At 39.8% G+C, this 72,089-nt stretch overlaps 1 protein-coding gene and 2 long non-coding RNA genes across 3 annotated transcripts; 1 reads left to right on the forward strand and 2 right to left on the reverse strand.

Annotated features, from left to right (window-relative positions):
* Nucleotides 1-21,139: 21,139 nt before the first annotated feature.
* LOC135758608 (uncharacterized) lies at nt 21,140-28,132 on the forward strand. Its single transcript, XM_073815667.1, has 18 exons — nt 21,140-21,210; nt 21,439-21,540; nt 22,267-22,390; nt 22,597-22,626; nt 22,887-22,949; nt 23,040-23,450; nt 23,644-23,744; nt 23,838-24,071; nt 24,235-24,413; nt 24,496-24,589; nt 24,827-25,183; nt 25,266-25,383; nt 25,501-25,592; nt 25,716-25,833; nt 25,912-26,016; nt 26,604-26,780; nt 26,888-27,055; nt 27,867-28,132. The coding sequence occupies exons 2-18, from the start codon at nt 21,472-21,474 to the stop codon at nt 28,130-28,132; spliced, it is 2,706 nt and encodes a 901-aa protein (XP_073671768.1). The 5' UTR covers nt 21,140-21,210; nt 21,439-21,471.
* A 3,844-nt stretch (nt 28,133-31,976) lies between these two features.
* Nucleotides 31,977-36,176, reverse strand: LOC135773106 (uncharacterized). Its single transcript, XR_010543434.1, has 4 exons — nt 36,110-36,176; nt 35,441-35,511; nt 34,527-34,570; nt 31,977-32,106 (listed from the first exon to the last, which is right to left on the reverse strand). It is a non-coding gene; the product is annotated as an uncharacterized lncRNA (long non-coding RNA).
* An 881-nt stretch (nt 36,177-37,057) lies between these two features.
* On the reverse strand, nt 37,058-40,279 carry LOC135752072 (uncharacterized). The gene is made up of 4 exons (XR_010533104.2): nt 40,154-40,279; nt 38,779-38,985; nt 37,264-37,429; nt 37,058-37,178 (listed from the first exon to the last, which is right to left on the reverse strand). It is a non-coding gene; the product is annotated as an uncharacterized lncRNA (long non-coding RNA).
* Nucleotides 40,280-72,089: the final 31,810 nt, after the last annotated feature.

Genomic DNA, 72,089 nt, shown 5'->3' on the forward strand with positions numbered 1-72,089 from the left:
CGAGCCACTGTTTTAGGACCACCTAAAGGTGAAAAATTGTTTAACAATCTTACTCTGTAATTCAGAAATAGTTTGCAGTCTTTGTGGAGTGTTTCAGCAATACATTTATAACATTTATAATTTGATTAGAAACTATTTTCAAGATTGAACTTTAACAGCTTAACATAATATAATATTTTCTTTGATTTCTTTGCCTTTCATTCCATTAACTGCTTCAAAGATGTGAGAGCTTTGGGAAACAAAAAGATTTAATAGTAACTTTGAAAAAATGTTTAATCCTTAATTAACTCAATCACTGTCTTTCTTACTTAGAATTTTTGTTTTGTTTTTAGTAGAACTATCTAAAAATTCTTAAAATAATATGCTTTTTCTTGATGAGCAAAATGACCTTAGAAAATAAGTCTAGTTTTTAGACAAAAAATATACAATTTAAGTGAATTTGTGCTTAAAACAAGCAAAAATATCTGCCAATTCTGTGATAAAAAAAAATCTTGAAATAAGATTTTTTTTTTCTTAAACGCTTAATTCCGCTAATTTTCCGCTATTTGTTCTCACCCCATTGGCAGATATTTTTTGCTTGTCATTGACTTATTTTCTTAGATCATTTTGCTCATCAAAAAATTGTTTTTTTTTTTAGATATTTCTACTGAAAACAAGACAAAAATACTAAGTTAGAAAGTCATTTTTTTGCAGTGATGGAATATTGCTTCTTCAAATATTGCCTTTAGTCCCAATTAACTATAATTGTAGAGTTGTTTCAAATAGTTTTCATTAATTTTCCTCAAATCCTCTTTAAGATCATGATAATAGATACAAGACATTCATTGGATACCTGCATTGTCCAGTCAACACAATCTACCGAGGTCTCATATCAGTCTCAGTATCATAATTAGATTCAAGATGTAGTAATTAAATATTTGGTTTAATGCATTTAGTCTGATAACACTGAATTTGTCAGCATGCAAGTGTAATTGAAGATTGTTATCCAGAAAGGGCAGAAATTCTTTCAATTGGGTAAATTGGTTTGGAAACTAAAGTTTGGAAACTGTTTAGCTGAGACTCTGTGTTGAAACTTTGGGATGAGCAGTACAATGATATATACTGAGCGATATTGTCACATATATGCATGTTTCTATCAGAACAATCCAGATCTTAATTAATTGTACATTTTAAATCCTGCAAAGTCTCAATGCCAAATATATAATAAGCAAACCTTTGTATTCTAGCCCTTGACAGGCATGCTGTGTGAAATGCAAACAGATATTTTAGATTAAATCAAGGACGTATCAAGCTATACCGAAACAATAAAGATTGTCATGGCATTGTCAATAGACATTTCTTTTTCTTAACTAATGTAAATTGTTTGTCCAGAGAGCTGCGATAAGGTCAGTTATCAATAAAACAAAGCAATCTCCCGATTTCATCAGGATCATACGTGTGAAGGATGAGAAACCCCAGCAAGGGTCCTGAATCAAAGCTTTGCTTGCTGTGGCAGGTAATTGGAAAACTTCTATCAGATCACGATGTATTTTATACTGTATCTAAAATGTATTTTCCGCCTGTTCAGCCTCATCAAGCTCTTAATGCAGCTCTGGCTTCCCCTCTGTTTGTCTGAGATTGTGTGTGTGACTGTCACAGCAGAGACAGAATCTCACAGGTGTTGTTTTAGACAGAATTACAAGCGAGACGGAGCACAGCGTGGTCAATGGAGTGAATCACAACACTAAGCAGCACGTAGTCACTGTATATCAGTGCGGCCGGATTCAGGCCTGTGAGCGGAGGCGAGGAGTCCAGTTGGTGAAGGTTTAGCACGTGGACAGGATGCCGAGGGGGGTGGATGAGGTGATGAATGTTCATGCTGGCGAGGGAAGATATCTGCGAACATCTCGCCCGGCTCGGTACCCAAAGCATGCTCGCTGGAGAGGATTAGATGATTCATCAAATGTGACCAGGAACTCGGCTGCAGGGGTGGATGGATTTTCTTAAACTTTCTTATCGAAGGTTTTGTATAATTTTCTTTTGCCTTCGCATGCATTTGTTTACGGTTGATGGCGTAGTGTTTCTTATAAATAGTGGTTCGTAAGAGACTAGAATTATAATGAGGAACATGTCAAAGAAATGCTTCACCCAACAGGGACAATTCTGTCACTGACTTACCCTTATCCAAACTTGAAGGATTATTTTAATTCTGTTGAACACATAAGGGAATATCCAAGCTATACTTATCCGTTAAACAAGTGGGTACTAATTAATGGGTTGTGTACAGTAACACTAGGCTGGAACCAGTGTTAGAATGATTTCAAAGATGATAGAGGTCACCTAGCTAAGCCACACCCCTTTGTCCTGGTCATGCCCCCACCCCATCATTATAGGGTCGCAGTGAGTACATTTTTTGTTGGATTTGGATCCTAAGAAAACCCCAAATTACCCTTAACTTAACCCCTAACCATTTTTACCCCTCACATTAGTGTGAAATAAAAGTTTGAGAAGAATTTTTCAAAAGCCGCTAACACTAAAGATTACTGAAGATAATAATTAGATTGTTCCCTTTCAGTCGGTCACTACGACGTCACGTCGTGACCGACGAATTGGGAACCGCTTCGCGGGTGACCTATCTGCTTCGAGAAACCTTTAAAACGCCAATGAACTTGGCATGCAGATAATTGCATCTGCCGACGCCGCCCCGCCGCACAGGTATTTAATGAGCGGCAGGTGCAGTTATCAAATCAGCTTTTTAGCTTCGAAAGCTGGCAGACTGACTGCTCACGAGAGGCTACTCTCTGCTCTTTGGAGAACTCTGCGTGTTGGATTTGGTTGGGCAAAGGCATTTCAGCGGAGGCTCGCGGGTGTTCCACCTCTCTTTTTAATTTTTTTTTTTTTTTTTTTTTTCTCACTCTTAGTTGAGTGTGTGCGCAGCCGTTCCCCTGTGTGCTTCATCAACATCAGCACATTAAAAGAGTGTTTCCTCTAAAAGAGTATTGCGGTGTTCTGCGTCTTTTTAAAGACAGCATTTCACTTGCACTGAGGCAGGAGCGTCTTTTTAAAGATGTCTTTCTGTCCGTGTTTCTGGATGCGGCAAATGTATGGGTCCCCGGGTGGCCACGATCGTCCTCTCTCGTGCGCAAGAGTGCATGCTGAGGCGGCGTTCGTGGAGGGTTCATACTCCTAAGAGAGCGTGAACCTCTTGGATGGCGGAGACGGGTTTCGTACCTCCGGGAACGTCACCCCCTTTTTTCTGTTGCGGAGCCCCGTTAAAGGTGCGGTGGCAAAACTCCGGAAATCTTATCTCCGTATAAACGGTGTTGAATCGGTTAGCTGGTTCGTCCAGTGACTCTCAGCACCCCCATCCACAGCCAGAGGTGCCGTTAGAGACGGGTGGCGCGTGTTCTACGTGCTCTCGTCCTCTTTCAGTCCTCACGAGGATTCTATGTCTGTCTCAGCATCGGAGAGGGGGTCGTCTATTCGTTCGCCGACTCGGACCCACTCCCGCCTTCGGGTTGGGTAGGGGCTCCCGTGCTCGACCCCGAGTGGCGGCCATGTACGCTCCGGAGCGCGGAGACGGTCTGTGTGGAGCGGAGAGCTCCTCCCCCACCCGCACCGTCCCGCCTAGATGATTGGCACTTCAGGACTGCAAGAACAGCCCCAACCTTCTGTGCCTTTCTTCCCGGGGTGCATGTTGGTTGACGCGGTCGTGGAAAACTCGTTTTCCTCCCGGAACCGACCGTTCAGCCATCACCTCTCACCTCTCCTGACGGCGGGGCCGCTAAGGGTTATGCTGCTCCAAGAGACCAGCCCCCCTCCCCTCACAGACCCACGGGCTTGTGAGAGGCGGCCTCTGCCGTGCGCGCCATGGCGTGATGCAGGTCCGCCAGGCTACGGCACTGAAGGATCTGCACAGGCAAGGTCACGGTCCGGCAACTAAAGAATCCTGTGTGGCTCTGACCTGGCCCTACGAGCGACTGGGTTCACCCCACAGGCCGCCGGACGTGCTATGCCCACCCCCCGGTGGTCCAGGAACGCCATCTCTGGTTGTGTCTTGCGGGCATTAAGTAGGTCATTAATAATCGCCCTAATGTTCCTTTTTTAGACCAGCCATTTCGGCGACGTGGCTGAGAGTGTCCAACAATGATCGGCCGCTTTAGAGCAGACTGAGGCTTCATGCCACGTCGGAGCCTAGCTGCCCCCTCCGTTACGTCAGTATATTGGTCTGCTTTTCGCCGAGGGTGTCCTGCTACGGCTTTTTCGTTCCTTCATCCCGGCAGCTCTGAGGAACCTGTCGTAAGCTGTTCACCCGCCCACTCAGCCCGCTACAAAGGTGGAAAATGAAACTTAGCGGCTCTGAGTCGGGCGACCTGAAGATGGAGAGGATCGCTCGTCAGGAGATGGTGAAAACATCACTCTCCCCCCCACCCCGTAGGAGGGCCGGGTGGGGAATCCTTGGTTTCGTTTTGTGTTCCGCCGACTTCAATCGGCACCCACTAACCTCAAAGAGCGAATTCCTCTTCTTTCTCCAGGTCCCCGGAGGCATATAGGAGCTTCGGACGGGCTCAAAACCCTACGTTCTCCTCTTCCTCATTCGCCAGCGGATGTATCGAGCGGGACATCTACAAGGGAGCCCCTTTGCTCAGCATCCATCAGCGGTTTCGGGTGAGTGTTTCATTACACACAACATCTCACAATGCGGCCAAAGAGCACGCGTTGTTGAGTTCCCCGTCTCCGCTCGCCACGGGTACACATCGTGCCGTTAATTTCCTCTCGCTCGGTATCTGGGGGCCTGGAAAGAGCTTCCCAGCCCGTCGCGTTGGCTTTTACGCACGATCTGTCTCGGTTATACATTCAATTTGCCCGGCTACCTCTCAAATATTCAGGCTTCACCACGGTGAAGGCTGCCGATGCGCACGTACTGCGTGCGGAAGATTGCTGTCCTATTGGCGAAGGACGCGATCGAGCCGGTCCCTCCAGCCGAGATAAAGTCGTACCCAAGAAGAGTGGCGGGTTGCGTCCGATCCTAGATCTGCGTACTGAGTCGAGAATTCACAGAATTCACATTCACAGAATGCTGTTCAAAATGTTTACGCAGAGGAGCATATTTTAATGCATCCGCCCACAGGATTGGTTTGCAGCCTTCAACCTGAAGGACGCGTACTTTCATGTCTCCATACATCCCCGAAACAGGCCATTTCTCCGCTTTGTGTTAGAGGGGTGGGCATATCAGTACAAAGTCTCACCGTGCGGGCTTTCTCTCTCTCTCCCTGTGTCTTGACGAAAGTTGCGGAGGGCGCACTGCAGCCCCTGAGAGAGAGAGCGGTGTTTGCGTTTTGGCGTATTGGCTCATAATAGCTCAGTTTCGTCAGATGCTGTGCACACACATAAATCGTGTACTTAAACACCTCGCTCGTCTCGGTCTCCAGGTCAACTGGGGAAAGAGTAAACTTTGCCCCGGGCAGAGGATCTCTTTTCTCGGAATATAACGGGATTTGGTCGATTTAACAACACGTCTCATAGAAGCGCGTGTTCAGTCAATTCTGACTTGCCTAAACATTTAAAGGCAGGGTTGCGGTTCCACTAAAATAATTTTAAAAACTTCTGGGGCATATGGCAGTAGCTGCGGCTGTGACACCGCTCGGGCTGCTCCATATGAGACCGCTTCAGTGTTGGCTTTATGACCGAGTCCCGAGGAGAGCGTGGCTCACCGGCTTTCACAGTATTATAATTACATCGAAATGCCGTCACACTTTCACCCCGTGGTCAGACCCAGCGTTTCTCAGGGTGTGGATGCCACTGAGATAGGTCTCCAGGCATGCTATTGTTGGCAAAAATGTCTCTACAACGGGGTGGGGAGCTACGTACGGCGGGCTCGTCGCTTCGGGGGTCTGGTCGACATTCCAGCGACATTGGCATAAATTGCCTCGAGCTGTGCACTGTATATCTTGCGCTCGTCCGTTTCATCAACGTGATTCGATGCTTAAGATGTATTAGTGCGCACCGACAAAACTGCGGCTGTAGCGTATATCTATCGCCAAGGCGGTCTGCGCTCTCGTCACCTGTCGCATCTCGCCCGTCTCTCCTCTTCTGGAGTCAGAAGTATCTGAGGTCTCTTCGTGCCATTCACATATCGGGGTCGCTGAACACAGCGGCAGACGCGCTCTCATGAGCAGCGCGCCCCGGCGAGTGGCGGCTCCACCCCCGGTCGGTTCAGCTGATTTGGAAATGTTTCGGCAGAGATCTGTTTGCTTCTTCAGAGACAACCCACTGTCGCCTGTTTTATTCATTATCCGAGGGAACACTCGGCGTGAATGCACTGGCACACAGCTGGCCGCGGGGTTTCCCCCCAGTAAGCTTTATTGCGCAGACACTGTGCAAGTCAGGGAGGACGAGGAGCGCATTCTATTAGTTGCGCCGTACCGGACAACTAGGAATTGGTTTTACAGAATTCACTCTCCTCGCGACAGTCCCTCCCTGGCTGATTCCCTGGCACATTATGGCACCCTCGCCCCGATCTGTGGAACCTCCATGTGTGGTCTCTGGACGGGGCGCGGAGGTTTTAGGTGATTTACCCCAGGCGGTATCTAACACCATCACTGTAGCGCGAGCGCCGTCTACGAGGCAGGCGTATACGCTGAAATGGAACCTGTTTGTTGTATGGTGTACTTCTCAACGAGAGGACCCCCGGGAATGCTCGATCAGTATTGTGCTTTTATATCTCCAGCACCGCTTGGAGAAGAGGCTGTCACCACTTATCATTTAAGTAGATATCGCGGCAATATCACGTAACCATAGACGATAGATCTGTGGGTCAGCACGATCTGGTCATGAGGTTTTTAAGAGCTGCACGGAGGCTGAATCCTTCGCGCCCTCCCTCTATTCCTCCTTGGGACTTGTCCATGGTGCTGAAAGCCCTTCAGGACTGCCCTTTCGAGCCTCTGCTCACGGTGAGCGTCAGGTTTCTCACTATGAAAACTTTGACGCTCCTCGCATTGGCTTCTATTAAAAGGATAGGGGATCTTCATGCATTTTCGGTCAACGATTCGTGCCTTCAGTTCGGGCCGGCTGAATCCAGCGTTACACTGAGACTCCGGCCGGGCTACGTGCCTAAAATTCCCACCACTCCCTTTAGAGATCAGGTGGTGAATTTACAAGCGCTGCCTTTGGAGCAGGCAGACCCAGCCATGGCTTTGTTATGTCCTGTTCGTGCACTACGTGTGTATGTGGATCGTACTCAAAGCTTTCGGACCTCAGAACAGCTCTTTGTCTGCTACGGTGGTCAGCAGAAAGGGAAAGCTGTCACTAAACAGAGGATGTCTCATTGGATTGTAGACACAATCGCCCTGGCGTATGAGAAACAGGGCATTCCTTGCCCTTTTGGTTTGAGAGCCCATTCAACCAGAAGCGTGGCTTCATCTTGGGCTTTGGCTCGTGGTTCCTCACTTGCAGATATTTGTAGAGCTGTTGGCTGGGCGACACCTAATACGTTCACTAGATTTTACAGTGTTCGTGTTGAGCCGGTATCCTCTCGAGTTCTCTCGTCAGATCAGTGAGAACATCGAGGAACGGCTCCTGTGTCGGCTTGGTGCCTTTCTTTTCGGTGCTGCACGACCGCACCATTATGGAAGGCAGTTAAGGCAAAAACGTTACAAAAAGCTATTTTTTGTCTCCTCCACCGCTTGGTGGCCGATGTTGCGGAGCATGGCTGCCAGCCTCTCACTAGATGTATCCTTAAAGAACCTGGGTGAGGCTAGCGCCCACATTGCGCCCCCTAGTGGTTTCTTTGTGAGTATTTCCGTGGAAAGTTCTGATTTACCACGTTTCCCTTAGCGGAGTTCATTCCGCGCCTCTCTAGTGTACTAAGAGAGAGTATTTTTATATAGACCTCGTGTCTTTTTATCCATCACCTTAGTGGTAGACCCCTAGAGGGTTTTCTTTCCGCAGCGATCTTAGTCCCGCCTGACAAGTTCGCTTCCCAGTTCGCCTAGTCACTATCGTGGGTTAAGGAACAAGTAGTGACCGGCCTCTGCTTCAACCCCATTTCCGTTCCCTTAAAGAGGAGAGTCGGAGGGTTTACGCAGGCACTGGAAGGGTCAGCTTCAGTGGCGCTTTGGTAGGGATTCCCAATTCGTCGGTCACGACGTGACGTCGTAGTGACCGACTGAAAGGGAACGTCTCGGTTACATATGTAACCCTCGTTCCCTGAAGGAAGGGAACGGAGACGTCACGTCCCGTCGCCACAGTTTGCTGTTCCACTGCTGATATCGGCCGGACCCTTTCCTTCTGTCCAGCTTTCTCAGCAAAAAATAGCTGATTTGATAACTGCACCTGCCGCTCATTAAATACCTGTGCGGCGGGGCGGCGCCGGCAGATGCAATTATCTGCATGCCAAGTTCATTGGCGTTTTAAAGGTTTCTCGAAGCAGATAGGTCACCCGCGAAGCGGTTCCCAATTCGTCGGTCACGACGTGACGTCTCCGTTCCCTTCCTTCAGGTGTAACCGAGACGTTACTGTCAACAAGGTGAAAATATGACAATGACTCGTCTTTCAATTCCTCCTGAAAAGATTGTGAGGCGCACTTAAGAGTTTACATTTATTTCAGACAGAAATCGTTTGGATTAGATTATTGCGAAATCTGGACAAATAATGGACAATATTGCCTTGTGGCAGCAAGCAAGAGAACTCATGTAGTAAATTCATGTAGTATTTTAATTTTTAATAAAAACCCGGGAATCCTCCTTATTTTTTTTGTGCTTTATAGTAGGTCCCTCAATGCTTAAAGAAGGTCCAGGACCACCCCAGTATTCCCTTCAAAGCAGTGGCGGTTCTACACGGAGGCCAAGGGTGGCCCGTGCCTCTGTAGACATGTCCCTGGCCACCCCTGTGGCCACCCCGTGCTGACCAAATAAAAAAGTATACATTTATTTTGATTTTACACGCAAGCGGCAAAAGCGGAACTAATGCGACGCAACGTTCTACACGGGCAAATTAGAGCGGCGCACCAAATTACTGTAGCCGCCCTGCGGGTGCTGCTCGGCGAGTGTCTCAATTCGTTCCCAATCTCCCGATGTTGTGAATGTGTATGCAGGTTTGGGCACTGGTAAGGACTCTTGCTGACTTGACATTGGGACACTGTTCACTTGTTCTCCTGTGACGTAGCTGCTTAAGGGCGTTGTGATCATTCACAGCTGTTACTGATCAACAACCGGCAAAACCAACATCTCGCTAACTTTTTAAATAGTACATTGTAAAAAGCGCTGTAATTATGCTCTTACATATACGTGGCATAAAATTGGAGGAATATTATTAAATGTTACATTTAAAAATGTTTACAATTTAAAATAAATATTATTTTAAATATTGATTAGATTGTGGTCCATAAACTGTCTAGCAATGTGTGTTTATATGTAAACTAAAACAAACGTTTGTCTTTATAAAAGTTTGCATTTCATAAAGTTTATTGAGTAGGTTCGCATGATTTTCGGTTGGAGGGCTTTAGAAAAGATTCCAGCTCCGATTTTGCACCTGCACTCACTCTTGTATTAAAGCGTAACTAAACCCCTGGTTAGAGCGTGACTCCACCCACTGGCAATATTTGAAAAATGCAAGAAAAGTGGGCAGATCCCAAGGAGATAGAGGGGATGAACTAAGTGTGTGGTGAGATCGTAACAAGGGCGTGGTGATCTTGAACCTGCTTACGTCACGAGTCATTTTTTGGACCCACCATCCAATAGGAAAATTCAACTGCAGTAGCCACCGTTCAACCTGAAGAGGGCAGCACTCAGACGTTTTTACACCATATATTGTAGTATTGAAACACTTTACATCCAAATGTCAAAAAACTTACTAAAATCAATGAACAGCACTAATAAAGCCCCATTCTTACAGATCATTAACTAAAAAAAGTTGGTTTAGGGTTTAGTTACTCTTTAAATAAATATTTATATGAGTGTAAAGTAAAATAAAGTTTAAGGGGTGGTTTCCCGGAAAGGGATTAGACTAGTCCTCAACTAAAATAAATGTAAGATCTGTCCAAACTGAAAACAACTTGCAATGCCATCTTAAAATATATCAGTGCCCTTTGTTTTGCTTCAAAATGCACACAAGTACTGCTTTTAGTAAGGTATGTTTGTTAAAACTAGTTATATTTCCTAATTCAACTAAGGCCTAGTCCTGTCTTAAACTAATTCCTGTAACCACCCCTATAATTTTTAAATGTCATTTCTTGCCATTTTTTTTATGTGGCCCTCTGGTAAAACACTGGCCCCTCCTTGGCCCCCCTAGTGAAATTTGTCTAGAACCGCCACTGCTTCAAAGATTAGAAATCTTGATGTGTAAACTTTAGTGAGGGTCACACTGTGTCTCATACTGTAGTACTTTAATATACATTTGGTGAATAAAGCAATGAAAAACAACGTAACATTTTTATGTGGAGCGTCTGTTGCGCAGTTTGTGATTCATCCTTTTTGCTGAAAAATAATCCGATCCGTGCCTCAAAAACTGTAATGTGATCCAAACCGTGAGTTTTGTGATCTGTCACTCCCCTAGTAAAGTTAGTACACAGTGATAGCCATAAATGCAATGGTAAATAATTGGCATAATAATTTCTTTCAGTGTTTCGGTTTAAGCCTTGGTTTCCTCTTTTTCAGTTTCGACCAAGAATTTTCATTTCGGTGCATCCCTAGTATTTATACCGCTTTCCTAGATAAATGCTATTTTTATTAGCTATTTTTAACAATCATTTAGATATGTAATTATAAAACTAAAATAAATAAGTAAAACCTATTCTTTTGATGTACTTAAAACTAATTCAGGGTCAAAATAATTATTTCAGTTCATCGCTGTAGTTTTCCCCACTTGTATCTACTCCTGGCATATTTATTTTCCACTCTCTGCTTTGAGCCGCTACGTTCACCTTTACACCCGCGGTATAGCCAATATTATGTAAGCAATAAGGTACGAGAGGCTGTGGTGTATCGTGAATAAGTAACAGCTGAAAAGCATTGTTAGGCACAACGCGAAGCACCTGCCTCGAGTACCTTATTGCTTTTATAAAACAGTTACCACACAATAAATATTTGTGCAACTTTCATTAAGTTAAATCAATAAAAGCATTCTTTCGGCTAGAAAAAAAATAGTCCCTGACCGTGAACAACAACATTCCAATGTATAATATGCAAGAAAGCTCTAATAAAAACAACAAACCGATACGTGTGGTTGCTAAGGGCGCAATGATAAATAGACAATAGGCGGGTATTTAAAGGCCCCTTCTGATTGGTCTGATTTGGACAATGGAAGCATGCAATATGGATATCGTATATAATGTTACCATGGTAACAATGTTTTTTCCAGTATGTTGTGCAGCCCTAGTTTTAATGCAATTTGTGCTTAAAAATCCAGATTAACATCAGGAATAATAATTGATTAGAAATACTATGAGCTGTTTAATTATAACCTTAGCAAACAATTTTAAATATGTTCATTTAAGTAAACTGTCAAAAAAGGCCCCAAGCTGTCACTGGGCATTACCTTTTAAAAGATCCTAATATGTACCATTTAGAAACAAATATGTATACATTTGGTACCAATATGTACCTTTGAAGTACTAATATGCACTATTTAGGTACAAGATTTACTTAAAAAAAAGTAATGCTTTCTATTAAACACCCCCCTCATTTAATAAGCACAAAACAAGTCATATAGATTTGAAAAAACATGAGGATAATTTAAGAAAGGTGATACAGTAGATGCAAATCTTCTGTATGTATTCACATTCACACATACCAATGCAAACACAGTTGTGTCTCATAGCTCGACCTCTCTGAACCACACGTGAGATTCAAAAGACTTTAAATCACCAACAAACCACAAAAGTAAACCCGCTGCTCTGTCAAACCAATACAGCATCACAGATTCCTACATAGGAACCCACAAACGCACCACACGCTCTCCGTCCGAACCGCTAACCGAAAACCGAGGGGGCTCATCTGCAGGAATAGAAAACCATTTTACACTCGCGCTCTCCAGGGAGATAACCTTGTATAGACTGTCTACACTCATTAAGAGTAGCGTGTCCCGAAGGAAGAGCACACCGCACCATTGCCCAAACTCCTGCCGGCAAACCTTCCCATCCATCAGTACAGTCTCAATGCCATATACACCTTTATCCTTGAGCTGACAACTCCACTGTGGACGTTTTAAAAAAATCATATAATGTTTATCTTCAAGGCCTTTGATGATCTTTATCCGGTAAATTTCCTTATTGTTTGAAAGTGAAGTAAGTTTTGTTCACAATCTAATGGATGAATTTGTACCATTTGCTTTCGCCCCTGTGACATTTGGTTTAGGGGTGGGCTATCATTATTGTTTAATTATTGTTAATAATCATACATTTTGCATGCATACATTTGATGCATACAAAAATAAAAATGCCTACAAATTGCTTTTGGGATTGGACTATGTGTTTCTGAACCATGCAAATGCCATGTGCATCACATTTGTATAGCTGAAAACCAAAGATGACACAGAACAGGAGAACAGAAAATGAAACATAGGCTACCTAAGCCTCCACATGTGCTTTTCCATATGTAACTATGAACTATAGGCTTTGTTTGGTACTGTAAGACCAGCTTACTTTCTCTTGTGAGATCTACTAGCATTGATTTTTCAGGTCCTTAACCCAGGGCTTCAATTAGGGGATGGACATCATTATTGCTTTATTCTAATAAATTCTTTGTACGATTCAGATCATATAATTTGATACGAATTAGCCACCTCATAAAATCCTCACAAATTCTTGTGAGATCAGTCTGTCTAGTTGACATAAGGTCACAGGAAAAGTTCAGCAAAGTCTGACTTTGCAAAGGCACTTATAAGATGGGCCAGTTTGAAACTTTATTGGACCCTGCAGCAAACCCACAAGTAACTAATTTATTTCTAATGTTTCATCTGTGATGACTGTGTGGGGTTTATAGCTTTCGGGTGCAACATATGCTATCTGTCCTAGACGAACTGGATAAAGCCATTTGCCTTTTTAGCCAATGAAAAAGTTTTTGAGGAGCAACAGTGTGCCACAGATGTGGTTTTATAACCGGTTCCTTTTCATTTGATTGGCATTCAAACATATATAGCTGTTTTAGAGATATTCACCATCCAGTGTTTCTAAACAGTGTACACAGAGTTCTACAGCAGGGGTGTTATTAAACTTATTTCTTCTGCAGAGACGTTATAGTCAGTTGGAAAAGCAAAAATCAAATAAGAAATGGAGCGCTTTAGATAAAGAAAATTTGAAAAGTTAACTTCACTAACAAATCAAATGGATCTCAGTGAAGAGTATGTCATGACTTTCTTAATCTACCCGTTCTCACCAAGATGCGTACAAATGACACGCAGTGTGATTATCGTGCAATAGATACGCCAAATTCCAAATTTGCGTGCATATGATACGCCAGTCCTTCCCATTCACTTATATGGCGAATCGTTTCGTGTCGTTTTATTTATTGTTTTCTCATTTGTTTTCTGTTTTTTAAACCATTTTCGCTTGGGTTTAGGGTTAGATTTCAGATTTGTTTAAGTAGGTTATTTAATATACAGGTTTCTCCATGTTTTTGTCTATATTTAAGCCACGGTCGCTTGGAGTTGGGGTTAGAGTTGGGGTTTGGGTTTGTCACGGTTCGTTCCGTGTCATGTTTTGTGTTTGTCTCTGATCCTTGTCACCTGGACTTTCATTGACTGATTACATGAACTCATTACACCTGTTCCTTGTTTGAGTGTCTCTGTATTTATACCCTTGTTTTCTGTCATTCACTCACCGGTTCATCGTCGCCTGTTACCTGTCAGTTGTGCTCCGTGTTCTGTTTTGTTCCAGTTTTACCTGCCTGTTGGTTTGCTCGTCTTTTGTTTGATATTATTTATTTGAATAAATGTCATTTTTGTTCGTAACCTGCATCTGCATCCTCCTTCGTGTTCCTCGCTTTTTGTCCCGATTCCTGACAGGGTTAGGGTGTCGTTTTTATATAACAAAAAGTTCTTCTAACCCTAAACCCAAGCAAAAATGGTAAAAAAAAACAGAAAACAAATGAGAAAACAATAAATAAAACGACACGAAACGATTGCCATATAAGTGAATGGGAAGTACTGGCGTATCATATGCACGCAAAATCGGAATTTGGCGTATCTATTGCACGATAATCACACAGCAAAATCCCCAGTGTTAAATTAACACTGCTCGGTGTTTATATAATCCACACCAAGATTGGTGTTAAAAAAACACTAAATCAGTGTTAAAGTTAATAAGATAATGAAGTGATTGAGTCATTAATGGTGAACACCTGCTGGTCATTCCGTGTCAAATCAACTCAATTTTGGAATTGTTCCCGTCTTAAATATTTTATTTTGTTGACTCTTTTTCTGGAGAAAGTAATACTAAAATGAGGAAGAAAGCCAAATTATGAAATGCAATAGATGAAATCACCATATATAGTTAAATGAACACTATCATCATCTCTGTTTGAAAACTGAAATTACAACTTGCTTGCAGAGTTACATGGATGATAAGTTTAACTTCTAAAGAACTGCTGTAAATCTGGTTAATAAAGTAAGTCACCATTGTGCCGACTAGTGTTTCCTTTAGTTGGGTACTTGGGTCTTGAAGTTTAGTATTAGTTTCTGCTGCTAATTGTGGCAGTGTGTTTATAAAACACATCTGTTAAAGCAGCAGAGGAAGATGAGAAAAGTGAAGTTTATTACTGTTATTATGTTAATTAATATGGAAGTATAAGTTTTGGGATTCAATGATATCATAAAAAAGTAATAACTGAATATAAGTGTTTAATATATGTTCTGCCAACCCTGTGAGGCTCCCATGAAATCCAACAGCGCTGTAAAAGTCCACATACCCTGAAGAGTTAAATATTGTTTACCCAAATCTAATCTTTGGTGTTAGACACAGTGAGACATCAACAATCGGCCTATAAAACACAATCATGGTGACAAACAACAACAAAGCTTCATGCCGCAATGCATGCTGGGTACCAGGATTGTAGAAAACTCATTCATAATTCCCATCATGCATTGCAACATGACAAAAATTTAGCAACTTTCTTACCATTAACTGTCACCATTGTTGAGATTTGTATCAGAAATCATGAAGTCTTTCTTAAGCAAAAAACAACAAAAACACACTAAAGCATTACGGCAGTCTTATTCAATACACTGTCATTTGCGTAGAGCTTTTTTATATGCCTGTTTCTTCATAATTAATTTGTGACCAAATATTTCAATGATTTGTAGAGTAGAATATAATAAAAATAAACTGAGATGGTCTGGAAGGTTTTCCCCTTACATGAAGCAATGGACACGTGGTTTTACTAGAACATTGTTGCTATTGCTAAAAGTGAAGGTCAAGGAACAAATGCCTAACTAAAGGAAACACTAATCACAGTAATGGTGACTTCAAATCAACTCATAACAAACACATTAATGTGATACATTTTGCGATAAATGTCTATTTGACTTGTGAGACATCACGTCAGAAAGAAGATTTGTCTACTAAATCACACGTGTGGATGCTGGAATAGTTGAACACTTGTATTTTGTTCTGACAGCTGTTTAGAAGTCAAACTTATCAATTTAGAAAATAACTCTGCAAGTTATCATTTTATTTTTCAAACAGAGATGCTGATAGAGAGGCAAACGTGAAGGATTGCAGCTTTTGGATTCATCTATTGCATTCAAGTGAACAGTATTGAACAGTATTCATCTATTGCATTTGAGAATTTGTCTTTCTTTATTATTGTAGTATTTTCTCCAGAAAACGAGTCATCAAAATGAAAATTTAGAGACAGGAAAATGTCCAAAATGTAATTGATTTGAATGACCAGCAGGTGTTCACCATTAATGTCTTAATCATCACTTCATTATCTCATTTACTTTAACACTGATTCAGAGTTATATTTTTAACACCAGTCTTTTTTAACACCGATCGTGGTGTGGATTATATAAACACCAAATAGTGTTGATTTAACACTGGTAGAGTTAATTTAACACTGGGGATTTTCCTGTGCACACTGCGTGTCATTTGTACGCTTTTTGGTGAGAATGGGTTGTTCTTAATACAACCTAATGAAACTGACATCAACCAACAAGGTCCATTGGTACGAATGTTTACACCAGTAAATCTGGTTTGTTATATGTTGTCATGTTACATTACTGTGTATACACTGTCAGAAATAAAGGTACAAAACTGTACCTTTTCTGTCACTGGGGCTGTACCCTTTCAAAAAGTACAGCTTTGCACCTAAGGATTTCATTTTAGTACCTCAGAAGTACATACTGGGACCAAAGAGAGCTTATTACAGTAGTACCTGAAAAATACATATTAGTATCTCAAAGGTACATGTTTGTACTGAATGTTTACATATCTGTACCTAATGGTCCATACAATTACCTTTTTAAAGGGTGCTGCCCCACTTACAGCTAGGGTACATATTTTGACTTTTTTCTAACAATGTAGATCCTTAAGGTACGGAAATCTACCCAAAATTGTATTCTCTTTTGTATTCCTGTAAATGTACCAAACAGAAACTTAGGGTACAGCCCAAGTGACAGAAAAAGGTACAGTTTCGTACCTTTATTTCTGACAGTGTAGGAGATATGTGATAATGATTAATGAGGAGGTTATTAAGACAAAAGTGCTTCATAAATAAAATGAAATCAATCATTCATTCATCATGTGGTTTAACATACAGTGTAGGAATGAAGGACTTTTCATTAAGTTGGCATCTTTATTCAGAGGTTGAAGGTCGGTGCATCCATCCTTCGTTGCAAGCTCCAGTGGGTTAATAAAGGCCTTCTAAGGGTAATTGATGTGATTTTGTAAGATAAATATCTTTAATATATTTAAAACTTTATAAACAATAATAACTAGCGCCCAGAGGCATCATGCCCATTCAAACTGAGGGGCACGTGCCCCCTTGGGTTTTTTGAGCCAAATGGATTTTGCATGCAACCTCAAAATCAAAGAAGTGTCCATTAATCTGTTATTTGACTTTTAATCTGTTTAATATGCACAATATTATCAATTCTGTGCTGCATCTTTGTCTCTTTTCAGAGATTTTTGCCATTTTGATCGTGTTTTGATCGTATTGCATTACTGAAGTCAGTGCAGTCGCAGACGCCATCAGCGTCTGAGTGCGCTCACGAGCTCTTTGCTTTTGGTGCTGCATTTTGCTATCTGAGGAATTAAAACGTGTAAGAAACGCTCACAACATTTCCAAACCCCAGTATGGTAATGTGCAGTTAACCTCCTCTGTGTAGAAAATGTATGGTTTAAAATGTGACGACCTCTACGTTATATTAGTAGATTTCTAGATTAATCTTCTCGGTACAACGCCAAAGTTCCCCAGAGCTCACGGGTGCGCAGAATCACACATGCTCACATATGAGGTAAAATCCGTTCCTCTAATAATTTTATCTAAACATTTTTTTTATTATTGAACATAAAATCAATCATATGGCTATAGCTTATGTAATTTTCGTTATTTATATACTTAATGGATTTAAAATTACATTAATTTTATAGGACAATGGGGTTGTTGTGCAAAATGCCTTAATGACACAATTAAACATGTAATTTATTAAAACTTAAATAAATAAAACATGCCGTTTGAGGTGTAAATATGATACAAATATGTCACTATTCCGATTAAATAGTATTTGATATGAAAGTTAGTCAACACTTTTATTTTGGAGGTTTTTGCATGAAAGCATGGGTGTTTAGATTGGAAATGTAAGTGCTATTGAAAAGACTGAAAGCTCTATAATATTGCATTTGATGTTTATGCACAAATTTCTGTGAACTGTGCACACTTAAAAAAAAACTGGTGCTTGACACCTCTGATAGCGGCCAATGCACATTGGCCAAACTAAAGTAAATACAGTTCATGAAGCCCTTAATCTAAAAACATAAGTTTGGTCTCATTTGAAAGCAGACACTTGGAAGTTTATTGTTATTGTAAAGACAGGTTATTGTTTGTGTTACTCAAATAAATGGTTATAAAGAGCGTAAAAACATATTTGTAATAACTTTACCAAATACATTTGATATATACTGATTATAATATAATTGAAATTGACCGTAAAGTCAATGTTCTGTTTCAAATCTAAAGATGATACTTTTAAAACCCTGTTTTTTAAAATATAAAAAAAAAACACTCAAATAAAACTCAATTTTAAAGAAACTATGACAGAACAATGAATACATGCTAGATTGTTAATGAATTAAGGGCCAGATTTACTAAGCGCTTGCGCCAGCGTAAACCATCATTTTGGCGGTAAATAGCGATGTCGGAATTTACTAAAGACGCGCAGTGGATCATTAGCGCTGAAAAGGTGTGGTCTAGTTCTTTTTGCGACTGACCTGATTGCATATGCATTTCTAGGAGTTTCCCTTTCAGACGCAAACATTTTGGGAGGAGACTATTTAAATGATTCACGCAACGCGATTTACTAATGTTTGCGCATGTGTTATGTATGGCATTTGCGCGACTATTTAACGCCGAAAAAAAGCATGTCTTAAATCATTTTGCGCTCGAAATGGCTGCAATTGTTGTTGCTAGGAGGAGACATCGCAGAAATCAGAGACTGCATGGTAGAAGGGAGAGGATTTCCAGGATCATTTTACCAGATAAGTTCACGCGTCTCTCTGCCTTTATTTATCGGCCTGTATATCACATGCACCTGCAGGAGCATCATCTCTGCTTATTTGCAACCATGCGCTAATTTGCGCTGCTCATAGTAGATTGGTTGGTCATTATGGAAATCAGCTGTTGCGCCTGTGTTATTTAATTAGCGCTTTTTTAGTAAATAACCCGCAGATATCACCACTCCCATCAGCGCATTTTTGGAATTGCGCTCATGCGCTAATTTGCCCTGTTTAGTAAATCTGGCCCTAAATGTTTTTAAGAGAAATCTTCAACAGGAATAGCTGTGTGATGAAGTGAAAGTAAAGGGTTAATAAACACAAATGTGGGCGCCAACATCTTTGAGCTCCTTTGTGTAAGACTTCTAGTGAGCCACTACAGCTAATGGTATTTGTGTTGATTACCCTCAAAAAGCCAGGACATTTAAAAAAATAACTCAAATTATGTTTGTCTGAAAGATCATGGGGTCATTTTAATTTTTTGCTGAACTATCCCTTTAATGCCGTGTAGCTACAGTAATTCAAACAGACAAAAAGATGATTTCATATAATCTTTCTTTTTAAGTTAGCTAGTTATTGTTTTTATAAAATACATCAAGCTATTCATGTGTTTATTTACATCTGTTTTCCAGCAGTTAATATCAAGTATGCTTGATGGCATTTTTCTTAATATACCGAAGTGAAATTGAAAAGGAAACATCAAAGGAAAAAGCAATTTCCTCCAAAATGATAGAAATAAAGCATAACAATTCCCTAGTGGTAATCTGATTTCATTCTTCAATATTCACCTGTATCTCCTCTGACTTTCTCAATTTTGTCTTTCATCATTTCTCTTGCACTAAACCCTGATGGATGTTGTCACCGCAGGTATCTGCTTGGAGCCTGAAGGGTCGTAGATATCTTTTTATTATTCATATAAACCGAGAGGTCTTCTCAGCTACAAAGCCAGTCTGGAATGACCCCTCGAAACTACTGTGACCTTCGCAAAGAAGGGTGAATTTTCATCTCAAAATGATCTTTAGTGGTTTTTGTCCAAGTTGTCCATTCTCATTACTACAGTAGATCTGTGTGTTGGAGAATGTGGTACACTGGGATGTGACTGACAGCTCATTCAATTAGTCTATATGTGTACGGCTTGACAATGTGAAAACAGAGGCGCACATGTTCCCATATTCCATATTGAATGACACATAATGCTTTTACATTTTCTTCCTGCTTGGTAGATGTTATTCTGAGATTTAACAGTGACTGACTGAAGAAATCACTTGCTTTTCTATTTAGTTTACTGCGTGTTTTGGGTCCCGTGTCCGTCGAGGCAGTGCATTGACTTTTTGGGGGGTTGCAGCTTGATCTGTTAGATAAAGAGTGTGTTTCACTTTCTCTCTTTTATTTGTTATCTCTACAGGTACGGATGTGCTCGTATTAGCTTTGTATGCCTGCGTTCTGTGTTTTTTGCTATGTGACACTTGGTGACACTTATGCTAGGGTATCATCACTAGTGCAGTCACTTTGTTAAACATGGATGGGCATTACCACTTTTTAACAATGAATCAAGTGTAGCCCTCCCACTGCAAAGTCCTTCAATCTTTATACCAAAATCTTAAAGGACAAGTTCGGTATTTTCAACCCATTCTCACTCCCAGGGCGTCAAAAACTGAAGCATGGTCAAATGCCTTCAGCGTCAATATAAGTACGCGAACAGTGCCCCTAGGCGTCACTATTTAGACGAAATGGTAACTCCATTGGTTTCAATTGCTCGCTTTATGCGTCCGTTAAAGACGCTTATGGGAATGAGCATGTTAGGCAACGTCATCTCAATATGGCGAGATTAAATATTAAATCTTTTTTTTAGCCTAATCTTTTCTCTAAAAACGTGAAATATTATACCTGGATTCCCTTTCTAAAGCACATTATTATTATTGATATTAAAGCAATTGTTTTGTGTAAATTCATTACACAGTGTGTCTTGTATATCTTGGTGTGATATTTCTTTATTTGAATAATCGTGTACTGTACATACCTCTGACCTGTTTCTACGAATGAAATATTAAAACACACGTATTAAAACCATAGACTATTAAAAAAAAAAGATTAAAACAGATATTTATATTTGTAGACTGAGATGCCTCATGGTCCTTTTATACACATATATTTAATATATTTGTGTTTTGTAGAAAGTAATCGGCGCTATATTTTTATGTTTGATCCGATGGACATAAATACATTCATTTAATAGGTCCGCGCTATTGGCTGATCAAAACCAACGGAAACTCCTGTAAACAATCATTAGGACAATTTCTACAAATTTTTTATTTAAAAAAATTCTTATACATTTGATAGCTTATTTTTGCGCATAGGAGTATATACCGACATATTTTAATAAATTTAAAAAATATATATTTCCTTATTGAATCTTTTGTGTAACCAATAAAGTTTTCTATTCAAATAGCGTGGCCGGAAGCTGTGACGTTGTTGTTTGTTGCCGTATGCTACAAAACAGTAATTTGATCATTCGGGAATTTAAGGTGGTGTATTATTCAAATGATTGTTTAAGTTACCATTGCTGCTTACTCTTAATTGCTTTGTCGAGAATAAACGCTACATGCCAGTGCCACAACAACAGGTGCTAATAGTAACGTTTAGACCAGTATATGTCGAGTGAGAGAGAGAGGAGGTTTGGGCTAACGTTACTTTATTTGGGGCTATAAGTTACTTATATGTCCATTTATCTTTTACATATATATTAAACACAGTGGCGTATACTGTAAATTACATCGCTGGACAAGATGGACTTTGAGTTTGAGGAAGAGCTGAGGAGTGCTGATGAGCTTCTTGAAAGCTTAAGAGCTCGAGAGGTAAAGTTTAATACTTTAAGTTAACAAGCATTAAAATTGGTACGTGAGTTTTCTTAGGATGGCCACCAGTAATGTCTTTTTATAAGGGATGTTTATAAAAGATGCTTAAACATTTAAGGGGTGGTTTCCAGACAGGGTTTATCCTAGTCCCAGATTACAATGCATGTTTGAGCTGCTTTAATTTAAAAACCTCCTGCATTGACATATCTTAAAGTGCCATTGTTTGTCTTGTTATTTTGTAAGGTTTGTTTGTAAAAGCTACTTAAAATTCTAACTAATAATTAAGACCTAGTCCTGGATTATACCTAATCCCTCTCCAGGAAACTGCCCCTAAATGTAACTATGCCTAGTCCTGGCTTTAGGTAAGCCTTGTCTGTAAAGCCTCATTCAGACCACCAGCGCCCGTGCTGCGTGTCACCCGTCACTTTCAATGAGGCGTTTCTAAATCTGGTTGTCATAAACAAATGAGAACCATCCACTCCAGTAACTGAAGAGAAAAGTGTGAGGTGAACGCCACTGCTTAGCTCCCAAAAATCTCTCATAATTCGCATAAAGTTAAACTTTTCTTGCCTTTTTGCATCACTAGTCAGTCACCAATGGTCACTTTCGGAAGTTTCCATTGAAATGAATGAGATTGCGTCGATCTGGTACTGCTTGTCATTGGTGGTCTGAATGAAGCTTAAGTGTTATTTCTTTAACTTAGCTATTTATTTGTTATGCTTTTAGGAGACACTGGTTCAACCAAATGTGCTGCCTCTGCCTTCAGCCCCAACTGTTGAGTGGAGAAAAAGAGACAGCCAGGGGGACATCATTTACAAATGTCCTAGAGCCAAAAGGGCAACTGTAAAAAGTAAGTATAATGTACTTACTGTGTATGCAGATAAGAATAAAACATAGAATTTTCCGTATTCAGCAACCCAAATTAATTTAGATGCATATTCCATTCGTTAAAATGTATGCAGTACTCATACATTTTTCTTTCAATTTATTCTTAATTGTTAGCCATGCAGTGTTGTGGTATTGAAAAGTAAAACTGTTTCTTAATTTTGTTAATAGGAATAAGAGGTGACCACAACAAAAACTCTGGTAATGTTTCTAAATCTAAATTATGTTGTGCGTTTATATATTGTTTTAGGTCAGGGGTCACCAGTCCTGCTCCTGGAGGGCCGGTGTCTCTGCAGAGTTTAGCTCCAACCCTTATCAAACACACCTGAATCAGCTAATTAAAGTGCTTCAGGTGTGTTTGATTAGGGTTGGAGCTAAACTCTACAGAGACCTCCAGGATTGGTGACCCCTAATTTAGGTACTTTATTAATTAATTGTTTTCTCTCTCACAAATGTTTTAGCTGGTCCACTTGTTACAGAAAATGACTTGAGTGTTGGCCATGCAGAAGTCTCTGAAACAGCTGGTATACTGAATTAGAATAATATGTTGTGATTACATTTACATAGTTTTTAAAATAAATTATTTACATGTATTTTTTATGAATTTAACTTAGACGCTAATTTTGAAGAGCTGAGGAGACTTTTGGACACTCAGGAAGGTGATGCTGATGATGTTACTCCCATTCAAGATAATGTCCCTCGGTCTGCATCCAATGACTGGACCATTAGATCTGCAATAAGGGAAGAGAGATGGAAAGAAGCTAGAGCTTTTCTTGTGGAGAACATTTTGAGAGGAGAGGATGCAAGTTCCTCAATCTGCCAACATTGCAGGTCTAATGCAGCTGTTGTACGCTGTAGGGACTGCCTTCCTTACCCTTTTCTTTGTGGAGACTGTGACGAGCAAAGGCATGGCAGTTTCTTTGTACTACACAATAGGGATTCCCTGGTCTCAGGCTTTCTACAGCCTTTACCTCCTTCCACAGGATTCATGCAGGCAGCTGTTCAAATTTCTATTAAACAGCTTGGTAAAAATGTCCCATCCATCCATCCATCCATCCATCCATCCATCCATCCATCCATCCATCCATCCATCCATCCATCCATCCATCCATCCATCCATCCATCCATCCATCCATCCATCCATCCATCCATCCATCCATCCATCCATCCATCCATCCATCCATCCATCCACATAATGTGAACTTTTTGGTTGCACAGTTCGACTGCTGCCTGTAGAAATACCAGCCCATATTTGTGGTTGCAGTGACGGAGCAGTCCTTGTTTCTTCAGGAAGGCCCATTACCCTCATTACTATGAATGGAAAGGAAGCTGTTTACATAATTTTGAATTTTTTGCAAATATGTATTGTTTTTTAAACCTTTTAATGTCATACAGTTTATTTTCCTTCTTTAGGTCGATATAACCTTAGCATGCCTCACTTGTCCTGTGCTGTGTGTGAATATTCACGTGAGCCATCCTTGACAGAACTTCAGAGGAGTCTCTACTGGCCCGGCAACATTCCTGCAAGTGTGTTATTTACCACAGATGTGCTCGTCTCATTTCATGAGATGAAAATTGCATCACCAGGGATATCTTTTCAAGCCTTCGTTAAAATGCTTGATGAGAAAACGATATTCTTTGGTCGAGTAAGTATTTTGTTTGCATTTTTGTTTATCATTGTCAAATAAAAAGTTTTTTTCTGATAGAAGGATAAATGTATGTCTATCTAGATTTTATTTAAGATATTTAATGTAACAAAAATTTATGAGTCCCAACTTTAAAAAAATACATATTTTTTGCATATTTCAGAGTGGAAAAATATCAGCCAATGTATTTAGCTGCAGTTTCAATGAATGGGTTGCAGCAAGATATGAAGTGGAAAAGTTGTGCCAGGAGGATTTTTTCACTTGTCCAGCATGCACTCCAGACATGCTTGCCATTTCTGTTGATGGTAATCGCAAACACTATCGTTTTAAAAACACAGCAAGGTACTTTTCTGTTTTTCTTCATTAATTTGACTTTCATGTTGAATGATGTATAAATATAAGCTTTGAATGTTTTCCTCAATAGCACAGACAAAAGGGGATTATTTGGCAATCTTTTCTTACAGAGTGATGTGGAGGTGTCTGACTTTGTGGACTACATTCACAAAAACAATAATCATGCAAGTATTATTACTCATGTTGACAGATTTTACTTTATTTGGTTGCTTACAGCTTTTCTTAAAAAAAAAAAAACATTTCTCAGTATGTTGTTAAAAAACATAAACATATCCAGTAGAAATTACATCAGAGTTATTGTTGTCTTAATGAATCATTAATGTGAATTTTGTCGTACATTTACTGTGGCAATAAAGTCTTTATTTCTCTTGTTTTAAAAAATATATATGTCTGTGGTGTAGGTTTCAGGGAGAGGATTGTGTGGAGCATCACAATGGTCAGCAGCAAAGGAATCCTCCAAAAAATCAAGCAGCAAATTGGATGAGGAGGGATTGGAAATTGCTGTCTGTCGCCATGGGATACTCCTTATGGCCCTAAATATGTTTCGAGGAGAAATTTTTGCATATCCCCTTTTTCTACAGAAAAAACTTGCTGAAAGGTCTCAAGGGACCATCAAATTCTTCTGTTCGGATGTGGCCTGCAAGTTTTTTCCATACTTACATAGAGTATCTAAGAACTGTCTTGAGCTACAGCCTTTACTGGATATGCGTCCTTTTCTGTCAGTAATGCATGCCAAAGCACACGCTTGGAAATGTGAGGTATATAACCATGTTTCCAAGTATGTAAAATTAAGAAGAAATACACAACCTCTAAGTGCTTTTTGTTGGATTTAAAACACAGGTCAAGTATGGTGGTGCCTATCAAGAAGGAGCTGGGTCAACAATTGGTGAAGAGGTGGAGCAGGTGAATAGTTTTCTATCTAGGCTTGCTATTACCACCAAGTACATGTCAAAATCAGGTATGTTTAATATGGGTATGATTAATATATACTGACTTATTTATACACATACTGATATAATATATATATTTAATGTGTGTGCGCGTATGTGTACATAATTCTTATAATTTGTTACAGGCCGTGGGGACATGATTACAATGCAAGCCATGTCCTGGAATAAGAGAAAGCTTCTTAATTTGGGACAGGCTTTAGTTGCTAGATTTTTAAAGGTATAACTTTCTTCTCAGTTTAATGTTGGCGTAAGGATTTTTTTAGGTTTTACAGATTTCTAATTCATAACTAAATTAAATGCTGGTTTTGTAATATTAGACTTTAATTTTTGTTTCTTATAGACTCAGAAAGCTTTGCAAGAGCAACAACGCATCTTGGAGGCACTGAAGACAGAGCTAGCACTGTATGATGATTGTGTAGTTGAGCAGTGGATTTCAGATGTACAGCAATGGGCAGAAGGTATTATTTTGAATTGCTTTGTTAGTATCATTTTAATCATTGGCAGGTAATGTATATTTTGTGCATTTTCTTGTGTAGAAAGTGACCATTATGGAAGTGGTGATCTGAAAAAGTTACAAGAGGAAATAGAGGGGCTGACGGTGAGCATCAAAAGGCGAACACAACGTCTGTACAGTCAAACAGGTAAACACAATCATTGGTTATTTATGTTATTTTTAAAACTATTACAGTGTTTCCCATTCATTACATAGACTTTTGCTAAAATTTGTTCCATCTCTAACATTGATTTGAGTTTTTCTAAGATGGCAAAGCATGCATCTATCACTCCCAATCACCCAAACCCCTGCGTCACACACCCAGGCACAGTGTTTAATGACTTTCCTTACGAGAAAGTGCATAGCATTAGTGTCATATTGAATAAACCTTAGTTTTTATTCTGTAAATACTTTCCCATGAGTGTGAGGTCTTAGTTTTCCTGGAACAGGTAAGTGAGCAAAAAGCAGAATATTTAGTAAAGCAGCAGTAATGTATTATTTTCCTTTATGTCTGACAACAGAAATTGTGTAAATGAAAACCAACTTTCATGACAACAAAATTGTCTCTTCACATAGCACAATGTGATAACGTCATGAATTTGACTGTTAGGACGTGATGTCATTCAGTGCCATTGTCTTACAAAATCCTGTGGGGGGTATTACATTTATTTTTGTAGCTATGAGAGAAAAGAAAGAAACTTGTTTAACTGAATTATAAACTTGAAATCCATTCAGACAGCAACAAGCGGCGCCACTCTTTGCGTCTTCGAAGGAATGAGGAAAAGAAGAAGCTGGCTGCTGCAGTGGAGGAATACAATAGCATAGCGGATTCTTCCCAGCAGCTTGGTCCAGTTGAAGACTTCTTCATAGCTGAGACTGTTGCCTGGCCTTGGCAAATCCCCAGCAATACTGGTATGCTATAACAGCTCTCTATATGTGCCTGTTTTTATGTACACGAAGTAGAACAGCATATGTTACATATTTTGTTAACTTTATACATAATATTTAATGTATTTCAGAATCCGTTCCTTTTCCTACCAAGAGGAAGGTGTTTGATAGAGTGATGGCAATGAGACGCCTTCAGGAAGAGAAAAGTCTTCTTTGTAAGGAGATGCAACAGCACTGGATGGTCCTGACACACAAGACATCCAAGCTTGAAGCATTGATTAATGAAATAAGTTCTAAATGTGAGAGTCTTTTAATATTAATTTAATAATATTTTGACCAATTTGCATGCAAAAAGCACAGTGTTTCAGTTTGTAAGTTGTTATTTTTAATTTCATATTTCACATACAATTCTGTGGTGGTGCTTTAACATGAAGATATTTTGAGGAATGTTTGTAAAACAAACCGATCAGAAGCCCCATTAACATTCATAGTAGGTAAAAGGATACTATTGAAGTCAAATGGTGTTTCTGACCAGTTTGTTTACAAACATTCCTCAAAATATCTTCATGTGTTCATCAGAACAAAGAAATTTAACTGATTTGAAACAACATGAGAGTAAATAATTACAGAATTTTTATTCCTGGGTGAACTATCACTTTAACGGGCACAGTTTTAATACCCATGTATTAATTTAGTATAAATATGCATAATTGATAACATTTGAGATTTCTTTATATTAAACTGAATATTGTTCTTGTTCAGATTTTGAACTTGTTTTAACGCGTCTTGACTGACTTAAAACAATTAGGAAACAGGTTTCACTAGCAGAAGGTTTGCATTTCTTCAAAATGACCTAATACAAGATATCAAATCAAAATTGTGTGTAATAAGTGGAATAATGTACAGCCAGCCGTGTTATCACAAATAAATCTCTTCAGGGTAATACAAGATCGCTTCACAGTCCCTATCAACCTGTCAGGTTTTATTCTGCGTCAACCGGCTGTCTGATCATTACCCCTTACTTAACATTTGCTAACAATTGTGTAGTGTTATACGGTAAAACTGAACAGGAAGCGCTTTTGGACTAGTGTTATTTATGTCTTGTTAAAGGCTCTATAGTGTTTTATCTGTTGTTTATACGTATATTCTTCTGTTTCAGCTGTTTTTCTACCCTGTCCGACTCTGCATGCAAGGGGCTCCTGTGCATTGTTCGAAAGAAACAACATGAACTGAAACATTTAATGCATTTGGTAAGGGTGGGATATATGAACATTTTCAGTGAAGATGATATGGTGCCTGAAGAATCTGAGCTTGAACATGAAGAGGAAGCACAAGAGGAGCTCTCAGAAAGCAACAGCAGCTCAGATGATGAGTAAAATGTGAGTTTAAAGTGATAGTTCATCCAAAAATCATTTACTCACTCTCATGTTGTAAACCTGTATGAGTTGCTTTATTCTGTTGAACACAAAAGAAGATATTTTGATAAAAGATGGTAAGCACACAGCTGATTGTAACAGTGGACTTCCATAGTAGGAAAAACAAATAATATCTTCATCACAATATTTCCATAATTTGATAAATGATGGATAGCACACAGTTGATGGTACCCATTGAATTCCATCTTATTTGTTTTTCCTACTATGGAAGTCAATAGTTACAATCAGCTGTGTGCTTACCATCATTTATCAAAATATCTTCTTTTGTGTTTATTAGAATAAATGAATTCATGCAAAATTAAGAAAAACAAGAATATGATGACGACAATTTTCATTTTTGGGTGAACTATCCCTTTAAGGCACATTTCACTTTTTTCTTTTTTTTGTGAACAAGACTTTGTTGAAACTTAAATGTAATTTGATTATTTGGTCGCTTCAAGCCCAAGATTAAGTTTCTGACTTTGATTGCTTATGATATTACAGTTTTATTGTGTACTTAGTATAATCAATTAATTTGAGATTATTGAGATGTAACAAAGTAATGTATATAAAGAGAATTTTGTCTGAGCATTTTGTTTCAGCAGAAGTAATGTTTTTAACCTTGTTGGGAACTTCGTTATACACTAAGTATTTGTTTATCCCCTGTATGTGTACATTTGTGCACATTTAAAGCCCGATATGATGATAAGTGTCTAATATTTACATGTATTCTCTTCATATGGTGTTGTAAAGTCTGAAAATAAACAGTGCTTTGTTCTCTTCTTAGTGTCAATGACCAACCTTTCCTTTCCAATGGCATGTGCTTGGCCTATTTATCAGCTTTCTCAGAAAACATTGCCTATCCTTCTAGCTCTAGAATATTTACCAAACGTTAAACATGAGTAACTTAAATGTACACTTAAATAAACATTATGCAAGATATTAAGACAAATTTTGCAATACATTATAACATAAGTAGAAAACCAGGGTGTGTTACAACAGGTAGTACATTGTTTTAATTTTATTATATTTGTATGTTAAATACGGTTTAAAACAATGTAAATTCTATATTGAAAATGATAACTGTAAACACACTAGAAGGGGAAATACATTACAACTATGATGTATTGTCTATTGTGAGGGCCATTCAAAAAAGTGGTCGGGTGATTAAAGTCTTGCTTGTTACACGAAGGTCGCCGATATGAATCCCATGACTGGTAGGTTGCGACTGCGGTGCCCTGGAGCAATGGATCCAGATGGTTTCCAGATCGGCTCCCTGCATTGATAACTGCCCACTGCTCTGTGTGTGTGTGTGTGTGTGTGTGTGTGTGTGTGTGTGTGTGTGTGTGTGTGTGTGTGTGTACGCCACGTAAGGTTTAGGTTTTTAACATTTGCACTTCTGTCACTTAAATTGTATGAGAACAGTACCCAGACAGCAGGTTGGTTGGAGCCGCCTTTGGCCCGGATTGAGTGCGTATCCCCGGAGTCAACTGCAGTGTGGGTATCTCGCGGAACCCCGCTACACGCCAAACACTCTGCAAAGCACTGAAAGCACACCTCCTGCCCGCGGTCAAGCACGGGGCGCGGTGCTGGTGGTCTGACTTACTGCGGGTATCCCTGCTGGAAAAAACAGCATACCAGCAGATGTTGTGTTTTGGTGATGGTAGTGAACACCAGCACCAAACCAGCACCAGTTAAACCAGCACCAAACCAGCACTAGCACCAGTTTCCCATGCTGGTCATACCAGCAAGACCAGCATATAGTGTTTTGGTGCTGGTATGCTGGTGACCACCAGCTAAACCAGGAGTGGGGAACCCTGGGTCCTGTCCTGCAAAGTTTAGTTCCAACCCTAATCAAACACACCTGAATTTCATTTCCAAGTAATCCTGAAGACTTTAATTTTAGGGTTAGGGTTGAAACTAAATTCTGCAGGACAGTGGCCCTCCAGGACCAGGGTTCCCCACCCCTGAGCTAAACCAACATCAAACCATCACAGACTAGCATAATTCCAATGCTGGTTTGATGCTGTTTTTTTTCAGCAGGGATGAAACACCCCACTATTAATAAAGTGTAGCTTAATGCGTTAATTTGGTTTGATTCATGAATTAATCGCATGTTTAAACACTGACACCCCTACCATATAGTATCGTGTCTCTAATTCTAGTCCAACACTTCCTGGAAGTTTTTGTAGTCACAAGCATTAAGAGCTATAGTATGCTTAATGGGTTCTTAGTCAGGGGTGCTCTGTTTGTAAAGAGTGTCTTTTACTTTGGTTATGATAAAATTTTGAGTTACCCCTAATCATTTCATTGGGCTGTTGTAACATTAATGTTCAAAATACACATATATACCTACTCACAAGATTGTTTTTCACAAATGTTATTCAGATTACTAACCCATACTCCTTGTATGAGCAGCACTCAACAAAGAGGCATCTAAATCAACTAAATTGTCATACTTTTGTAAATTACACAAATAATGTTATACACCAAGAAACTTCTCAGAAAGGGGTTTCAGGTGCCAACTTCATTGCTCCAACAACAAAGCTGAGATGCCCACAAACACACATCTCGATATTTGAATCCCTTCTTTATACACTTCAACCCATGATTTCATTGTCATTTGACTAGACTCCTTTTTTGGCATTTCATCAGGTCTGCCGCCATTATTATCTTCCCATTTACAACTTCGAAATGTGTAAATATTATGTATCCAAAATTGAAATGCATAATGATTGATCAGTGAATATGTTTTTACCTTACGTCATATGAAAACATACAATAATAACAATGTATCATTTTTAATAACATATAACTTCATTTAGAATAGTGGTGTTCAGATTTGTCCAGAAGCACCATATGGTTTAAATTACCTCTACAAAACAGACTTTAAGCTTCCATGTGTCTCATTCAGACAACAGGTGTACATGAGACCCAACATTTTCTATATACTGTAAGTGTGAGCATTTGAATGTGTGTCTGTTGCCTGTGAAACACTATAGCCTCATTAAGTTATTTGTACTTACTACTTCTATTTAAGTCAAATGATCATGGCACATGTTAGATATTAAACTCATGTTGTAAAGTTTCCAAAACGTTCAAGTACTTGTGAGTTGAAATAAAATATATCTTCAAGTTTATTTAACTCACATAACACTGCCTGTTGAGGGTATCTTCATGCTCCTACCAAAGCGCTGCACTAGTTTGAGATGTCCAGTGCAACCCTCAAATGTAGAGCGTAATAGAATATTAATAAATATAATGTGGTTCCCATGCTGATGTGCAGTCTGAAGACAGTCAATATATATTTTTGTGTGTTTTTGCAGCGTTGAGTGATGTTAAGGTATTTAGGTTAGTCAGTGTCTGAGCAAAATGGAATTAACAATTTCAGTTTTAGTGTGCACTGAAACATGGATGTCACTCATTAAACTTTGCAGTATATACTTAGAAGCATACAAATGCTGCAAGGTACTAAAACATACATTCTATCTTACATATAACATTTACCAAATCATCATGTAAAGTTTTAATAATTTTGAGATTAAATAAAAAAACACCCAGTGCTCTAATGTTTGATCATTTATTCACCGGAAATAAAACATTTCTGCAGCAGAAAGACATCTGAATATATTTTTAGACAATAAAATTGTAAACAATTTTTAGATAATAAATTTTCTGAAAAAAATAAAAACAGTCAAACCGTTTTTAGTGCTAAAAGCAGATTAACAAAACAAAACAAAAAAATGAAAAAAGATACAAAAAATCAAACCAATGAACAATAAACTGACATTTTTTTAATTTAACCATGGGTTTTAAGGACAGGCAACAGGTCCAGGCAACAGGTCCTTAATGCAACCCCATAAACATGGAACATGGATCCTTACTCTGCGAATGTATGGCTGTATGGCTCCCAGGTGTCCGCCCATTTCATACCACTGCAAATCAGTAAAAGAAACAAATATAATTTAAATTGATCATATACTGTACTGGTTACAGAACATGTAACAGTTTTCAAATAAATTGTATTATTATAATAAATGTTAAGTATTACAAATCAAATGAACGATTTATGCCCTAAGTTAAAAAAAAAACATTTGTGAAGACATAAAAATGTAAGCACGCAAAAGTAATATTTAGTACTTGAAAAGCAATAAGAATATCTTTATTGTAATGCATGCAACACAAATAACTGTGAAAAACGGCTTATCTTACTTGTGTCTGTATTTGTAATGTATACTTGTATTTGTACTGCAAAATTCACATTTTAGCTTCATCCTGTGTCTCACAAAACTTATGGATAAACCAATGCTCTTTGCACATCTTGCACCAATGTTCAGTGAATGTCCTTTCTCTTCTTGATATTTTATACTTTTGTAAAATGTTAAATTTGCATTGAGTATTTTAATATTTTCTAACAACCAAATTTCCAAAAAAAGTTGGGACATGTTGTAAAATGCAAATAAAATGTAAATGCATAAGGGTACATATTTATTGAGATTTATGTATCATCTGAAAGTGGAAAAAATACGCTTTCCATTGATGTATGAATTGTTAGGATCGGACAATATTTGATACAATATCGTATGTTGTTGTTCAAATAGTTGTATAAAGAAAATCTGGAATCTGAGGGTGCAAAAAAATTTTAATTATAAGAAAATCACCTTTAAAGTTGTCCAAATGTCCTTAGCAACTACATCCACTCACAAAAATAAAGTTTTTATATATCTATGGTAGAAAATTTACAAAATATCTTCATGGAATGTTATATCCTAAGGATTTTTAACGATACTTTTATGTTTTCTATATTCTATTGTGAATAACATATATCAAATGTTTAAACTGAGACCATGACATGTACAAAAAGAGAGTAAAGTTCTGCTTACATCAGATGAAACCGTCTACCGGTATATAAGCAGGGCCTCTCAGAAGTTAAGATTTGCAGGGGTTGTCTATACTAACAGGGGTTGTTTATATTTAAGAGTAATATTTCTAATTGCTAAATTGTAAAAACTTTCAATATCAACTACAGAACTTATCAAAAGATTCAAAGTATCTAAAGAAATCTCTTTAGAAATCATTATTGGGTGCAATATCCATTTTGGTCTCTCAGGTGGAAATGGCATTATTCTGTTATGAAGAGCACTGCATAGCCTCAGAAACACATGAGCTCATTTAAAATGAAGTAAGGCAAAGTGAAAAACTGTTCTGTGGTCAAATGAATCAAAATTTTTAATTCTTTGGAAACCGTGAGGTACCATCCAGATTGTGTTTATAGCGCTCAGTTCAAAGATCTGCATCTCTGATGGTATTGGGGTGCATTAGTGCATCTATAAAGGCATCATCAATGCTGAAAGATACAGGTTTTAGAGCAACATATGCTTCCAATCAGATGGTGTATTTTTCTTGCATATTTAACAAGACAATGCTAAATCATACTGCATTTATTACAGCATGCCTTTAGCAGAAGAATCTACAGTCAAGACCTTTTACAAATTGAAAACATTTTGTGCAATATGAAAATATCAGCATGACTAGAAAGACACAGGACTGTTAAAGGGATAGTTCACCCCAAAAGGAAAATTCTGTCATCATTTTCTCATCTTCATGTTGTTCCAAACCTGTATGAGTGTTTTTATTTTAATAAAGATATTTTGATAATTGATGGTAAGCACACAGCTGCAATAACCATTGACTTCCATAGTAGGAAAACAAATGTTATGAAAGCATTGTGATAAATAAATAAGATATTTTGATAAATGATGGTAAGCACACAGCTGACGGTACCCATTGAATTACATCGTATTTGTTTTTCCAACCATGGAAGTCAATAGTTACAAACAACTGTGTGCTTACCATCATCACTTTTGTGTTCATCTGAAAAAAGAAATTCATACAGGTTTAGAACAACATGAAGATGAGAAAATGATGACAGAAATTAAATTTGTGGTTGAACTATCCCTTTAAGAAGCAAGAATCCTGTATCAGACACAAACTGATCTTCCAAAATTCCAGAAAATGCTCCAACTCAATTTCCAGATTTATGCAAACTGTTGAAAAAAAAAAGAATGTTGCTGCAATTAAATTCAAAATTAGCTTATTTTATTTCTTAAATGGTATATTTCCTCGGTTTAGATTTGATGTGTTTTCTATGTTCTATGTTACATTTTACAAAGTGTCCCAACTTTTTTGAAAATGCAATTGTATTTGTTGCATTGTATTTACTTCCTAATGCACCAATACACCAAAAAAAATTGCTTAACCAGGCAAATCCTACTTGACAATAAAGGTGACTCTAATTTCAGTCATTATTGTAGTGTGATAAAATTACATAGTCTATATGCAATCTTGTACATACCATCCTGAGCAAGGCTTCCATTTAACTTTGACTTCCTCAACACCCTTTAAGAAAAAGAAGCAACATCAACTGTTAGTTTTAAATGCACACACACACACACACACACACACACACACGCACCCACGCAAGCACGCACACACACACACGCACACACACACACACACACACACACACACACACACAAACAAAAACACACGCACGCGAACGCGCACGCGCACGCACACACAGGTTTCCATGTTTTGTGGGGACATTCCATAGACAATGTTTTTTATACTGTTCAAACTGTATATTCTATTCTCCTAACCCAAACCTTAACCCCAACCAGAACAGAAAACCTTCTGCTAACTCAGATTTTCAAGAAACCGCATTCTGTTTGATTTATAAGCTTGTTTCCTCATAGGGTCCTCAAAATGCTCACGCGCACACACGCGCACACACACACACACGCACGCACACACAGTTAAGTGTATGGTTAACAAGGACGCTCCATATAATTAATGTTTTTTATAATGTGCAAACTTTACATTCAATCCCCTTCCCCCAACGCAAACGCTGAACATTCACAAAAACGTTTGCCACCTATTATTTAAAAATAAAACACTACTTAGTATGTTTGCAAGCCATTTGGTTTATAAGGACACATTTATATTCTTGTAAACCACATATACATGCCCTCACACATACACATACACATGCTCTCTCCTACACTGCTTCGCTAGTGTGTGTGTGTTCACAACTTGCTGTGCATGTGTTCACTATTCACTAGATAGTTAAATGCAGCGGTCACATTTCAAGTAAAGATTACCATACATTGGCGAATACACTTTCACAATTTTTAATATTTATCTTGTCAAGGAATACATTATTTCAGACAAATATTCAACTAACAAAATACTGTAAAAGTTTAATCTTACGTCTTTTGTTGTCCTCCTCCTTAAAATCTTGTCGTATGGAAAAGTTTGGAGACTGGGGTGTACTTGGCATTCTAAAACAGAAAATAAAACTTAACATTTCTAAACTCAAAACACATTAGGAGTTGAGAACGAATTTCTTAAATAGAAAATAAACAATTTCAATAATAGAAGTCCATAATAAACTGGGTGTACATTCAATAGGCTGGCTCCCTCTACCCTAAAAGTGAACTAAAATTAGACCATGTGAAGTATGTTTTATTTTAAGTTACAACAAACATGGCTGATATCTAAATCAAGTTTTACCTGAACTTTTAATCTGGACTCTACTGTATGTAAAAACTTTATTCATTAACTTTACTGAAAAGGATTTATACACACTACAGGTAAATATTTGGCCTGATAACAAGCATTTATAAATCTGCATACTGTACATTAGCACCCATGAACTAGGAATTATCAGCACATGAATATTTCCATATACATGATCACCATCTTCCCTCGTCTTTAGGAAAACAAAACATTTGTTATTTTTGATGAGGTATTTGTTCCAGAGTTCAGTTTAGCCACTAGTCAGACCATTAAACAAACAGAGACCATCCAGACAACACATGCGCGTCCCAAAAAAACTTGTTGTAGTAAGCTCTTATTTTAAATCAAAATTGTCAATACCTATTTGTTTATACATCCATTTTCGTTGTTTGCCTTTTGTTTGTGGATTTTCTGTGGAAGAATTGTCTGTAAATACACACATTAAATGTTAAGTAAAAATTATCAGAACAAAATCTAGATCAAATCTACAGCAATGCATTGATTTTACTAAAATGAGCAAAAGTTTTTTTAAAATCACCTGAATCTTTGGTGGTAAATGTGGTAGCTGTAGTTACAGTAGAAAGTGGGGAGGTAGCAGGCATGCTCGGAGAGGTAAGAGAAAAGATGGGTAAAGATGTGGTAGGAGGAGTGGCAAAAGGTGGTGAAGAAGGAAGAGTGAAGGAGGAGGAGGTAGGAGGAAGAAGGGTGATGTAAGAGGAGGTAGAAGGAGGAATGTTGGAAGAAGAAGAAGTAAAAGGAAGAGTGCAGAAGGTGGAGGCAGGAGGAGGGTAGTTGGGAAAAGAGAATGGATGAGGATAAAGGTTGGGAGAAGATGTAGGGGTGAGAAGAGGGATAAAAGATGACGTAGGAGGAATAAGGGTGGAGGATGAAGATGGAGGAGAAGGAGTGTATAAAGTAGAGGTAGGAGAAAAAGTGGATAAAGAAGTTGGTGGTTGAGGAAAACTGCAGGAAGAAGTGTCGGAAGAAAGAAGTGCCATATAAGAAGAGGTACAAGGAGGAATGCTGGAAGAAGAAGATGGAGAAGTAAGGGTGCAGAAAGAGGAAGTAAGTGGAAGAGTGCTTAAAGAAGGTGGTGGAGGAAAAAGAGTGCAGGAAGAAGAGGCAGGAGGAAGAAGGCTAATGTAAGACGGGGTAGGAGGAGGAAGGTCAAACGAAGGTGCAGCAGGAATGGTGTAGAAAGAAGAAGTAGGAGGAGAAGAAATGTTGGAGGAAGATGAAGTAAGAGTGTGGAAAGAGGAGGTAAGAGGAGCACCACTGGAGGAAGAAGATGGAGAAGGGACAGTGAATAAAGAGGAGGTATGAGTAGAAAGGCTAGAGGAAGGAGGAGGAGGAGGAGGAGAGGAAGTCTGGGGCTGGCAAACATCAGGATCCGATTCAGCAGCAGTGTGGATCTGAAGCCTTTGATAATCTAAAAATGTTCAGATAAGAGTTCTAAATTTTTGACTTTTTTAATAAATCAAAGAATATAGAAATAATGCAAACAGTAAACTTACTTTTAATGAAATATTCATAGAGGCCAGTCATTTTGTCCATTATGTTTCGAAGTGGCCCCTCAGCACAGGGACCCACTGAAGTAATCACTTCGGCTGTAAATCCCTTTTTTTGCTCTCTTGAGTAGAACAAAATCGGCTTATAGCCTAGTACCTCCAATTTCTTAACCTGTAGATTAGACACAAAAATATATTAGCATGAATATCATAGTTAAGTAAATAGATGCTATATTTGGAAGTTTCAGACACATAACAGCTGGCTACTGCAAGTCCAGTTTCACACAATGCATACGAAAACTGCATGCTTGCAGGACTATGATTACATTTTGATAATCTGATGTTAGAGTAAGGTTAGAGCATTCACACAGCAAGTGTGAGCACCACAGAAGTAAAGCTGAAGCAGCGGTGCAGCGCTCGTTTCAGCACTGAGTCTATGTGGCTTCTATATATAATATTAGGATGGGATTGTCATCAAACTAAGCAGTATTCCATTTATTATCACGGACAAATAACCTGCAATAGTGAATGGGCAGATGATGGTGATTTGCTAGCTTTACTGATGAGATGCGCATTACAATCTCATCCGATATATAGCCCAGCCCTATATAACATATAGGACTCAAACTACTGATTCACTCGTTCGTTCAACTGTGATTATGTGGTTGGTTACATGTTTGTTAAATAGGAAACCAAGGCGATTTCAAACTGTGTGAATGAGACTCTAAAGAAAACTGAAAATGTTATGTAAAAATTCTCTGATAGTTTGTCAAATTTAAAGCATATTAAAAACACCACATAGACGTATAAACAACAAAAACTTGATTTACACCACATGGGGACATTTTGAAGTAACAGTTTACAATTTATTTATTAACAAGTATATACTGTATGTCCTGTCTCGTCCTCAACCCCGAGGACAACGAGACAAACAGACCCAGTCCCGGTAGATGTGAAAGTCGGCACACCTCTGATCTACTGGCCGTCATTCAACCTGATGCCCAGCTGATGCCTGACCAACGATCACCGGCAGAACCCGCTTAATCTCCGCTAAATCTCCTTATCCGTTCTCCCAAGGGTTTTTCCCTCCTAGGACTTATTTTTCCTCGGATAAAAGCCCGGGTTTTTTTTTCTCCTAGGGGGTTTTTCACCCCGGGGAGGCAGCCTTTTTGGGCTTTACTTAGCTTCCTCTTCTATACGTTGCTTTAGTAATACGTTCGCTTATAATATTGAGTCATAGCCGCAGCAAATTTAACTGATTATGCTATCATGTATTTTGTTGTGTTATCTGTCGTTTTTCTGTGCTTTTCACTGCTTCTATTTATGTAAAGCTGCTTTGAAACAATTGACTTTTGTGAAAAGCGCTATATAAATAAAATTGAATTGAATTGAAATTGAATGTTCATATATTATCCTATGAATTATAAATAATCAAATAGCTGGATATGCACTATACACTAAACAGAATATGATTTAATATTATATAAGTATACTAATACTACATTAGCAAAATTTACTCACAGCAATGCGGGCAGAATCCACCACACGAGCAGCATTGCGGTGTTTTTGGGTGGTGGACCTCCATGAACTGTCTTCTATATTTTTTTGTTTTGCCTTAATTTTTTTTTTGAGAATTAAACTAGCAAAACATTTTTTGCAGGTTTTGCAGCTGGCGTTGTTTTTGGATTGGCAGTGAGGACATGGCTTTTCCTTTGGTTTTGTCATTATCTGAAAAGAAAACAAAACCATACAACTTTTAATGAAATTTTCTTTTCAAACACAATAGGTCTTTTCACAATGTGCTTAACCCTGGGTTGTTTTCATTCTAAAACCCCACTTTTAACCCTAAGCTTTTCACACTTGTAATTTAGAAGCAGTGTTATCCTTGAAATTAACCCAGGATTATGAAACCTGCTCGGAAGCAGGGTTAGCCCTGCTTTTGTGCGGTTAACCCTGCATTGCAGAGCCAAACGCATGCAGTGTGAAATGAAGTGGTGTTATGTTATGACCCCAATGAAACACCTGAAGCAGCTCATCAGGGTATTCAGGGTTGCTTGATAATTACACACAGGTGTTTAGTAGCAGGGTTGGAGACACATGACCTAGGTTAAGTGTGAACCGTGTAAAATATGAAACAGATAACCCAGGATTTTGTTATCCCAGGGTTTAGAATAACCCAAGGTTAACTATTTCCAGTGTGAAAAGCCCTAATGTAAACAAAACAACTGCTGGACAATTAATATGTGAATATTGTGTAGTGGGCAATACATTTAGGAATGTATGCACAATAAGATGTATGGACTGTACATTTGCTGGTATGACTATATAAATAAATATACCCCAAATTAAATAAAAATCCTGTATTTCCTCAAATGTAAAACTCCTCAAATTGTCCTCAGGACAGTAGATCTCCTGGTGTACAGGTAGGATTGGGTACACCACAGTAATATGATATTTATTTACATTAGTTAACATTAGCTGGCATGTACTAACAATAAACAATATAGTTTTACAGACTGTTTAATGTTTGTTATTGTTAGCTATTGTCAATGCAATTGTTTATGTTAGTTCAATGTGATGGGCTTTAACTACTTCAAATTCTGCCATGTTTGGTTCAAAGCCCAAACTACAAATTATCTATAACCCAATCTATAAATTATTAACTAACATGCTAACACTTTATCTTGACATGATTTGGTTTGCAGATCAGGTAACGTTACCATTAGCATCTCATAATTGGTTATAGCGTTTTTCTCAAAATTTAAAACAACCCACAAATACGTGTTTACATAACGCACGAATGTTAAAAATGGCCAACATGATAAAAAAATACAGTTGTTTAAAATCTGATTTTTAAAATCTTAATGATCCAATTAATTACTGTACCACTACCTACCATGCACGGGAAGCGATTGCAAAAACGTCACGGTTTCCTGTGAGACAAAGCATATTTGAATTCAAAACTTTATTTATAAAATTGCTGGTTTCACAGTACAAAATGATTATTAATCAAATATTAAAATATTTTACAATTCTAAAACTTTTTTGGTTTATATTCTTAAAACCTAAGGATTTCGGGTGTATAAAGAAGTTATATAAACCTACCCCGTAAATAGTCTAATTTCGTGTAGAGTTTCGGTGAGTTTTGATCGGTCAACACATTAAGACAAATAAATGTACGCCATATAATATTTGCATTCTGTTTACTAATAGAAACAGGCACAATACACAATTATCTAATAAAAAATCCGCTGAAACATGATATAATACAGTAGTATACAATTATTTTTGATAAACGTTTTAGAGTGGAGATATCAGGGGTATCCAGATATGTGAAGTTTTTACAGAAAAAGAAAATGATTTAATATTTAATCTCGCCATATTGAGATGACGTTGCCTAACATGCTCATTTCCATAAGCGTCTTGAACGGACGCATAAAGCGAGCAATTGAAACCAATGGAGTTACCATTTCGTCTAAATAGTGACGCCTAGGGGCACTGTTCGCGTACTTATATTGACGCTGAAGGCATTTGACCATGCTTCAGTTTTTGACGCCCTGGGAGTGAGAATGGGTTGGTATTTTACACTTAAAGCCCTTCAGATTGTTTATGATGAAATAGAACGGTTTTGACTGAAATTTGGACATATCAAGCATATTTTGCAGCGATTTTTGACCACTCGGTGAGTTTCACGTCTTTGTAAACGAAAGTTTTATGCATTTTAGGAAGGATTGTTCCTGTGTACCTAAACACTCATTGTAGAGGTGAGAGGTGATAGAACAAACACCCGAAAATTCTCGGGACAGCATTATATGTCCAAATTTCTGTCAAAACCGTTCTGATACCGAACTTGTCCTTTAAAGTCGTGAAAGAATCCATATTCAGCTTGTGTGTTTACACCTACCATAATAAATAATTTGTTTATTATTTGTTACTTTTGCTGATTGCACTATTTTGCTCCTATGTGCCTCATAAGGGGTGGTTTACATTTCGCATCCAATACCGTGCGAAAAATCGTTTTCCGCCTTCTTACAACACGCTTTCCGACGCAGCATTCTGAAAAGTTGAAGTATTTTCAACTAGTTGTGGCACCATCGCGCCTCGAGGAAAAACGGCGTTGCACGGCAGGAGTGTCGCAACAGCGTAACTCTCTATTTTAACTCACTTGCTATGTGTCTACATTCAAAATAACTTATTGCGCGTGCAAAAGACGCGTGAAATTTGAACCGCCCCTGAATATATGAATAAATACTGAAAAATCTAAATCTCTGTCCAAAAATATATTTTAAATACATGGTAAATAATATTTTTGTAGAATGTTATGCTCAATTGAATATATTTTTGAATTTTGAAATATATTTAGTTTTAACCTTCATATATCAGGGTTTCCCGCAGAAAATTTGTTAGTTAAGGTGGTAGGGTTGTGCAGGTGGGTGGGCCGAGGGCGTGGCAATCAAAGGGGCGGGGCGTACGCATCATGATGAAAATATTTTTATTTAAAACACTCAAATAAAATTCAATTTTGAAGAAATTATGACAGAAAATTAACAAATACTAGATTATTAATGAATTAAATGTTTTATCAACAGGCTAGCTATCCTCCAGACATTGACGGACCATGTCTTTCTCTCATTATCGGCCATGTGGCGTGTGCCCGCTCGCAGTGTGAACGCGTCCACGCTATTCTCCGAGATGCACTTGACGGCCTTTTGTGCAGCAAATTTTTTTTTTTTGGACGACCTTGTTAAGGTGGTAGGCTATCCCAGCTTAGGTGGGCCGCCCGAACTGAAAAGTGCTGCGGGAAACCCTGTATATCAACATATATTTCAAAAATATATTTCAAGGGAAAGCAAATGCATTTCCAATTTTACACCCTATATGTAAAAATATATTTTTTTTGCTTAAAGACATTTTAAATATATGCTAAATAAAAGTTAATTTTATAAAGTATATTCTTGAAGTTAAAAATATATTGAATTTTAACCTTTTTAAAACAAGCTCGTATTGTAAATTTTTTAGTACAGGCTCATAACATAAAATTTTTCTTCCAATGTGACGTGAATGTATTTCCTTGGATTGAAGTACATGGAGTGCTAAATATATTCAATGCTTAAAAAAATATTATTTTTTTATATATATTCCAAAGTACAAAAAATGGCCAAAAAAAATCTGTGAAAAATATATTTTTGCAAACATATTTCAAAATATATTTCAACAAAAAATGTTTTGTTGCCTTTTTGTATATTTGAAAAATATTATTTTGCCGTAAGGGGGTATTTAATGTGGATTATTGTTGTGTAATTATTACTGTGTTACGTTTTATTTAGCAGTTTCACTATTTAAACATTATTTGCATTTTCTCAAAAATTTAAATGCTACTTTTTGTTTGACATTTTTACTGTTTTTAGTCTGTTAAGTTATTGATACATTTTAGTCTTTTTATAGTGGGAAAGTTGAAAAGATCAATGTCTGAGGCTCTTAAGACTGTGTGCACCTATTAGCCAAAATCAGTTGTTATTAGTGCTGTATTTATTATATCAGTATTTTGATAAATATATAAAGAAATAAAATGAAAAATATATCGATACACATTTTAAAGTCAAAACTCACCTATCCGTAGATCAGACTCTTTATTGATTCACTAAAGAATGAAGTTGGTTCATACAAGCTGTTGTTTATGGTGCAAATATCAAGAGCAGGCATCTGTTTGTAGTCCAGTAATCAATACAGTCTGAATTACAGCCAGGGCTACAGAAAGAATTAGTTTAAAGCTGTTTGGGTGAAAAGTGCAAGAGGAGGGCATTGTTATTTCTATGAAGTTTCTTTAAACTTTTCATTTGATGTCACATTGTATGTTTATACAAAACTTTTATGTACACCTCTGCATGTGAGTATGGTAAGCTTTGAAATTGCATATGCCAAATGCAGGTGGAAATCCCCAAAATAGCCTCTGTGCTTAAGAAGTTAAAGAAAATAAAAGTGTTAAAATAATGCGCATGCCTTTATTCATCATATTATGTTAATAATAATAGCTTTCTAAACTTTCAGAACTAAAAATCTTAACTAGAATAAAGTTGCAAAGTTGCATGTAAATGATCAAGCCAAAGCCTTGTTGGTATTATAAGAAGACATTTTGTTTCGTGCAAATCCTTCCTGCTTAAACCCAATGAGATGTTCGGTTTTAATTTATCTGATTGATGTGTCTATTACATTACAGGTTAAACCATCCATCCCATGAATCCCTCTCGCACACGATGCTGCTTCTATTTATTACTCGTGATCATAAACAAAACTAAGTGACAAATCAATTAGCACGCAGCTCTTCCAACTGAACAACGCAAATCTCTTTTTAAAAGTTAATGAGAGGGGAGAGGGGGAAAATAAAGAGCAATAAAAAGCCAGTAAAAGTTTCCATTCTGAATTTAATGAACCCGCTAACAGAAATAATGCGACCAGTCTTACAAGGCAGTGCCTTAGCAACAATGCAGTCCACAATACAAGCAAGGAACAAGAAGTTATTGTTGACCCGAGAGTACTGACAACAATACTCACATGACCGTAAGAATCACTGTGGAAACAGGGTAAAGTAATACAGTGCTTTTCGACATTTAAGATCTCACCTTAATACAAAAATAGAAAAGCACATAATGCAAAGGCAAACTGCAGTGTTTTTTCAAAAGTGCTGCAAAACCATGGGTATTGTTGAATTAAAATGTATTAAAGTACCGTTTATTACATATTTAAGTTGTTGTTTAGTTATTTTGATTGATTGTTTTTTTTTCTTTTTAAACATTATTTGCAACAAATAAACTGTACATATGTAGATATAATGCATTTTCTTTCAACTATGAAGATGGAAATGTAACATATTTTAAGTATTAGCATGTGGTTATGACAACATTTTTTGACAAATAACTCAACAGTTCAGCATAAGTGCCACTGAATGTTTCACTAAAAGCGTTTCATAAAATAAATCCTTGAATGTTGAGTATATTAAAGATTTATTGAATATATCACGCCAGACTTCCCCATACAGAAGGTTCACGAGTTCAGCTCTTTAATGGCTGACGCTCTGAAAAAAAGTGTTTTGTGATTAATGTTTTTAATAATGTCTTTATTCCTTCTCAAAAGCGCATATCTCAAATGTTTATCAAATTTTCCACATATAGCCTGACTGCTCTCCCATTTCCCAAATCAGTTTATGGCAATCTAATCATATTAGGGTAAACAGAATTTTCAAAGCGTATTGTCTGAACTGTGAGCTGTATGGTGAAAAATGAAGCAGTTTTTTCTGCAATACTCAGAAGGGCACAAGACTAAAGGTTTTATTTCGCAAAACGCACCTAATGAAAAATTTAGCTGTCTGTCTGCACAATGTTATAAACATTCATGTTCCCCGTCAAGAAAGATCACCTTGTAGGAGTTGTTTTGCTATAACTAACTGCATAGGTGTTAATAATAGTCAAACAGTAGTCTTTTGTCACGTCGAAATGATTCATCTTGCCAGCTGGAAGGAAAAGACATTGTCATTTCTATAGCGACACTGCAGCAAGATCTCATTGAATCAAACATTTTTAAAGAAATTAAACTAATGAACAACAACGGTGCGCCACTTTTCTGTGTTGTATTTCAGCAAAATAAACACACAGTTGTTCATTTGTCAATTTCGTCATTTTTAATGAAGGAAATTAGCATGCAAATCACAAAGCATTGTTTCTGTTCTCTCTGTTTCACCCTATAAATAGCCTGAGGCTCTAGCAATGTTTCTTCTGTTTGGACAGAGCTGTGATCCTTTAGATGTACAAACAGTCTTTCATGCGTGGCTTTTCTTCGACTATCCTCATGCACACAGTGAATCACCCGGGACTGTCAGACTCACTGAAGCCAATCACCTGTGATGGATAAACAGGTAATGAAAGGCCGAAAAAATGATGCCTGGTGAGTATAATGCCCAGTCAGGTTTTTAAATCAGAGGTCACAGAAAGTTTGCAAGGGGTTAGTTGTCACACGTTTTGCCCCCAGTTAATATTATACACTCACCTAAAGGATTATTAGGAGCACCATACTAATACTGTGTTTGACCCGCTTTCACCTTCATGGTTGTGCGTTAAAATCCCAGTAACTGAGCAGATGTTGAAATACTCAGACCGGGTCTGGCACCAACAACCATGCCACGCTCAAAATTGCTTAAATCACCTTTCTTTCCCATTCTGACATTCAGTTTGGAGTTCAGGGGCCTCATTTATCAACAGTGCGTAGAAAATGTTCTATATTTGTACCTACGAATGAAATTTAGAATGTGTCTAAGTACAAAAAAATCGGGATTTATCAAACGTGCGCACGGGGTTCGTACGCACATCAGTAAGTAATCCTTGATGATAAATCCCACTTGTTCTTAAGCACCATGCTCGTGCACGTTCATGGTCATTTGTATTCCGAAACGCCTCCAATGAACCATATATGGTGACAACACCTCCCGTTATAAGTCACGTGGTTGCGCTTTTTCCCTCATCGCAATAATGACAAAGAGAGCGTAAAATAGGAACTTTACAGACACAGAAATTGAGTTACTGGTGGATGAGGTTAATAACACATCTGTTTGGTTATTAGTACGGGAGGAATGACTAACAAAAGAAAACAAATCTGCATGGGAACATGTTACCAGTGAGTTTAATACCGTTGGGTATGAGAACACTTCTAGAAATAAAAAAGTGGTTTGACATTAAATTATCAGCCAAAAAAAAAAAAAAACGCGTCACAGCACACCGATGTGAAATCTGTAGGAGGACAGACAATGACAGAACTTTCCTTGGACAGCCGCATAACCAGCATCATCGGCGCAATCTCTGAAAACGCGCTCCCGGCGGAATGGATGATTTGCCAAGTCTTCCAATAATGCAAGATAAGCCACTGTTTTAAGCATTTGACGGAGCTTTCTTACATAGGGTTAGACACTTATTTCATTAATTAACTTCAATACTGTTTTGCAGTTACTTTATTAACAGTAATCATTTTTAACACCTGGGGGTGGATAATAAATAGACAAAGTGTTCTTTTAACACTGGGGATGGACGGTCCTGTGTAGTATCGCTATTCTACCACTAGATGCTCTGCGTACGCATACTCCGAGGTGTGCGTATATTTACACACATTTCTACGTATAAGTACAATTTGATAAATTCCACACTTTGCGTAAAACTGTTCCTACGCACACTTTACGCACACTTCTGTTCGTACGCACGCTTGATAAATGAGGCCCCAGGAGATTGTCTTGACCAGGACCACACCCCTAAATGCATTAAAGCAACTGCCATGTGATTGGTTGATTAGACAATTTTTCACCCCTTCAGCCGTGACTAATACAGCACTTGCCTTGAGTACCTTATTGCTTTTGTTCACACTATAGCTGGATTTTCATTCAAACGTGAAGTGAATTTTTTTCAAAATTTACAAAAAAATAAAAACAAACAAATGCGAATTAAGGTGGGTTTCCATCGAGTTGAGTAAAACAGTAAACTTGGTTTTAGTTTAACAATAAATCTAAATTTACTGATAACTGAATTCTTTTCATTATAAACCTCTGATATTTTGCATGTTGTTACAGATCATGTGCATTCCTTTATGGCCTCATCCAACAAACCCAATTTATGTAATCATGTCAACATGAATCCCACAGGAGTGTTTCCTACATCTTGTGAAATTCATGTCACGAACAACTGAGGCTGTTTTAAGAGCGCAGGGAGACCCGGCATTAGTCTAGTGTTCATAATGAACTGCTCACTGAGGGTATATTGCAAAACATTGTTTCTGTCATAAATTTGTTTTAGGGTCAGTGCATTTCTGTGATGTTTAGGAAAGTAGTAAATTAAATGGAACCTAAAGATGAAAGAAATGCAGAAACTAGAATGAGAAAGAATAAAAAACACAACGTGATGTAAGTCACTCAAAATCAAAGCAAAATGCAAAGCGGCACGCTTGATTACTCACCAAGCACAATCAAAACAGCTAATCAAAAACTGATTTTCATATGCACATATATCCCACACTGAACTCTCAAATACTGCAAACACCATCTAAAATTAGGCCACACCTGCATCAAGCAATGATGGGCAAATTGAGAAAACGTACCAGCCGTAAATGTTTCTACTGCATTATTTAAATATAAATCATTTTTATCATTACAATTCCCTATATATTTATTAAAATATACCTAACATAAATAATAATGAACAATACTACTAAAGCATTTAGTAATCTAAGTTTACATTTACTGCGGTTTTTCATTGCATTGTACCTTTACCAGCTGGGTCGTTTCAGTGCACTTTACTTTGGCTTGGTAAGTTAAGTTTAGGACCACTTCAAAGTTGGAGGGATTATAGGCGTGTCGTTATTTGTGCGGCCTACTGCTACGACATCATACAAAAAGTGGGAGCGGAGCATCGATGGAATGCAGTGTTTCCCATACATTCATTTATTTGTCAGTCCCCCACAAAATCAAAATTGCAGAAAAGGAACTAGCCGAATGTGACCTCACTCCTTTTGGTGTTCACAATTTAGTGGACTCAAAAAAGGACCCAGTTCTTTTATTGGTCCTTTTCAGAACTGAATTGATCTCAGACCCTTTCTTGTTCCCATCACAACTTTATAAGAACTCAAACCCCAGCTTTCTGTGCAGCAGCTTATTTTGATACAATGTAAAAATACGACACGCAAAGCGGACCAGGACCTCATTGATTTCACAAATCAAAAAGAAATCGATCCACAAAAGAACCCAAAAGCGAACCGTACTCAGACCACCTCCAGACGTGGTCTGAGGTCGGTTCGCTTTTGGGTCCTTTTAGGGGCGTCTGAGATCAGTTGGTTTGTTCACATATACACCCTGAACTGCTCTGAGAGTGTTTGGAGGGCTCGAACGAACTAGGTGTGAAAATACCCTCTGATTCTCAGCCTGTGGATGTTTTTCTCCACTAATAGGGAAATGGGAACATACAACAATGCACAGATGACAACAGGTTTGCTCGAGACAGCGCAAGAACGAAGGTGAAGCTAATCTTGCGTTTAACGATGCCGCCTGCCAGTGTTTTTTCAGCTAAGCACTTTGGTTGCTGTGATACTTCTGCTTTGTTTATCAGTCGTTGACAATGAGTCGTTTGGTTGCTGTGATATTTGTCTCGCCTCTTCTCCCCTATGATTGGACGGCCGAGTTAGAAGTGACATTGACAAGCTGAGTGTTTTACCCAAAGTTGATCATTTTTCGACTATGGGCGCTCAGCACTGAGCTCGGAAAGAATGTAGAGCATGAATAACATCAGCTTCTGACTCTTTGAAAAGCGCTTCTATGAAAACAAATGAAAAGGCCACCGCCGTAAATGCCTTAGTGTACACGCCACCTTAATTTTGCTACAGTTGCAACCCTTGTAAATGGTGACGGAGGAAGATATTTCGAGAAATGTTTGTAAACAAACTGTCATGCTGCGTTTACACCAGCCGTGGTGGAGGCGTCAAGCGCAAGTGATTTCAATGCTAAGTCAAATTGAAGACGCGCGTCACAAATGAGGTGTTTAGTGCGGCGCGGTAGACGCGATTCCACCTCATTTGCACGCCTAGTTTGCGCGAATTGAGCGTTTGCTGCGGTACGCATAAATTGTACTTTTTGTGCATTTTGCGTTTCACATGAATTTGCGTCTGACACCCGAGTTGAAAAATTTTAACTTTGGCGGATTTTCGCGCCACTTAACTAATCAGGTGCCTGCTTGGTGCTGTGGTGGCAGCCCGCCCGGAGTCACTCATTCAACATGAAGAAAAGGCTTGATATTGTCCGTTAACAGTCACCCGGAGCTATACGACACAAGTTCTTATTTCTATAGAGAGAGGAGTAAAAAGGACCTCGCTTAGAAGAGTGTCAGTGAGGACATTGGGCAACCTGGTTAGTTGTAAATACACATTTCACTTTTGAGTCACGTGATGTTTATCAACCCGCAGCAATCCCGCCGTTTTTTAAACTACTTTCCCCCTATAGTAAGGTGACCAAATGCAAACCGGTAACTTTCTCGATAAATGTACGATCAACATCAGCCATCTTGCAAACAGACAATCGCATAGCATTTGCCCCTCCCACAAGAAGCGGATTTCGCCTCTGACGCACGTCAAATGCTTGCTTTTTCCGCGCGTCTACTTCACTCTAGACGCGCGAATGCATTCATGACTTTTATAGTATTTTTTTCCCTTATTTTGGAAGTCAATGGGGCCTCTTATCAGTTTGATTAAAAACATTGCTACGTGTATTTTTTCTCCCAATTTTCTTTATTATTTTGTTTTGTTTAGTGGGTATAAATATGAAAAATATTTTATATACAGTTTTTGTCATGACATCAAGTGCCGGAGAAAGGGCAAAAACTACAGGCATTATGGAAACATAATAAATTATATATGTCATTCTATTCTCTGCACATCAATAACCAAATCAGTTATCAGAAGAACACAAAGGACAGTCAAGACTGGAGAACCGTGTGCTCCCAGAATGAGATGAAGGGCTGTAGAAAATCCCTCAGGACCTCACACATTCACTCCTCTGCCTCTGTGAATCGTTGCCCTCTGGCCATGTGGTACTGTATAGAGCACCAAGCACCAGGACAGCAAAAATAGAAAAGTTTTTTTCCTTCAGGGCATCTACAGTAGCTCATGAACAATTAAAACCAGCCCCCACTGAAGAATAGTCATGTACAATACCCAATTCATTTATTTATTTTACAGTTCACTCATCTCTCCTCCACATTTATATTCATATCTGCATTCAATATACAGTGTGTATTTTCCTTCATGCTGTGTATCTTACAAAATATTTACATTGTTGGAAGCTTTGTGAGTCATGACTGCCTTCTTATGTTTGAATTGTTCACTATAATGACATAATTGATGGTCTGTTCTTTTAATTCAACAAAGCATAAAGCATGTAATCTCGCTGATCATTGTTCATTTACAACACATATGGACGTTTTCCCTTTTAGCAAATCACTATAGATTAATGTTCATTTAACATATTCAACTTTTACATGAATACCTCTGTGAAAAACAAGGACTTCTGGACAGTGTTGGATTTCCGAGCGCCTCCCAAGAAAAGCAAATGAAATATCTGATTAGCATTCAGTCAGAATAAGGGCTGATATCTGGGCTTCTTTCTAACTGAAAAATCTATGAAGTTAGTGACATGAAAGAAGCGCCGCCGCCATCATTCACCGAAGCACTTTCTGCAGGGATGGGGTTGCAGGGTCTGCAGAAAAGTAGAGGAAACACTTCAAAGGAAAAACCCAAGACATCTCCGGGTTCACACTAATGCCAGCACACATCTCTGAGCAGTTTGATCTCGTGGCTCCATCCACTAAATACACAAGACATACATATTTACAGCCAAACACACTTACTGTAAGATGAACAGAAACTGTGATCATGACAGACAGCATTTGACTTATTATTCATTTACATTTTATCTATTTTGACAGAGCGTCTTAAATAAACAGCATGCATGTACAGCATTTTACATATACATACATATATTTTAATATAGTTCATTTTAATTCATTTTATAATAATAATAATTAAATAATTTAAAGATCTTTCTGAAAAATGCTCCAAAATGCAGTTCTAAACGTAGGTTCGGGAGGAGCCTAAACATTCAGGCCTGCCAATCATCATCATCATGGGCGTATATAAGGCAGCCTTCAGGCCTTCCTGTCCAGCTGCTTTCTTTTCCGGATTTTGGCCCCGCCCGTTTCCGGAATCACGTCTACACAACGAGCTCCAGCTCCTACTAACTTGGGAAATATATTTTTAAATACCAATGCAGCAGTTTTTTTAGTACCCGCTCTCACTACCGCTGTAGTTGATGTCAGGGGCTGTGCTCAATATTTTTGCATTTCGGATGTTCTTTTACACGACAACCGCATGCTCGATTGCAAACGCTGTTTGTCAACGGCGACGTGACATCATGCGCTTCTGTTAATTCCGTCTACGCATGCGCGATCGACCAAAACAACAATGGCGGCCCACAGGACTGTGTTGCACTTGTTTTCGCGTTTATTAATCCATTTTCCATCAAAGCTAACAATTATCGGAGCTTTATAATCCAGAGTTAATCGTAGTGAAACCTACCTTATTGTAAATTCAATCAAACTGCTCGTTTTTTCGTTCTTCTCGATAGTTTATATTTTCCTCACAGCTCTGTAGAAGAATTCGCTACACGCTCCCGCGTTCTTCCATCCAAGGCAACACCGCATTCCACTGGCCCCACATGCATACATGATATGACAGTCTCCGCAGACGGGCAAGGATCCCACGCAATGGTCTACAACGAGCCTCCGCTTTCGCGCACACGAAGCCGAAAGTATACTAGGGACGTCCGCGTATGCGCGCCGTCCGCATGACGTCATTTTCGTCATCGAGAGGGTCCGCGGCCGCGTGCAGCCCAAAAGGCGAAAGGCATGACGCGCTAACTGATGCACTTTTCTTTGAACCGACAGCATTGAGCAATTGAGTTCAAAAACCCAACACAAAGCTAAGGATAGAAAAAGTCGTCTGTCGGAACAACCCTATTGTTGTAACACAAAAACTTGACACATATAAGAACATGAACAAAATAACAATCTCATAAATATGTCTTTATTAAACTTTCATTTCATTTACGTTTTTACTTTTCAAGCAATGCAGAAATCGGATTGTAGTTATTTCCTCATCCAGGGTACATTCTTTATAAATATAAGATAGGCTATCTCGTGTTTTAAATGGCAAGTTTCTATACTTCATAGTAAAGACGCATATACATTAAATAGCATTGTATTGCATGGATCAATCAAAGAGATTTGTTGCAGGCTTGCCTGCTCACACGGGCTCACCACGAGTCCGGTTAAGTATTATTTAAAGCTGATCTTTCTGTCGCTTTATCTCTACCGCAGTAGGGATCTCCGTTTCTCTCCGTTACAGAACCGCCGCTCGCACTATCACGGTAAGCTAGTCCACTTTCATCAACCTAATAAGCATATAATGTTTATTCGTTAAATATATTGCTTCTTCATTGCTTTAAATATTATTCATAATTGATTAGAACATCTCAAAAAACGCGGTTCGGTTGATGCTAATTAGTGCTTAATTAACAGGCGACCAAACCCCGGTCTCATTGCTATTCACAATTTGTCCAACAGCCAAACCACAGTGTTTATTAAAACATTTAAACACGCTTCGCAATTTGAAATCGTTCTTCGGTATTGTCTCTCATCGCCGCACCATTAAATTGATATCAGGTCATTAAATATCACGCCGCGGAGTTATGCCAATAAACTTTATAGACTTATGGACTAAAGAAGATTTGTCTGTATTAACTCACCTCGTAACCAACTGCAGGACTTCATCCCTAAACGCCGGTTTCTACTAGAAGCGCACATAATTCTTTACCATCGAATAATTTCCACCTGTCTCACCTAAAGTTCATTCCCTCAGCCGCAGCAGCAACCACAAACACCGCTCCCGCACTTGATTTCATTTTCAATCTCAAGGCCAACAGCAGTTATCTGACCAACCGCAATAGCGCCAGTTAAAATCCATTTCTCACTGCCGCAGCAGTGTTCTCGGACTCCGATCATTCACCAGCCCCAGTTAAACTTGATATTTCTCCACCTCAGTAATTTTGTCCTCTCACGATACTTTGTCAGAGAAAATTGTCAATTTTTTCTATTTGCAGTTGTGATCCCGGTTTCGTCCTATCACCCAGCTTTTAAATTAATTTTACCTCATTGTTTCAGCGATGAATTCAGCCACTTTCACAATATTCGTCAGAGTAAATTTACAATTTTTCTTCCACAGTAGTGATCCAGCCTCCATCCTAACACCCAGCTTTAAATTTATTTTACTTCATTGCCGCAGCAATTATTTCGGCTGCTTCTCCCTTGATAATTGTCAGAGAAAATAACTTTTTTTTCCCACCACATAAGTGATCCAGGTTTTCTTCATCACTCCCAGTTTCTAAATTAATTTTACTTCATGGCCGCAGCATTTATTTATTTTTCGGCTGGTTTTTCACTATAATCTGGCACAAAATGTTCTAATTTTCTCTCCCGAAGAAGTGATTCCTGTTGGCGTCCTCAAACCCAGCTTTTAAATGAATTTTACTTCATTGCCGCAGCAATGATTTCGGCTGCTTCTTTCACGATTATTTGTCAGAGAACATTTTTATATTTCTCTACCGCAGCAATGATCCTTGTTTTCGTCTTCACACCCAGCTTTTAAATAAATTTTACTTCATTGCAGCAGCAATGATTTCGTCTGCTTTTTCAAAATAATTTGTTAGAAAATGTTTACATTTCTCTACCACAGCAGCGATTTCTGTTTTCGTCCTAGCACCCAACTTTTAAATTAATTTTATTTAATTACCGCAGCAATGTTTCGGCTGCTTTTCACGATAATCTGTAATATATATATATATACATATATATATATTTCTCTACCCAGCCGTGATTCCCGTTTATGTCCTCGCACCCAGCCTCTTAAATTAATTTTACTTCATTGCCACAGCAATGATTCGGCTGCTTTTCACAATTATTTCTCGGAAGAAAAAAAAAAAAAAAATGTATTTCTCCACTGCAGCCTTGATTCCTGTTTTCGTCCTTGCACCCAGCTTTTAAATAAATTTTACTTCATTGCCGCAGCAATGATTTCAAGCCGCTTCTCCCACAATAATTGTCAAAAAATTATTTTCTCTACTAAATCAGTGGTCCAGATTTTCGTCACCACACCCAACTTTTAAATTCATTTTACTTCATTGCCGTAGCAGTGATTTCGGCTGCTTACTTCACTATAATTTGTCAGAATTTTTATTTCTCTTTACCGCAGCAGATCCTGGCCTTCGTCCTCACGGTCAGTTTTCAATAAGCTTTAATTTAAAATATGTTAGGGGCGAGAGGGAACTTTCCCCTGTCGTCGACAGTCTTAAATATAGTTTATGAACTTCTAGCTCCGTTCTTGGATTTTTTGTTTTGTTTAGCTAAACTTTACTTTTGAGAATTGATCACAGATTAAAGCTCAATTGTTCACAAAACGAGAGCACCTTACGTTTGCAATCTAGGGCACAGTCAAACTTACAACAATGGCTGAGCCGCAGTATTCATGTATGTGGGTGCGTCTCCGTGTACCGGTCGATAGCCTGCAAACGAGCCGTTTGCTCTTGCGTTTGTAATAATTTTTTCATACGAGAGTGCTTCTACATTGCTGATAGCACACATACACGTCTATTTGATGTCTACGCTACATTTTCACCTGCAAGATGTAATTTTTGATGATTAAATTGCACATCTGCAATACATGACTCGCCCTTCTCAAATTCTCACTATACCCGCTGCAGAGATGTTGTGCGTGCGTGCGCGACGCGAATGCTCTGCTCATGAAACTGATCAACGATTTTTCTATTGAATGCCAAATTCGGAAAGTTTGACTTTGGTTCATAAAAGCAAAGCGGCTGGCTTGCAGCAAGCCAATTGGGCGGCAGGCTACCGTGAAATTTTATTCCAGGTTGTTATGAGATGTTTACTCACCCAGATTTTTTTTTTCCCAGAGCTCCAGATCCTTATCATGCTTTTTCATTCGTACCCGTGCTGTCTAGGTGTCCAGAGGTGTCATTTCAAACGCATCCCTGATAGCACACGTACATCTCGAAGATGTCTATTTGATGTCTGTGTTTACATCTGCAAGTCACATTATTTAGATTGTTTGCTCATCTGCAATACGTCTCTGGGACGTTTCCTAAAAGATGTCATAGACATATTAAAGATGTTTTTGATTTATAATGTATGTAAAGCGCTCATGTAAAGCAGCTCTTTCTAAGACCTTTATAAGATGTTTTAACACACCAAATGTATTCCACTTCTCCAGATCTTTATCAGACATCTTACAGTCGTACCCGTGCTATCTGGGATTAAACGGTGCCATGCTAGCTGCAAAGCTAAGTGTTAGGAACTACACAACACGGGGAATCCCAGAGCAGAGGGTTTTTAATAGTATGTATATAAGATAAACACTCAATGTCTTCAGATGAAATGTGAAATGTATACGAGAAAAACACTCAATGAGTTCAGATCTAATGCAAAATGTATAAGAGAAAAACACTCTGTGTCCATGTGAAAAGGTGCGGGGAACTGGAAACACTGGAGAGGTGAAACACTGTGATATCCTCTCGTTGGGCTCAGGTGTGGGAAAACTCCGCAGGACTGCAAAACATCCACAATAGTCCGTCAACATAGACGAGTTCCTGGCGGGGCACAGAGAGAGAGAGAGAAGCGGTCAGAGTCTTCAGCAGCACGCGCGCTGGACAGCGCACTGCGACAGTCAGGGTGAAGAGCAGAATTACGCGCTAGAGCGCACTGCGGCTGTCAGCGTCTTCAGCAGAATTACGCGCACATGAGCGCACTGCGGCTGGACAGCGTAAGGTGTAGATTTCGCTAGGAGTATCCTCTGACCGAGAGAATCCGAAGACTTGACAGATGCCACACCAATCGAGAGAGACTGACAGCAGGGCGGGGAATCTAACGGGGCAAAGGCAGCAGAGAGCACGGTGAAAATATTCTTGAATAAACTTAGACACAACAAGAACTGGACTCGACAAGAACTAGACAGAGCTAGCGGGCAGGAACACACAAAGACGAACTTGCAAAGAACAAAGGAAACGAGGGGAATTTAAATCAAACCGGATTGGACAATAATAAGAATCAGGTGCGGGACGCCGGTGAGAGAAGTCAGAGGTAATGAGATCACCAGGTGGAGGACGCGCACGTGTGGAACTGTCAAAACAAAAACACAACACATAGTGAAACAAAGACAAAGCAGCCAATAAGACCGAAATCATGACAGGACTCCCCCCCCACGACCGCCACCGGGCGGTCCATGAGGAGGCTCACCCCGTCGCCGGCGGAGATCCTCTATCAGCCCAGGGTCCAGGATGTCCCGGGCCGGTACCCAACATCTCTCCTCCGGACCATATCCTTCCCAGTCAACGAGATATTGAAATCCCCTACCCCGGCGACGCATATCCAGTAAAGACTTAACCGAATACACAGGGGCACCATCTATAAGCTGAGGGGTGGGGGGGGTGGGGGCAGAGGGAGCAGGATTAAGGTGGGAAAAATACACAGGCTTCAGTTTAGACACATGAAAAACTGGATGAACCCGACCGAGTGCTGGGGGCAATCTGAGCCTGACCGTCACGGGGTTGATAACCTTAACAATGCTGTATGGCCCGAGGAATCGTGGAGCCAGCTTGCGAGAAGGCTCACGGAGAGGTAAATCCTTGGACGAAAGCCATACTTTCTGCCCACAGATAAAACGGGGCGCGGTTCTACGGTGACGGTCGGCCGCGGCTTTGGTTCGTCTGGAAACCTGGCGTAACGTAAATCTAGCCTTCCTCCAGGTGCGTTTGCAACGACGGACAAAAGCTAGCGCAGACGGAACCACCGCATCGGGTTCTTGTGACGGGAATAAAGGGGGCTGAAACCCCATGGACGCCTCAAAAGGGGACATGTTGAGAGAAGAAACAGGGAGAGAATTATGGGCGTATTCAACCCAGGGTAACTGTTGGCACCAGGAGCTCGGATATTGCGATGTCAGACAGCGGAGAGCTCTACCTAAATCTTGGTTAGCCCGTTCACATTGCCCGTTGGTCTGAGGATGATATCCCGAAGACAAGCTAGCTGTGGAGCCTATTTGTCTACAAAATTCCTGCCAGAAACGAGAAATAAACTGAGTACCCCTATCTGAAACAACGTCTGTGGGCAGACCATGTAAGCGAAAGACGTGTTCGATCATATCCTGGGCAGTTTCCTTGGCAGTGGGTAATTTGGGCAAAGGGACAAAGTGAGCCGCCTTGGAAAAGCGGTCGACAATGGTCAAAACTACAGTGTTTCCCTTAGAACTAGGCAAATTGGTTACAAAATCGATTGCGATATGTGACCAAGGACGAGAGGGAATGGGTAATGGTTTAAGCAGACCAATAGGGGCTTGATGAGAGGCCTTATTACGGGCACAAACCTGACAGGCTAACACAAACTGTCTGACATCGGGACCCATAGAGGGCCACCAAAAACGCTGACGTACGGTAGCCAACGTTCTCCGAACCCCCGGATGGCAAACAAACTTGGACTCGTGACCCCACCGGATGACCTCGGAGCGAAGCGCATTCGGAACCCACAATCGACCCGCTGGGCACCCTTCTGGCACTTCCCCCTCCCGGCCGGCCCGTCTCACCCGTTGTTCTATTCCCCAGCGCAGGGCACCCACCACCCACCCCTCCGGGAGGATGGTTTCGTCCCCAGCAGAACCGGGGCTTTCGAACAAACGAGAGAGAGCATCGGGCTTAGTATTCTTGGAACCGGGCCGGTACGAGAGGGTGAAGTTAAATCTGTCAAAGAAGAGCGCCCAACGAGCCTGACGAGAAGATAACCTCCTGGCTGAACGGATGTATTCGAGATTCTTATGATCCGTCCAGACCAGGAAGGGCTCCGAGGTCCCCTCTAACCAGTGACGCCACTCACCCAAAGCCAGTCTGACCGCCAGCAGCTCCCGATTACCTATGTCATAATTTCGCTCTGCTGGGTTTAACCGATGGGAGAAAAAGGCGCAGGGATGCACCTTGCCATCCTTAGCAGACCGCTGAGACAAAACGGCGCCTACCCCGACATCCGAAGCATCCACCTCCACAATAAATTGAGCAGCTGGATCTGGAATAGAGAGAACAGGAGCAGAGATAAACCGGGACTTTAAATTATCAAAGGCCTCCTGAGCACTGGAATTCCAGACAAACCTCTCCTTAGTGGAAGTGAGAGCAGTAAGAGGTTGAGCAACCTGACCATAATTTCTGATAAATCGCCGGTAAAAATTGGCGAAACCCAGAAATCTTAATAAATCCTTACGGGAGTCGGGGACTGGCCATTCGGCCACCGCTTTGATCTTGGCTGGGTCGGGACGGATCTCACCGGGGGCAACAACAAAACCCAGGAACGAAACCGACTGACGATGGAATTCGCATTTCTCCGCCTTGACATACAGCTTATTCTCTAATAACCGGCGTAAGACTCGGCGGACATGCTGAGTGTGTTCCTGCATAGAGGGGGAAAAGATGAGAATATCATCTATGTACACAAAGACAAACTTGTTAATCATGTCTCTCAGCACATCATTGACCAGAGTTTGGAAGACAGAGGGGGCGTTACAAAGCCCGAAAGGCAAAACGCAGTACTCAAAGTGTCCAGTAGGGGTATTAAATGCTGTCTTCCACTCATCTCCCTCTCTTATACGCACAAGATGATAGGCATTGCGTAAATCTAGCTTAGTAAAGACCTGCGCTCCCTGCAAGAGCTCAAACGCAGTAGACATTAAAGGAAGGGGGTACCTATTCTTAACAGTAATGTCATTCAAACCCCTATAATCAATACAAGGACGCAGGGAGCCGTCCTTCTTCTCAACAAAGAAAAACCCCGCCCCTGCGGGCGAGGTGGAGGGACGGATGAGACCGGCACGCAGGGCATCATTAATATACTGGTCCATAGCCTCTCTCTCAGGACCCGATAAAGAATAAAGTCTACCCTTAGGCGGAGAAGTGCCGGGGAGGAGATCAATAGCGCAATCATATGGCCGGTGAGGAGGAAGGGAGGTGGCCCGGGCTTTACTGAACACCTGAGCGATATCCGCATACTCCGCCGGGACCCCGGTCAGATCGACCGCCGGAACCTGAGGAAGAGAAAGAACAGAACCAGAAACAGCAGAACCAAGACATGACACATGACAAGACTGGGACCAAGACAAGATAATACTATGCTGCCAATCAACGTGAGGATTGTGTTGCGCTAACCATCCATGCCCTAAAATAATAGGAGATAGAGAAGCATGAAGGATATGCAACACAATCTCCTCACGATGGTTACCAGACACAGAGAGACTCACAGGAGAAGTGCAATGTGTAATCCGCGCCATCTGCTGCCCCTTAAGGGACCAGACATCCAAAGGGGATTGGAGAGGGACAACCGGGACACCCCAGGCGCGAACCAGAGCTTCATCAATGAAGTTGCCCTCCGCACCAGAGTCGAGAAGGGCGGTGGACGGATGATCACGCCCAGCGAAGGACAACACGACGGGGAGTTGGGTACTGGAAACAGGGGAGAGGAAGTGGCGCCCACCAGGACTCCCGTCTTCACAGATGGGCAGCGGCCTTTTAACGGGCAGGTCTTAGCAAAATGTCCGGATCTCCCACAATACAAACACAGAGCCTTCTGCAGGCGTCTCTCTCTCTGTGACAGGCGCATGCGCCCCAGCTGCATGGGCTCAGGCACGGCAGAGGGTAAAGATGATGAAGAAGGGGAAGTGGTGGTCTTGTCCGAAAACGCTCGCTGGCAAATGGAGCGTCGCTGATCGCGAAGCAATCTCCGGGCTTCGATCCGAAGAGCGAGGTCAATGATGGCATCCAGTGAGGGAGGAAGATCATGGACAGCGATCTCGTCCTGGAGATCATCAGACAACCCCTCGACAAACTGCGCTCGGAGAGCCGCTTCATTCCAGTGGCAGGCAGCCGCTAGGGTCTTAAAGTCAATGGCGTACTCGGTGACTGTGTGTCTTCCCTGAACCAGATGTGCCAACCGAGCCGCAGCGGCATCCCCGCGCACCGAACGGTCGAAGAGCTTCTCCATCTCCTCACGAAACTCATGAAACGACCGACAGCAAGGATCGCGAGCATCCCACACGGCCGTAGCCCACTCGCGCGCCTTGCCAATCAGAAGGGTGATCACAAACGCCACCCGGGTGAACTCTAAGAAATAGCGGCGGGGCTGGAGGGCAAAAACCAAAGAGCATTGAGTAAGAAAAGCCCGACAGGAGGTAGGATTACCATCGTATGGAGGTGGGGCTGTAACAAGAGGCTCCGTCTGCGATGGCAGGCTGAGTTGGGTGGCATCGGCACTGAGCTGGTCCAAACGTGAGGAAAGATCCGACATACGGGCAGATAAATCCTCAACCTCCGCGGGATCCATACTGGCAAGTTCGTCCTGTTAGGAACTACACAACACGGGGAATCCCAGAGCAGAGGGTTTTTAATAGTATGTATATAAGATAAACACTCAATGTCTTCAGATGAAATGTGAAATGTATACGAGAAAAACACTCAATGAGTTCAGATCTAATGCAAAATGTATAAGAGAAAAACACTCTGTGTCCATGTGAAAAGGTGCGGGGAACTGGAAACACTGGAGAGGTGAAACACTGTGATATCCTCTCGTTGGGCTCAGGTGTGGGAAAACTCCGCAGGACTGCAAAACATCCACAATAGTCCGTCAACATAGACGAGTTCCTGGCGGGGCACAGAGAGAGAGAGAGAAGCGGTCAGAGTCTTCAGCAGCACGCGCGCTGGACAGCGCACTGCGACAGTCAGGGTGAAGAGCAGAATTACGCGCTAGAGCGCACTGCGGCTGTCAGCGTCTTCAGCAGAATTATGCGCACATGAGCGCACTGCGGCTGGACAGCGTTAGGTGTAGATTTCGCTAGGAGTATCCTCTGACCGAGAGTATCCGAAGACTTGACAGATGCCACACCAATCGAGAGAGACTGACAGCAGGGCGGGGAATCTAACGGGGCAAAGGCAGCAGAGAGCACGGTGAAAATATTCTTGAATAAACTTAGACACAACAAGAACTGGACTCGACAAGAACTAGACAGAGCTAGCGGGCAGGAACACACAAAGACGAACTTGCAAAGAACAAAGGAAACGAGGGGAATTTAAATCAAACCGGATTGGACAATAATAAGAATCAGGTGCGGGACGCCGGTGAGAGAAGTCAGAGGTAATGAGATCACCAGGTGGAGGACGCGCACGTGTGGAACTGTCAAAACAAAAACACAACACATAGTGAAACAAAGACAAAGCAGCCAATAAGACCGAAATCATGACACTAAGTGGATCACGTCTTTGGACTTTGATCTCACGTATTATAACAATCGAGAAACACTGCTTTTTTCCCATAAACTGACCGGCCGCAGATGCATATTCTATAACGTCCATATATTTTTTATACATATTCACGCTTTTTCAATTCATGCATCGCCTCGCAGAGCCATCTGCAAGGCGATGTAACAAAAAATGTCAGTCTTCCGTTCCAGTTTTAATTTTATTCTTATTCTTTATTCTTATTTGTTGACACTTATATCAAAGAGAAACCCCGGGACCACTAGCTTTTTTTTTTATCTGCCCAGTCCCACCCGCAGCAAAGGTAAGCTGCATGCTCCCACAAGGTTCGAGTTGGGTCCCGCTGGTCCCACCGGATACCAACCTCTTAACACAGTTCTCTAAAGTAAGCAGACGAGCCCACAAAATAGTCACAAGATGTTCTTATTTTGCGTTTTTCCTCCTATAGAAATTTATCCTAAATAATATAGTCCGTTGCTCCAAAAAACGTGTTCACGATTGTTTCCAATATTCGTGTGTTTTTTGCGCAGTTATTTGTCAACAAAAATCTAATGAACATGTTGGCTAATTATCAACCACAATCAGCCTCTAACAACCTTTCGCTCGATACGCATTGATTTCAGCAGCGATTTTGTCCCGCTCATACTACCACAGTATTGATCCCAGCCGAGCGCGCTCTTATTTAACAGTTGCCGCAACCTTTTTTCTCACTGCCTTAGTAGTGATCTTATCCCGCTCGCTCCGAAGCCCCAGACAGTGCATTTCCTACTCCCGCAGGAGTTATTATTTGTTTATTTGACAGGGACCATACAAGCAAACATAGTTACAATACATAGCCTGTAACTGATGCGTAGCATATAGTGTCTATAGCTAGAGCTAAAATAAGCCCAAATTTTGCACACTTTTTTCCGCATAACTTTGCTCACTGCCGCAGCAGTGATTTCATAACGCTCGCACTCCCGCAGTAGTGATTCAGCCTTGCTCCCCTTTGAGCCCCAGTCCGTTCGCTTCCCAGTAACTCCCGCAGGAGTCTGAAGCCAAACATTTTGCACAGCTTTTTCTGTATAACTTTGCTCACAGCCACAGCAGTGATTTCATAACGCTCGCACTACCGCAGTAGTGATTCAGCCTTGCTCCCGCAGGAGCCCCAGTCCGTGCGCTTCCCAGTAACTCCCGCAGGAGTCTTAAGCCAAAATTTCGCACAGCTTCGTTTGTATAACTTTGCTCACTGCCGCAGCAGTGATTTCATAACGCTTGCACTACCACAGTAGTGATTCAGCCTTGCTCCCGCAGGAGCCCCAGGCCGCACGCTTCCCATTGACTCCCGCAGGAGTCTTAAGCTGAAACTTTGCACATCTTTTTCTGTACAATTCTTTCACTGCCGCAGCAGTGATTTCATCTTTGCTCTTACTACCGCAGTAGTAATTCAGTAAGAGGAAGAAGAAATGGTTTGATGATATTCTACCCATTTTTTGGGGGGGAGAGAGAGGATAAATCTTACAGACCTTAATTACTCGCAGGCTCCTGCTCAACTTGCTGTCCATCAAACACTCTTTTGGGGGTTGAACTTGTGGCTCGAGCCCCAGCCTCAGGTTCGCTCTCTCTGAAGGTTCAGAGCTCAGGTACAGAGCTCCCTTCGAGGACAGCAAGCCAAGTTTGTTTACCATTAATCATTAAGACCTGAATGCGCAGGCGAACTAGTGAAATGCAGTTCTAAACGTAGGTTCGGGAGGAGCCTAAACATTCAGGCCTGCCAATCATCATCATCATGGGCGTATATAAGGCAGCCTTCAGGCCTTCCTGTCCAGCTGCTTTCTTTTCCGACATCCCTCCTCCTCCCCATCTCCTCCTTCACTCTCTCCTTCTTCCTCTTTGCAGTTCAGTTGCAGGGGGTTGAACTTGTGGCTCGAGCTCCAGCCTCAGGTTCGCTCTCTCTGAAGGTTCAGAGCTCAGGTACTGTCCTTCGAGGACAGCAAGCCAAGTTTGTTTACCATTAATCATTAAGACCTGAATGCGCAGGCGAACTAGTGAAATTTCAGTTGGAACCTTTGCATATTTAACGTCATTCTGGAGGTGACAGAGTTCAATACAATAATAAAAGTTAGACACCACTTTAAAAACACTTTTTTTATAAATGAAATCCAAAATTATTTTTTTATAGTGTGTAGACCATTTATTCTCACTGCAGAAACAAAGATTAGCCTGATTTACTACCAGCTTTACTAACATCCATTTTGTCATTAAATAATGACTGTCTGGATTTATAAAAGACACGTAGTGGATAATTAGGGCTGAAAAGGTGTGGTCTAGTAATTTTTGCAACTGACCTTATTGCATTTAAATGATTAACGTAATGCGATTTATAAATGTCTGCGCGTGTGATATTACTGGTATTTGGATCATTATTTAAGCATGTCTTAAAATTATTTTGTGCTTGAAATGGCTGCAATTGTAGCTGATAGAAGAGGCATCACAAAGAGCAGGTGGTATAAGCCAGAGGATTTTTAACTGCTTATTTGGAATGCCATAGGAATATATTATCACTAGGAGAAGTCACATTAGGTGTTTCAAAACTTCTTGTAAACCTTAATGTTTGGTCCTCAGTTCTTGTCAGTGTACTATGGCTTTGTAGTTGGGATTTCACACCCCAAATTATTTGCTGCGATGTCCGTGGTGCTAAACTCAAGCACATCAGGTGTCGGTAGATCACTCGCACCTCATCAGCTCTGTTTACTCTTAGTAGATTGTGTAGGTCATTATGGAAATCAGCTGTTGCGTCTGTGTTATTTATTTTTTATTATTTACGTGTTAAAGGGACTATTGACTATCCTTTTATGATGTCCTTTAAAAAGGTAAAGAATGCTTTCATTTGTAAATTTATACCCTAAGGGGCGGTTAAGATAATCCCTGTCCGGGAAACGACCCCAAAAAGTCACAATGAAATTGAAATTAAAAACTTTACTTTCTGGTCCTGTGCATTTTGGGGGGGGGGCATTCTCTATTTAACTGCCTTGTTAGAAATATTATTCTAATCTCTGTATTTTACTAAGACCTCACAAAATGCATTAGCAAATTATTTAAATTTTGGCAAAAGGTGGTGCGGCTGAGACAAAATATTACTACATTCATGGCAAAATAAATACAATATTCAATAGATGAACCTAATGTCTCGGAAAATGGTTGAATGGTTTTGTGTTGCCGGCCTCTCCTTGGTCTATTTGAAGCCCGACTGTCCACTAAAGATAAGCCTCCTCATATCCCATGTGCTTGTAAATGTATGTGCATCTCTAAAGACGTAATACATCATTTCTTTCTGAAACTGAGCAGCCCTTGTCTTTAGCAGATAAGTAATGACCACAGTGAATTCAGATCCACCCGGAAACAATCTTACCTAAAAGCAGTTCAACTCCCAGTCAAACATCTCAGTCTCACATCAGTCTCTGTTAAAAGAAACCCAGCAAGATATCAGGCAATAGTATTTTTACAGATATTTTCTTCTTGCTGACCTCCTTTACAGGTGCTGTTACTTTATGAACCCCTGTGATTAGCATTAGCAAGTCTCTGATCTCCTCCATGCCCTGTTTTATTTCTCCTCTCTTTTATTCTGTGTATTTATCCGTCACAGTTGTCTGCTGGTGTGGAGATTTAGTATAATGCTGAATAATTTCGCCTGCTCTCTGTCCTGCAGGAGGCTTCAGGGCTCGACGTTCAGTTCTGTTACTTCACTTCTCCATCTGCTTCTGCTGAAGCCTCCGGCATCGACCATTTCAGCATAGCTTTATTTTTTTCACTATTATATCCAGGAGAATAAAACCTCTCTGATCTTCTGTTATTTGTGTATGTAATATGAACATAGTGTGTAGGCCTCTTTCAAAAATATTTTATTTCACACATCTGTGAATTCATTTCTAGTTCAATCAAGACTTATGTCTCATAATCGAATTAAGGAGCATCAAAGTTTGATTATATTTTCACATAATTTTCTTGTTGAATGTGAAAAACAGTACTTCATTAAACATTTATCTAGGTTTTCAAAGACTGGATCACACAAGAGGTGTAAGAGCATGATAGTTTGCTGTCACGTAGTCCATGAATGTTACTGCCAACCACCAGAGATCTCACTCTCCGAAATTGTTAACTACGGCTACATTCCAAGAAAGGAAGGCATCAAGACACATCCGAATCAAATGTACTTCCTGACTCCTGAGATACTTTCATCGGCCCTGTCTCAAATAGCACACTCCAGACTTGTGGACTTCTTTAGAGTCCACACTTTTATGACATCATGCAGTGCAGACCTTTAGGGACCCTTGACGCGATTCCACGAGGACGCACCGAAGTCGTATTTTGGGACAGACTCGAGTGTCGCGCCCGATATAGGAAGATATTTGCCCTTCAGTGTGTACTGTACTGTTACAAGGCCTTGTAAGAACTCCTCCCTTCTGTCGTCTGATTGCTCTTTCGCAAGAACTTCTGGGTTGGTAAAGTGCGTGAAGCCTGCTGCAGTGCAGGCTTCGCCGAAGCACATCAAGGGTGCAAAGGGGGCACTGTGAGCACACTTCTGATCATAAAAATGATGGATGGGACACCTTACAGACTCGTAGACTAAGCGAGCATGTGCAATTTTAGGCCACGAGACTGAAGGTCCACTTGAAGTGCGCCATTTGGGTCCGGGCCATTGTCTTGTCTGACAATTCTATGTGTGGCCGTGTGCATAGAATGTGATTGGTCAAGCATGGTCGAGTTCAAAAAAATATATTGCACATAGGAGGGCGGAGCCAGGCTAAATTTAGATTGTATTTCTAATAAGAAATTAGTATTGGAGTTTTCAAATATTTTGCATTAGTTATCACAAAGGTCCTCTCTTTTTTATTTCAAACAGAATTCCAATACGTTGCCTATGAAGGCTGTCTGAATGCATTTCCCAGAGCTGCCTCCATGCCACTGAAGTCATTGCCTCATGAGGCAGCGAGGCAGCAAGTCAGCAATCTTTGGTTATGCACACAGCCTACTGTACATTCCCCATGAACCTTTTTACTGAACTGATTTCTGCCACACCTGTTGCCCATTGCCATGCTTTTTTTAACTTGCCTGTACTCTGCCCTACAAAGGCAAATGGCAGTAACTTCGTTTTTGGGCGAAAATTAGTTATTGATATATTTAGGACATTCAAGACCTCCTTTTCATGTGGATAAGTATATTGAGTCCATTTTGTTGCTTTTTCAAGAAAATTTAAATCAAGAAGAAAATAACTGACAACTAAAGTCACTAAAAAGTCTTATCTTTAAAGTCATTTTTCTCAGTTCTACACTATAGCGAGTTAAGGTCTTTTGCCTTTGTAGGGCAGTACTGTATTCTGGCCATGTATTTTTGATGGCTTGGATGTATCTGTTTGCCCTGCTGATCTTTGTCTGTTTGACCGGTCAAAAAGGGACGAGACCAGCCGTTGGGTTAAATTAACCCAGAAAATGTTTATATTTCACCCAACAATGGATTAAAACAACCCAATGGGCTGGGCTGGTCCCTTTTATGCTATTGTACCGTAATTTAAAATTGCTTTAATCTAAGGAAAAAGTAAGATTTGCATTATTGCTCAACGGAAGAAGCTCTTAAATATATGAACCCAACCCATTCTCGCATGTTTTAACTAAACATGATGCAACAGTTCATATATGCAAGACAGAGAATGAGGCACAATATATAATCTGCAAAGTGAATAATCATCATTTTAGTTCATTTCTAACACTGCCTCAAAAGACTTTGGATTACATCATTATGTCTATATTTTTGTTTAATTTGATAAGGATTTAGGTTGCAGAGCATGAATGAGTTATAAAAAAACAAGAAACAGGAGATTCTGAGGATACAGCAGAGATTTCCAACAGCATTGATGGAAGTCAGGCTCCCTGCAGGGCAGATTTCCAGTAGATGATTTATGGTTGGCCCACTACTTTTGTCAAGCCGATAATACCACCCACATCTATGTTGTTGGATTTCCACAGTCCATCTCACTGATGGATCACAATCGCAGCCGTATGTCTCCACACTTGGAATAAAACAATCAAGGAGCGACAAGGGGCAGAGAAACCATTACAGCTGCACCCGTACGTGTCCCTCTGCACATCTAACACGGTTATATTTCACGTCTGTGTTGTGAGCATGAGAAGCCGTATTCTCTGACTGGAGAGAAAATGCTGCGTTGGCTGTTATCATGTGACAGATATTTGACACTCGGCTGGTTTTAGGCTTACAGCAGCAGAGGGAAATCTCAATGCCCATTTTTTGATAAATGTAGGAAATGTATGTTGGGTAATGTGGAAATCTTGGGAGACTGGCTCTGTAACTACAAGCTTTTGACTTAAAAGTGTTTTATACAGTAGAAATGCTCGTGTTGTGTTCTCGTGCAGTGTGTTAAAAAAGCAAGTTAAACCATAGCCAATGAAGATGGAGTGTGATCATTTACTCTCACTCTTTCTCATTAACATGTTGGGGTGAAAACTGTAATAAAACAATACAACAATATTTTTGTTATTTTATTATTATTAAACATTATCATTTTAACAAAATTCTTACAAATATATAATCTTTAACATGTCTAATGTCACATATATGAACTTATGGCATTGCCTCTATGATGGATTAAAGTGGATGCAATGGATTGTTAGTGAGAGCACACTATCCGATACCGCCTACTTCCATACTATATACAGTAGTAGGTGAAAAGCAGTAGTGTGTCAGAATTATTCCAAAAACAGTATGCAAAAAGTACCCGGACGACCTACTTCTGGTTCGAAGTGTCCATACGTCATAATAGGAAATGCGGCTCTATTTGCGCTGGAAAGGAATGACATGACGTGATGACGACGTATGTCACGTGATGTATCAACATGGCAGATGTATAGTATGTCCGAATCTCATTCATACTACCAGGATTCTTACTATACAGTACCTACTGTTTTAATGGATTGTCAGTAAGTAGGTACTTTATCTTATTCAGTATGTACTGTCACAGTATGTGGTTTCGAACGCAGCCCGTGACTGTCTCATGTTTTCATGTAGAACCAGGAACAACTAGTGAAGGTCGCTTTCGAAGCACTGCTTCATGAGGCTTTGAAGCATTCACAAATCTATTTTATTTTCGAATCATTGGTAAAACCATAAATGTTTATGAAACTATTTCTAAATTTACAAATGCAGAAAATAAAATGCTTCTAATCCGTTATTTTTGGAGGACAGTCTCTGCGTATGAATTAGTATTTTATTGAATTTTAGAACATCACTGCTACATTATAATTCACATTATATTCAACTTACAATTGATATCTTCACATGTATCCCATATGATGATTTATTTTGAATAAACAATTAAATAATATGATTAAGCTAACAGGAATTATTAAAAATAAATATAAATAACAGAAAAACAAAACAAATCAAATGTACATTGATCAACAAGTACCATGCTCTCCTCTGGTAGCAATATATTGCACATAAATTCCCTATTTCGCCACATATTTTTACGCCCTGTCATTGATATTAAATGAAATTTTTTCGTATGATGCCACTTTTGCCAATTTTGTGGTCTCTGCATATCAATTAATATATGAATTAAGTTACTATAAATTACTCGCCTTCACTATAAAAAGTAAAAGCTGCTCCACTTAAAAAACTTAACCTGACCTTAACCTAAACTACTCCAACTACGACATTTTAACAAATTTTAGGCGTTACCAATTGAAGCAGCACCGCAGTGGGACTCATTTTCTAGCCTGGCTCCGCCCTCCTCCGTGCTTCCGCTTAATTTTCATCTCGCTTCAGTACTACGTCTGGGACTGCTGTGTAGAATTTCGTTTTCTCCTGCAAAAATCTGCAGGTCCAATCAGCGAACAGATGGGTGTGGCTAAGAACGATGACGTTAAGGTTGTGCGTCAGTTTGAGTTGTAGTTCAGTAATGGCAGCGGAGAAAGACGTGAGAAAAGCTTTTCTGTCCGTTGTTGCAAAACTGCCGAATATACAGAAGTTAAAGCCGGAGCAAGAACCAGGTTTGCTAAGTTTTGTTGGTCTGATTATTCGGACTTGTTGTTTCCGGCCGGTTTCGGCGCATATATACGTCACGACCACACGTTAGCGATCGCCTATGGCAGATCCTGAGTGACTCTGGGCAGATCCAATAGTTTTAAACTTCAACAGAGGACCCTCCTTAACGGAAGTAACGCTTTGCAATGGAGCGTGGCCAGACTCTCTGTACAAATGAAATGAATGTACGAGAGTCTGGTTGGACCAGGCTACTCATTTTCAGCCCTGGAGTTTCATGCCTTAGACCGGCCCACTTTAGTTCACAACTGAATAAAATAAAACTGTGATGCTTCTTATCTCCTCATTCGATGCTTTGGATTTCACAGAAAGGAACAAAAATAAGTAAATCAGGATTTTATACAGTAAATATGACCAAAATAGATATTATAATACATTTACTGTAACTTTCCTGTAGTGTACTTAACCCTTAATAATAATTGTTTTTCATTCAGATAATGAATTAAAAGAAATGTTTTGTTGTTCTTTCATTTCGTGATTGAAAATTGCAGGTAAACACACACCGAGCTGTTGGCCTCAGGAAAAATGTGCACCAGCAACTCCAGAGATAAACAGAAACAAACTCTGTGGGTTGACAAACAGCCCAATCCAGTGTGAATTAGGATACAACTGCATGTTTATCCTTCACTGTCTCCCTTCTGTGATATGAAATAAATAAGTAAACAAGAATCCCTTTGCAGAAACCTGTCATGAAAGCTTTACGATTAGGCGAGGATGAGGGCGCGCTGTGACATGCCGCCTGATAACAGTGACAGAGTGAAATGGAAATTTCACTTTCCTCCCCTCAGAGAGAAGAAGAATCAGAGATGGAGAAAAAGAGGAAAACATCAGGTTAATTTTTTGACATTTCGTGTTCAAACCCGACTCTCTCTCTGTGTGTGTTTTTTTCAACACTGAAATGTTAGCATGTGGACGTATACCAAACGTAGACCCAACGCATCTTAAATCTCTCTGTTCAAATGGCTGCACGCAGAAAAGACTCTTAAGCCCACTGGCAGCATTGTGAAGTTATCTACAGTCAAACACATGTGAGGACGGGAGTACTGCATGTCATAACCTCAGATGATTTCTTCTAGGCTAGCATAACACATATTTTTAAAGGAACAGTACACACAAAAATAGAAGTTTGGTCATTTATTATTAATTATGCCTTTAATGAGAAAATGTTAAATCCCACACCAAAAAAAAGATTAAAGGTATCCCATACAGCCCTTGTGCTATATTCAGTGTTTGGAAGCCACGTAAAAACTTTGTGTAAGAAAAAGATCAGAATATCATGATTTATTGATCTTGATGCCAGAGAAGTTTGGTCACGAAAAGCATAAGAACCAATGGCTTTTGGCCTCAAATGGCACTATTTGCTGTTCATATTGCTTTTGCAGTCCAATTCAAAGCTTTGGCACAAGGTTAATAATTATCAGTGATTTAGGTTTGTCCCATTTCATTCTCATTATGTGGAAAAGAGCAGCCAGGGCATAAAAGTTTTATGTGAATAATTTTAAGCACCATTGGTTCTTGCATGTGTGTGACCAATCACATCATGGCAGGTTTAAATAAATTGTGAAAGCGATCCGATTTTTTTATACATACCACAAGAACTTTTGTTGTACATAGCTATCATAAAGGGCCTTTTTACACCTGGTCACTTCATGTGTTTTCTTTGAGCTATCTGATTTGTAAAAACTGTTCCATTTACATAAATGTGTCTTGGCAAAATGGATATAAATCCAATCTTCTACTCCCATGCAAAATGCAAATACACTACGCTCTAAAAAATTGGTGCTAAATAGCACTTAAAGCTCGTCATTATAAGGGAACCATTTTTAGTGCTATATAGCACCTATATAGAACCATACAGGGGTGATATAGCCCCACTATAGCACCAGATATGGTTCTATGAAGTACAATATGTGACCCGTCACGGAAACCAGTGACACAAGTCGGCAGCACAAGTTTCGAGAAAATGAGAAACAAAGTTTTTTTTTTCAAAATTTGTGATTTTCGTTTTATTGCAGAATCTGTTAGTTAAGATCACGAAGAAGCCTCTTCATGTTTGAGATAGCAGTTTTTGTATATTTAAAAGCGTACATTTTGCGGTTGAAATCAGCTTGTTTTTCCGGAGATTCTAGCGTGCAGCGGGGGGTGTCATTGTCTGTGTGTATATTTACATACTGGATAAGCAGCTTGTGTTTTCGCCTCCGCCCCCAAAGGTAACAGCGTGACTACTAAATAAGGATAGTTCGCCCAAAAATGAAAATAATGTAATTAATGACTAACCCTTATGTCGTTCTAAACTCAGAAGACCTCCGTTCATCTTCGGAACACAGTTTAAGATGTTTTATCGTTAGATTTAGTCCGAGAGCTGTCTGTCCCCTTCATTGAAAATCTATGTATGGTTTCCATGTCCAGAAAGGTAATAAAACATCATCAAAGTCGTCCATGTGACATCAGTGGGTCAGTAAGATTGTGTTGAAGCATCGAAAATACAGTTTGGTCCAAAAATAGCAGAATTACGACTTTATCCAGCATTGTCTTCTCTTCCGGCTCGAGCGTGAAGTCAAGTGACTGTAGTGACGCGGCTGACCTGTCCCTCAGACATGTTTGCTAAGTTTTTTTTTTTTCAAACTTATAGCGTGCGTATCCCCAGACTGTAAATGAGGCTGGGGCGCACAAAACAAAAGAAAAATAAAAGAAGCTGGGGCGGAACAAATAACAGTCAGCCGCATCGTACGTCAGCCACGTCACTGACTTTATGGGG

The sequence above is a fragment of the Paramisgurnus dabryanus genome, chromosome 9 (genome assembly GCF_030506205.2).
Source record: "Paramisgurnus dabryanus chromosome 9, PD_genome_1.1, whole genome shotgun sequence".
NCBI lineage: Eukaryota > Metazoa > Chordata > Actinopteri > Cypriniformes > Cobitidae > Paramisgurnus > Paramisgurnus dabryanus.

Excerpts from the sequence above, each read along its gene's own strand:
- LOC135758608 (XM_073815667.1), top strand. The coding sequence starts at position 21,472 with ATGGACTTTGAGTTTGAGGAAGAGCTGAGGAGTGCTGATGAGCTTCTT. Across the intron at positions 26,781-26,887 it reads GCAAATCCCCAGCAATACTG|AATCCGTTCCTTTTCCTACC; the intron begins GTATGCTATAAC and ends AATGTATTTCAG. Across the intron at positions 27,056-27,866 it reads TAATGAAATAAGTTCTAAAT|GCTCTATAGTGTTTTATCTG; the intron begins GTGAGAGTCTTT and ends GTCTTGTTAAAG.